This window comes from Akebia trifoliata, chromosome 2 (assembly GCF_017979445.1).
Source record: "Akebia trifoliata isolate Shusen 1 chromosome 2, ASM1797944v1, whole genome shotgun sequence".
NCBI lineage: Eukaryota > Viridiplantae > Streptophyta > Magnoliopsida > Ranunculales > Lardizabalaceae > Akebia > Akebia trifoliata.
The window spans coordinates 14,771,780-14,832,727 of record NC_141376.1 but is presented as its reverse complement, the minus strand read 5'-3'; the positions used below and the strand labels follow the sequence as shown (position 1 = coordinate 14,832,727).

General features: G+C 35.6%; 4 protein-coding genes and 4 non-coding genes across 8 annotated transcripts; 3 read left to right on the top strand and 5 right to left on the bottom strand.

Annotated features, from left to right (window-relative positions):
- Positions 1-11,924: 11,924 nt before the first annotated feature.
- Positions 11,925-16,019, bottom strand: LOC147409731 (uncharacterized). Its single transcript, XM_086432003.1, has 4 exons — positions 15,897-16,019; positions 12,863-13,605; positions 12,312-12,429; positions 11,925-12,239 (listed from the first exon to the last, which is right to left on the bottom strand). The coding sequence occupies exons 1-4, from the start codon at positions 16,017-16,019 to the stop codon at positions 11,925-11,927; spliced, it is 1,299 nt and encodes a 432-aa protein (XP_086288129.1).
- A 1,705-nt stretch (positions 16,020-17,724) lies between these two features.
- Positions 17,725-17,822, bottom strand: LOC147409730 (small nucleolar RNA Z103). Its single transcript, XR_015175703.1, has one exon. It is a non-coding gene; the product is annotated as a small nucleolar RNA Z103 (small nucleolar RNA).
- Positions 17,823-18,155: 333 nt separating this feature from the next.
- Positions 18,156-18,280, bottom strand: LOC147409729 (small nucleolar RNA SNORD14). Its single transcript, XR_015175702.1, has one exon. It is a non-coding gene; the product is annotated as a small nucleolar RNA SNORD14 (small nucleolar RNA).
- A 3,220-nt stretch (positions 18,281-21,500) lies between these two features.
- On the top strand, positions 21,501-23,079 carry LOC147409728 (leucine-rich repeat receptor protein kinase EMS1-like). The gene has a single exon (XM_086431773.1). It carries the CDS (start codon positions 21,700-21,702, stop codon positions 22,801-22,803), a length of 1,104 nt encoding a protein of 367 aa, XP_086287899.1. The 5' UTR covers positions 21,501-21,699; the 3' UTR covers positions 22,804-23,079.
- Positions 23,080-26,845: 3,766 nt separating this feature from the next.
- Positions 26,846-26,943, bottom strand: LOC147409727 (small nucleolar RNA Z103). Its single transcript, XR_015175701.1, has one exon. It is a non-coding gene; the product is annotated as a small nucleolar RNA Z103 (small nucleolar RNA).
- A 286-nt stretch (positions 26,944-27,229) lies between these two features.
- On the bottom strand, positions 27,230-27,354 carry LOC147409726 (small nucleolar RNA SNORD14). Its single transcript, XR_015175696.1, has one exon. It is a non-coding gene; the product is annotated as a small nucleolar RNA SNORD14 (small nucleolar RNA).
- A 974-nt stretch (positions 27,355-28,328) lies between these two features.
- Positions 28,329-29,408, top strand: LOC147409725 (leucine-rich repeat receptor protein kinase EMS1-like; the record flags this gene model as incomplete). Its single annotated transcript, XM_086432001.1, has 1 exon — positions 28,329-29,408. A coding segment is annotated over one exon (1,029 nt), but the record flags the coding sequence as incomplete, so codon positions are not given.
- A 12,904-nt stretch (positions 29,409-42,312) lies between these two features.
- On the top strand, positions 42,313-46,461 carry LOC147409724 (peroxidase 12-like). Its single transcript, XM_086431772.1, has 3 exons — positions 42,313-42,639; positions 43,360-43,554; positions 45,683-46,461. Exons 1-3 carry the CDS (start codon positions 42,340-42,342, stop codon positions 46,340-46,342), a joined length of 1,155 nt encoding a protein of 384 aa, XP_086287898.1. The 5' UTR covers positions 42,313-42,339; the 3' UTR covers positions 46,343-46,461.
- Positions 46,462-60,948: the final 14,487 nt, after the last annotated feature.

Below are 60,948 nucleotides of genomic sequence, written 5' to 3'. Positions count from 1 at the left end.
ATCACGTTGGTTAAATGCGCATAAACCTAGTCATTCATATTCTAGTTTTGACTTAGACACTTCAACTACCTTTTGGCAAGAAGATTATGTTTACCTCCCTATAACACTCATGACTATTTTATTTACTCAACTTGTTCAAACCTGGCATAAATCACCTTTTAATAGAATTAATAGTCTTATTTAGACTAGTGCTACTTCGAGGCCTTAATAAGAGTTAAATCCCAAAATTTGAGGAAATCACAACCTCCATAAGTCAATCACCTTTTGGCAGAGCACGATCCTACTTTAACTATAACCCTCGAACGACAACTTTACCTATCCTCCTAAACCCTTATAGGTCAGACCTAACACCCGATTAGGGCTTGTCACTATTCTTGATTCTTCTCTTCGGGTTATTAGGGTTACTCACTTGCACTTAATACGTCCTCGGTTCAAGAGTTGTTTCTTTAGATTTAATTGATTGAATATAGAAAGTAATCAATCTTTCTTGCATGTACTCAAAATAAATCATTAATAAAACACCCACAATGTGCCCACTACAAATAAATCGAGTTCAAAAAATGGCTCAAAACAGTCCAATGAATCAACTAAATTTACTCAAAGGTTGGTCGGGTATGGGTTAGAACCCAATTAGATTTTTTGTTCACAACCAAATACCTGTTTGACATATGGCATAGATGACGTAAACAATAAGACAGAAAATTTCTCTCTCTTGCCTATAGTGAAGAAAAAAATGTAATTTTCTAATTAGATCACCATGTGGAATTCAAAAACATGATCCAATACCATAGTATTGTAGAGGATGAAATTCTATGAACTTTAAAAAAAAAAAAAAAATTGACCATTGAATTTTAATCTGAAGTTTGGGTGCTTGATAACTGTCCATTTTCAACACCTTGGTCAATTTTGAAAATTTTTGTTTTTTTTTACCATGAGTTTTTTAATGAAATCTAGAAGGCTTTGGTGTTTGATTGCCAATATGACAATCCCTTTGGGTCCCACGACCTTTTTTAAGTTTAGAAATCTTAAAACTGAAATTTGTAATATGTGGGCGGGAGAGAGAAATTTTCTCTCGGTTGCTTAGTTTATTGGTGCCATATGTCAAACGAGTATTTGGCTGTGAGTAAAAAATCACTTGTTCTAAAGTATAGCCTTGGGTTTTAGGAAAGCATGGGTCAAAGCCTATAGACCACAATCAAGCATAAAAAGGGTGGGACGAAGATAACAATCTTACTGTGAGATTTAAAAAAGAAGTATGGTGCTGTAAAGTCTGAACTGTCCAAAGACCTTATAATTTAAAAAAAAAAATATTTAAGGTAAGTTTGATTGCATGAAAAATTATGGGGAAATTGAAGTTTCGTGGAAAATAGTATATTTCCAGTGTTTGACGTGTTAAAAACTCTAAATTTGTGCATTTGCCAATAACCCCAATTTTCCTTCATCAATGGCAAATCATTTTTTTATTCTCCCTTGAAAAATGATCCGTTAGCACACGACAAATCAAACAAAATCAATATTTATCTTATAAATAAAGTTAAACAAAATAAAAAAAGCACAAAAAAAAAAAAAATGAAATCAAACAACATCATAATTTTTCAAATAAATATTTAAATTATTAAAAATTAATTATTTTTATAAAAAAAAATTTAAATTATCTAAATCAATTTGTTTTTTTTATTATAAATTTCTGATTGAATAATTAATTTTAAATTATATTAATATTTATTTTATAAATAAAGTTAGAGAGCTGCTATTGGCACCCCAAATTTTATAGACTACACCCCCAAATAAAAAAGAAAATAATAAATAAAAATTGGGGTGCCAAAAGAAACTATCTAATTATTTGCTAAATTTGATCTATTTTTTTGGTTTAGGATTTAATCTGAATCAAATCATAATTGTAAACAAATACTAAAATTGTTTGACCGAATGTTATAATGTTGATATTATAATTTGAGCCAAACCTTTGTAATATTTGAAGAATGTGTTTTAATCTTTAATTGGGATCGATGTGATAAATAATTTAAGAAATTGAGATGCAATAATTCAAATCTTTCCAAAAAAAGATGAATTTATCATTATTTTTTATATAATTATCACAAAAGTCAAATTAAAATAACATATTTTGATTATTTTATGCAATTTAAACAACAAAAATAATTTTCATAAAATTTTCCATATTGTGCCCAAACAGTAAAATAGGATTTGCTTGACAAATCATTTGCCTGGCAAAGATTTGCCAACAAATTTTTTCTTTGCAATCAAACATGCCCTTAAAACTAAATTAAGGCTCAGTCCAAAGTCAAACACTCAGTAGGCTTTGACCAGCAGCAACAAACAAGGCAGTGGCAATTCCAACTCCGGTTACCCCGTGGTCAATTGACAATAAGGGTAGGATTCTAAGCATGAAATTTTTGGGAAAAATAGGAGTTTTGAAAATCTCTCTAAAAACTTGAATCAAGAACATTCAAATACTCTCAATACTCATCAATTTCGAGTGAAAGTGAGAGCAAAACCATTACTCTAATACTAATTGTAAGATTATTAAACCCTTTATTAACAAGATCTTTGCACTCACAGTCCATCAAGATCAACAAAATAGAACCTCGAATTATAATTAATTAAGTTCTTGAACATACCAGTGATGCTTTGATTCAAAGTAAATACGGAATAATTGAGCCAAAAACACCTTTTAGATCTAATCCAATAATGCTTCAACCAAGCCTCTATAGGTGGTGCACAACCCAATGCTGATTTAATCATGACAGCTTCATTGGGAAAATGTTAAGTTTTATATCACTTTAGTCATTCCTTTGATGCAGTAATCAAATGTAGTGATTCGGAGGATGTTTTAAAATTGGGGGTCACCCCTTCAGCTTGTCAAAAATCAAAGGTAAACTCATGTGTCACTTATTCTATAGGGATATTTATGAAAGGTGATCAACTTTTAACGAATTTACGACTCTCTGGGTCACTGTTCATTTTAATTATTAAAACGTAAATGATAACGAATTCAGAGGTTTTTAAAGTGACTATTTCACAGGTTTAAAGTGACTAATTGGAAATAACCCATTTTCAACTCATGAAATGGTAATTCATTCTATTCTACAATCATTTGCTTGAAACAATCCCTTGGCCATAGGTGAATCATTTCATTGAAGTTTATTACCAAATTCGGTGGAGCAGTATGATGAATTGGATTGATTCACTTTTCAAATGTATTTCTTCATTTATTTTGGTAATCATGACCATGAGGTTTTTGGCAAGTCCACTCAATAGTGAAATAATGGCGAGGTTTTACCACGTGAGCCTTTGTGAGGTTTGTTTCCAAACAAAGATTTTTTTTTAAATGTTATTTTTCGAACACCTAACCTTTCAAAAAACTCTCGAATTAATTCAATGAGATGCAAAAAATTTGAATAACCCCAAAAATTGCGTTTCTGTCATGTGCACACTGATATTTAACCTTAATTATGGTGTGTTTATGATATTTACACACTACGTTTTCTAATGGAAAACACTTTTTTAGGCTTTTCAGCATTGATATATTTTTTATAGGATGTGTAGTATTTCTGCTTACTATATACCACAATATCAATGCAACAAAATAATATGGTTTTGCAAAGAATTCGAGAATAAAATTTTGAAAAATTATTTTTTGAAATTAGACATAAAATAATGATGATGTAACCATCTCTAAAAAGGACTTTAAACTCTAGTCTTCTTTCTTTGACCTTAGGATATTTTTGGATTGTAGTACAGACTATGGTTTAAAGATTCATTTCATTTTGTATTGTTTCCTACAAAACATTTTGGATTTTCAACTTGTCGAGATGAAACTACATGAAAATCGAAACATTTGAAGTTCCATTCAATTTCTCTAAATTTTTTTTTCTTGATTTACAAATCTACAAGAGAGATCTATGAAATAAAAGAAGAAAAATCTGGGAGAGTGGAGAGAGAGAGAGAGTTCTGGATAATCGAATCTGGAGAGAGGGGATTGGAAGTGCGAGATTGAGAGGGAAAGAGAGACTTGACCTTGGTCTTCTCTAGAAGACTCTTAGTCATTTAGACCAGCCCCCACATATTTTGTTAAATATTTGATATATCCTGTGCTTTCAAACTAAAGATATGCCCCTTGACTATGGCCACTTGCGAATAATATATACATGTATTTGTATATATACATATACATATATATGTTATTAGTGTTTAAAATGTTTTGGTTTTAAAAAAAATCGAAACATTGGAATGAAACCAATTTTTAAACCATGGTAGAGACCAACTCTTTAGTTGGGTGAGTTTGGTGCCTAACACCTTCCGCAACCCATAACTCGATCCCTTACCCATTGTCTATTACCCATAGACCGACTCAAATTCAATTTGGAGTCATGTTTGGTTCCTAGACCTATAATTAGGTGGTGACTCCCAAATCTCCAAAAAAATTACATTTAAAAAGTATCGAGCCATTTTCACATACAAGATAATCTTCTTACCTTGGACTCTTGATTAGCATGCCATCTAGCATGTCCTCGAACGTACGAGGCACCAAACATTGGTAAGTAGCCCCAACATTTTTTAATATGAATAATATCACTTTATAGTAGAGCCACCTCTCCATGATGGAAGTTGTCTTTTCTTCGTCGTTCAGATGAAGTAGGATCTAGTTCTAACCTAAGAATCCATACATAAGGGGAGGAGCTAGTGGGGGCAATTGGCCCCACAGAACTTTGAGACACCCCTATATTTTCAACTAATTACATGCTCCATTGTCCCCACTCCCCCACTTCTCTCCCCATTTGCCCCAATACCCCTCACCTCCCTCCAATCCCCCCCCCCCCTTCAATTTTTTGTTGATGACATTGCATCTTGACCAGATCTTCTCACATACTAATTGGAAATGACCTAAATATCATTTTCTTCAACTTCTAATAAAAAATCTTTGAATTTCTCCCTAGAACCATTCATCTTCAAGTTCTTCAACTATACGACTAACTATAGTTTGCCCCTACTACAAGAAAATCTTGGCTCCGCCCCTGCATAAATAGTCGCCTTGGGTGCCCTACTACTACATCAAGTAGTTGACCAATTCATGATAACGAGAAAGTATCTTTGGGGCATGACTGATTGATGATGGAGAAATCCACAAAAACTCTGACTTTCCTGTTATTTTTCATTATGAGAACAACATTTGATATCCACTTTGAATATTGAACTTCCTTGATGAATCTCACAATAACCTTGAGATTTCTTGGTTCACCCCATCTAGAACATTGGGGTTGCCCTTCTTCCTTTTTTGGTTCACAGGTCTCGTACCCTAGTCTATATTTAACCTGTGACAAACCACCTCTATGTCAATTCTCAGTATGTCTTCCATTCTCCAAGCAAACACGTCTTCATTTTCCTGAAGAACATGAATGAGCCACTTCCTCTTCATCTTTCCAAAGCTCATTCCAACTATTACTTCTTTTTCTTCTCCTTCATTTCCCATACTTGATTTCTTCGTAGGCTCCACGGTATAATCCCTAGTCTCATCCTCATTTTCGAGTCCCACCTTCCACGATGTCTCTACCTCCATCCCCTCTCATAAACCATTTTCATGTAGTCATTATTGCTTTGTTTACCTTTTGGGCTTTCTTCCTTTAAGACATCCGTGCTATGTTGTTAAGAGTCCCGCCTAGACCCTGCATAGCCCCAATTTCCCTCCTAGATCATCCAAGTGTCTAAGCCTTACCCGCTTTAAGCAAGATTTTAAAAACTAGGGTTAGAGTGATATTTTTATGAAATAATTTTATATAAATTGTGTTTTAATGGGTATTTAATCAATTTTAGAACATAAGGAATATCTTAAATATTTAGTTAAACTTGATGTCTGTTTAAGATTAAAAAAATAAAAAAACATAGTAGCACTACGTGAAAACTGGAAAATTCAACATTAAAATTTGATGGGCCAAGGCCCACAACTTTTAGAAACTGAATTTTAACAGTTTAGGACCGTCGAAATTCTTGATGTTCCCAAATTTGACGGTTTAGAGCTATCGAATTTCTCTCATCATTCATTAATTTGACAGTTTCGGCTCGTTGAAAAAAAAATTTGATACCAATTTGACCTCTTGGTCTGTCGAATTTTATGAAATTTGACAATCCAAGGCCGTCAAATTTGGGCTTTTTTCACATTGTGTAGGTGGCATGTTCAAATGCACATATATGGAACAATTTAGGATCTATGAACGATTAAAATTACTTTAAAAAAAAAGAGATAATCTTATATTTTCATATTTTATCATTTAATAAATGGTAAATTTTTTTTTGTAATTTAAAATATTAACTAAGGGTATGTTTGATTGCACATGGAAAATAGGGTGAAAAATTAATTTCCATAGAAAATGACATTTTTCAAGTGTTTGATTGCACATGGAAATGAAAATTCATTTTCCACCCTAATCAAAAAGTCCACCAAGATTTCATTTTCCCATCCATATGGGTGGGAAAGTGAAATCCACTTATATTTTCCATTCCCAATTCTTCCCCACTCATATCTTCTTCATTCCTACCACCAACACCACCATTACACTAACCTCGTCGTCATCGTCATCACCGTCGTCGTCGTCATCGTCACCGTCGCCGTCTCTGTCTTTATCATCACCATCTCCGGCCACCTTCTCTCTCTCTCTTCTTCTCCTTCTTCTCCATCCCTCACCTCCTCCGCCACCACCACCACCACATTTTTCCCCCATCTTCCTCATCAACTTCTTCTTTACTTACCTTCGCCGCCGCCACCATCACCATCATGTTCTCCCTTCTTCTTCCTCACTTACCTCCACCGCCACCATCGTTGCCTCCATCGTCGTCGCCAACACTATCATCTTCGTCGCTGTCGTTGCCATATCCTCCTCCTCCCTCTTCCTCCTCATGTTCTCTTCTTCTTTTTTTTCATATTTTTCTATGATTTTATCTAAGTAAAATCAAACAATAGAATTTGATTTTCCAACCCTACCTATTTTCCACCACTATTTTTTCATGGATTTCAAATTCCATGGAAAGTCACTTTCCATGCAATTAAACATACCCTAAGACTATTTCGAAGATAACATAATAAAAAATATTTATGCTATTTTATGAAATTAAAAACTAACTAATGTGGTTATATTTATAGGGTTATGGGATTTTAATTTTATTCATTTTGACAAGGATGACCTTAAGAATAATAAGTTAGATGAAAATGTGGGGGCGCTTTTGGTCTTCCAAATTTTGATGTCAACAAACGCATATTCAACTTTATTTTACTAGAATAGCAAAGATTTTTCAGAGGCATCAAATTACTTCGGTGTTTGCAGTTAAATTATTTTCATTATTCTTACATATTAGTTGTTTTGAATTACAAGTTTGCCAAATAGTTGATAACTTATTAGTATCTTGGTGATGACATTTACATTTTTTTTCTCTCTTTTTATATGACCTTTTACTACATATAAAAATTTAGAACATTAATTTTATTTTTTTTTGGTTGCTTAGGCCTTGCCTAGGGTTTTTAACAACTTTGCTTCCACGCGCCACCTTCTCGCTGCAGTTTAATCTTCCTCCCATAGGGGCAGGGAACCGTATTTTGCTTGGTGCAAGGTTGATTACAATTATTGGAGAGTTTTCTCCTCTACGGGGGTGCGTGGAGCCTCCATCAAACCCAATCAATGGTATCGACTATGGTTTCGACTCCCCAACAAGTACATTCAATTGGTTATGCATCATCATGTATGATATCTTGATTGAATTTCCCCAATCAATTAGCACCCACCAAACTTCTCCACCTCCAATCCTTATTGAAATCACAAGAGCATCATAATGAAGGTAACTTACTCCTGCCAAATCACATGACGAGAAAAAGGTAGTGGTTCCTTCCTTGTCTCCCAACATCTCTCCCTCTATAATTAAGTCATTGCACTTCGCCAACTCTAATATCTCACCGTGTAGCACATGTATGATTTTTGCGGGAGGTGGAGGTGGTGGTAGGTCGGGTTCTACAACTTCCTTCTTTAACTGCCTCATTCTCTCTCATACTCCATTTCCTTCTAGGGGAACACCTTCCTTGCCCTTCTCTTACATACTCCTCGAGATAACCCTAGTAGATCAAATCTTGAAGGTGGTGTTTCAAGGACCAGAACTAGTTAGTTAAGTGTGTATTAGCTTGATGATGCGCACAATAAAGAGCATTGGTTCTAAACTTCCCCTCCTTCAATGGTTTTGGCTATCTAAAAAATGGCTTAGTCTTTATTTTGGAGATAATACGTGAGAGGGACATTTTTTATATCTACATATTCTCTTTCTTTATGTTGTCATTTGCTTCTGTTCTCTCGTCCCTTGTTCCTTCTTCCTAGTCACTTGTGCCACGTTATATACTGCTCTTTTCCCCTTCATGGCTTATTGTTTTTGATCTTCCTACACCCTAGTGTATTTCTTCGCCCGTAACATGAGCTCTTCTACATCCTCCGGTCTCATTTTGATGAAAGACTTGCATAGATCCGAGTTGCCACTATGGCTCCCTTGAATGCCAAATTGGGTATTTGATCATGGCACCCTTCCTGCCAGCATCTTGACGTCTTTGCGTTTCGTCATGAAATCCTTTATCCCGAAAAGAGTATCCATGCCAGCCCCCCATCGCTTATTGCAAATGTATTGATAGACGAATGTGGAAGAATAAAATCAACAGCCACAAGAGAAGGCCTAAGGGGTCGGAGGTATGCTTCAAGGTTCTCATGGTCCGGTTGCTCCCGTTCCCGAATCTAGATGCGTCGGGTACGGTTTAAGAGAATAATTACCTAAGAGGGTAAGACACGTAAATCCCTAGATTCTCGGGATATGGGCGCAAGATCTTAGGGAAATTCCTAATTTTAAGGGATTAGATGTTTACTTTTTCAAGAAGAGAAAAGAAAGAAGAATTCTATAAATAAGGGAGGAGAAGATCCAAAAGAGGAGGTGAATAATTGTTTTCTTTGTTTTCTCTTTAGAATCTAACTTTGGCATCGGAGCTTCTTCCTCTTTCTAGGGATAAGCCGGAGCAAAGGAGGAACTATCAACGTGCGACCCTGGAGTCTGGGTCCTAATAAAAGCTCTGTTGATATCAGGAAGTTGCGAAAATCGACTTCTACAACGAATACTTTGCATAGGGTTTCGAAGTCATGAATTGATCCCTGAGGCAACCGTTGAAATTAGGAGAACACACTTCTCTTCCAGGTTGGAAGGGAAAAGTTTGCACTTTAACCCATCTTCCCACTTGTGCAGGGATAACTGCTTATGGGATCCTGTGTCCATTTGAAGGGTGTAAACTTTGGCGGTATGAATTTTCGACACGGCTCCTCTCTTAGTATCTCCTTGGTGAAATAGAACTTATTACCTCCTTAATTGCAGCCAATTTGGTCGCTCCTCTCTGTGGGGAGTTTCTATTATGGCAACTTGATTGACTCTAAAACAACACATAATTAGTGGATTTGGGTAAAAATAACATAACATTCCTAGGTATTAAGATTCACAAAAAATGATGTTATTTTTCATGTGTCTATTTCTTTTTCTTTTTGTATAGAGATTGGTCATACAATAATGCTTTTATTATTATTACTTCTTGTTATGGGAGATACATAATTTTTGTACTAGGCAATTAAGACATTTTCCTTTTTCTGTCATCCCTTACCTTTAATTAGTAGTGAAGTTGTGATACATTAATTTTTTGTGATAAAACGTAGATTATATTTCTGTAATACTTAATTTATGTCAGTAGATATTGATTTAAGGTTATGCAACTTTATTCTTACTAATTATATTTTTTGTTTGATTGTAGAAATGGAACTTATGTTTTTTTCCATTAAAATTTCATTAAACAGGTTACCTTGTTCAGGTCAGGTTACCAATTTATCAAAAGGATCTGGTTTGGGTTTAGTAAATTTTCATAAAAGCCTACCTCAACACATGACACCATGCAAAGATGACCCAACCCATTGCCACCCCCACGTTACAGTGGAATATAGTCCTAATTGGTCAGCTGAACACAAGGTCAAAAATAAAAAATAAAAAAAATTACGGGTTAAGTTTGGAAAATCAAGTTCAAGAGAAAATTTTGTGAAAGTAGCTTTTGATCTCGTAGTAATTGATTACAATAGAAAATTTATATTCCATCCTTTAAATATCAACTTTGAATTACAAAAGTTAAAAGTTGATAAAAATAAAATAAGTTTTATAAGACAAATAAGATTAAATAGTTGAATATGAGGGAACTATTCATTCCCAAGTAACCTTCACACGCTAAAAAGTCTACTGCAATGGATAAATTACAATGTGAAAAAAACCCAAATTTGAGGGCCTTGGGCCGTCAAATTTCATAAAATTTGACAGATCAAGAGGTTGAATTGGTGTCAAATTTTTCATTGTCAATTTTTTTTTCGACAGGCCTAAACTGTCAAATTAATGAAGGATGATAGAAATTCAACAACTCTAAGCCATCAAATATGGGAACATTAAGAATTTCGACGGTCCTAGACCGTCAAAATTCAGTTTCTAAAATTCGTGGGCCTTGGCCCATCAATTATTTACGTCGAATTTTCCAGTTTTCACGTAGTGAATTAGTGGATGTGTTAGTGTCAAGAATTAAATTTAGCCAACAAGACAAGTTAGTAAACTCATTAAAGGTGTTAAACACTAATGTGTGTTAATTGTGACTAACTATTTAATTAACCAAATCAACTTGCTAATGTGTTAGTTTTAATTTTGAAAATAATAATGAACAATGATTATTTTATTAATTTAAAATTTAACCAAAGAAACTAACAATTACAAAAAGTTGACTTAACAGGTTTGCACTAATGCTTATGTGAACTCTCATGTTAACCCATTTTTAACAAGTGATGTAACTCCAACGTACACACTAGTGAGTGTGTAAACATGTTAACCACCTTTGTACACATGTTATAATTGTTGATTTTTTTTATCTTAATTTTAAACTATTAAATAATCATTATCGACTATTATTATTTATTTTGAAAATTAAGGGGGGGTTAGGCAAACCCCCAACCAGAAAAAAGAAGGCCTTTACATTCTTTCATAAACGTGCCCGTAGGCATCTTTTCATATGATGTTCTTGAGATTACTAGGGAGGCTTAGAGGATCCAACCTAATTCTATCAGGGGTAGTAAGGTAATTAGCTAGGAAATCCACTGCTTGATTTGTCTCTCTAAATAGAAAGAGAAGTCAATCTTTTATAATAACGAGGCTTCAACTTTGATGGCTTTAACCAATCTCTTTTCTTTCCAAGGGGTCTTGTTGATGCCATTGATGCAGTTGATAGCTATTTTTGAGTCTACTCTGACATTCAAGGATCTAATGTGAAAGGTATCTGCCATGTCCAAACCTTTTAGGATCGCTTGAAGCTCATAGAACAGAACTTATTCCCCATGGGTGGTTTCTACCAAGGCTCCTATTGTTCTTCCTTGGCCATCTCTAATTATAGCTCATTCTCTCCCCACATTACCTCTAAAGGAGCTTTTAATGTTGAATGCACATTCGCCCTGAAGAGGCTTAATCCATTTGCATCTCACGGTGTTCTTTACCTCGAATTTGGTGATGATGTTCCAAGAGTTCATAAACTTTCTATTCGTAGTGTTGTCTTCAGTGGCTGTGCCCATGCTTTTGGTTCTAAATATGACATCTCTAACGATGAAGTTTTCCAACAGATTTGAGGGGAGGAAGCTATTCTTATAGATTCTTCTGCATCTTTCCAACCATATGTGATGTATGAATGCGTTAAAGGCAAGCTTTTTAATGAGGGAGCTTAGGGAGTTCCCCTTGATGTGGTTACTCAGCCATTCTACCTCAGAGTCTCAGTCTATGTTTAGGTGGTTGATGTTGTTTCTCCTTAATAATCTCTGCCACAACCCGAAGGCTTAATCGTACCCAAGGAATATGTGGCTTTCGTTTTCAGGGTCATTCCTGCAAAAACAACAGTTTGAGTGTTGGGTAATTCTCATGACCATTAGTTTTTCATGAGTTTTAAGCCCCTTGTTCAGTCCAAGCCATGAGGTAGCACTATGTCTCTTGATGTTGTTAGGGAACCAAACTAGTTTGTGCCAGATGACTTGTGGGTTGGGTTGTTGCAAGGTTTTGTAAGCAGATTTCAATGTGAAGACACCTTTCGGATCTGGTTTCCATATCACTTTGTCCTCTTCAGTGCCATCCAGTTGCAAGGTTCGAATGTTGTCCTATATGGGCCCCAAGGTGGCAAATAAATGCATAAGGAGGATCCATGAGTCTTGGCAAATCAGTGAACTCACTTTTGCTTCCCTGTGAAGCCTTAGGTCTATGTTGGCTTCTTGTTGCCTATTGTGTTTTAGAATCCCTACGGCGTTCCAAGGATCATGCCATGTGTAGGTCTTGTTGCCATTTCCTATTCTGCACCAAATCAGATTTTGAAAAGCTTCCCTACTTTGAAGCACTTCCTCCACATCCACGAAACTTCAGTGGGAGGGGGAATGGTCCAGAAGTGCTTTCCCTTAATCATGTTTCTTTGAATCCAATTAACCCATAGGCTTTCCTTGTTTGATGCAATATCCTAGATCTGCCTAGTTATGGCAGCTTTATTTTGAAGAGTTAGATCATGGAAGCCTAGTCCTCCTTCCCTCTTGTCCCTTGCTACCCTCTTCTAGCTAATGCAATGCATTTTGTTTCTCATGACAAGCTTTGCCCATAGGAATCTGGAACAAAGTTTATCTATCTTTTTTAAAGCTTTCTTCGGCAATATGAGTACACTAGTCCAGAATACTTGCATGTTGCTAAGTACAGACTTGATCAGTTCAATTCGGCCAACTAACGACAAAAATCTTGCCTTCCAAGTATTGATTTTAGTAAAGCTTGGTAGTCAAATAGCTTTAGCCTTGTTAAAATAAGAGGGATTCCAAGGTATCTGATAAGGAGATATGCTTCAACTATATGAAGCTCTATGGTTATCTTCATTTTTTCCTTGTTCTTGATATCGAAGTAATACACATTGCTCTTGTTTACATTCATTTTGAGCCCAGAAGTTCTGCCAAACCAAGTCAAAGCCACACTCACAGATTCGACCGATGACAGGTTGCCTTTGAAGAAGATAATTAGGTCGTCTGCAAATATAAGGTGATTGATCTTGGATTCCTTGCATCTTGTCATTAGCTTGAGTTTCCCCTTGTTAGCAAGGTCCATCAGTCTGACAGAAATGAGCTCCATCACTATAATGAATATGTAAGGGGATAGTGGATCTCTTTGGCGAATCCCTCTTCTCCTAAGGAAGTAACCTTTGAAGCTATCATTGATTGAAATAGAGTACATGGGGGAGGATAGGCAGTCCCAAAACCATGCAATGAAGTTCTCAGGAAATTGCATTTTCTCCAAGCAATAAATGATTACATCCCAAGAAACTGAGTCATAGGCTTTCCTCAGGTCAATTTTAGCAATACACTTGGGTTCTCCTCTGTCTTTATGGAAATTCCTGACAAGCTCATGGGATATAGCATGATAGTATCTCTGATCGATCTCCCTTTGATGAAGGTTGATTGGTAAGGGCTGATCAGGACGTTGAGGATGCCTTTGATTCTGTTCACAATTTTATGGAGGACATTGCAGCAAGCTATTGGTCTGAACTCATCAGCAGATGTAGGCCTATCAATTTTGGGCACTAGGACAATGACAGTGGCATTGATTTCTTTGACCACCTTCCCCCTCTAAATGTAGAATTGAATGGCATTGCCTATGTCTTTGTTGATTAAGTTTCAAGAATTTTGATAGAAGTATGCAGTAAACCCATCAGGGCCAGGAGCCTTATCTCCATCCATGGAGAAAGTGGCTTATTTTGATTTCATTTTCTTCAACAGGTAGTGTAAGCATGTTGGCTACAGAGGCATCTAGCTCTTTGAGATGGATATCCTGGTCGTGAATCTCAATGGGATAGTAGGTTCCGTAGAGTTTGTTGTAGTAGTTAAGGATTTCTTGTTCCAATTCTTCTTCCTTGTCGAGCCAAGTACTATTGTTGTCTTGGATTGAAGAGATCATGTTGCGAGTTCTTCTAGCTAGCAGTGATTTGTGGAAGAATGAGGTGTTCAAATATCCAAGTTTAAGCCAATTGATACTAGATTTATGTCAGATGCATGCTTCCTCTCTCTTGGCCACCTCCTGATATCGATAGGCAAGGCTCATCTCCTCATTAGCAAGCTCCTTGTTAAGGGGCTGTTCTTGGATGGCTTGCTGGATTCTTTCCAGCTGCTTATAGGTGATCTCTGTGATCTTATCCTTGCTAAATTGTTGAGAACTCTAGCTTTAAGGACTATCTCCAACTTCTTGAGTTTCAACACAACTTTATACATCGAGTTGCCTTTCATGGGCTTTTCTTAACTGGCTTTAACAACTTCCTGGAACTTCTCATCTTCAGTCCAAAAGTTAAAGAATTTGAAAGGCTTTAGTTTGTTGTTGTCATTGCCCAGTCTAATAGACATTGGGATGTGGTCAGATATTCTTGAGGGATGAAATTCAACTTCGGAGTTGTTGAAGGATTCGATCCACTTTATGTTGGTTAACACCCTATCCAGCTTCGATAGTATTCTTTTGTCATCTTGTTTGTTGCACTAGGTTAGGTGGCATCCCTTGCTTTTTAGGTCCATTAGGTTGGTGTTTTGTAGGCATTTCACAAAATCTTTAACATCAGCATTTGTAACTCTTTTGCCTCTAATTGTTTTTCCTAGCAGATGTTATTGTGTTGCAATCCCCCATCACAAGCCATGGGATGTCGATGTAGGCAACCATACACTCCAACTTTTTCCATAACCTCTTCCTTTCTTGTCTGTCATTTGACCCATAGATAAAAGTTAACATGAATGGGACTCCTTTTTCCACTTTCTCCTGAAGAGAAATCATCTGATCTGACTTGAAAACTAGGTTTAAGTTCACTTTGTTGCTGTCCCACCCCACCCAAATTATGCCCTTAAGAACACAACTATAATTCTCCTCCATCTTTCATTTGGGCCAGACTGCTCTAGCAATGCAACTCTTGTTGATTTCTCTAACTCTAGTTTCCATAATCCCCATAATGTTTATGTTATTCTTCTTAATGCATCTGTTAATCTCCTGTTGTTTAAGGGAGTCATCCAACCCTTTGATGTTCCAAGTTGCACCGTTCATTGATCAACTGTTGGGTCCCGCTCCCTCTCTTCTTTCTCCTCCTCATGGTCATTTTCTTCTCTATTTTGTTATTACGTAAGTCTCATAGCTTCCTTGATATTCTGAAGTGTGGGTAATTTGTTTCTAGGTTTCATTGCCAACTCATCAATCTTTAGATTATTTAAGTCTTTGTTCACCCATTTCTAAATCTCCACACTTCTATTGTCTACCTCCGATAAAATTTGGAATCTATTATTAAGTGGGGTGGGGATCTTGGTTGGGGACTGGACTTGTCTTCTTCAACTGACTATTATTTATCTTTTCCTCAAGCTTAAGATACCTAGTGCTAGTTTCTCTTCTCTCATTGCCAACTATTTCTTCACTATTCGAATTTTCCCATTCCATGCCTTTTTGGTTATAGTTCATTCCGTCAGTACATGTCTTGTGTTTCTTTCGATGATGTCTTATTGTGTCATTAGTAATTTTCCCTTACCGATAGTTCCTTATGTAAGTCTTCTCTTGCTGGGTGCTTCTTATATTATTTTTGTGGGTAACTATAGCCTATTCTATCCCTTTCCTCCGATTTCCCTCCCTTTCTTTATTAGTCCTTTCTATGATCTAGGTTACTGTCATTTGCAATTGTCTTGTTGCATTCTATGAAGTAATTGCCTTTTGGGTGTTTGAATGTGCCGCATTTAGAACATTTAAGAGGCACCCAATCATATTGGATAGACTTGTGCCAGAGCTTCATCTTTAACCTCAACAAAGATCCTGTTTGGGAGGTCCCTGGATGCTTCTATCTCAACACAGACTCTCGCATAAGACATACGAAGGAGACCCTCTGTGGCGTTGTCCATGAAAAGAGGTTTCCTAATAGAACTGGTAATTTAGCCTAAGGTGTCTAGGTTCCAAAACTGGTTATGGAGGTCATGTAACTTTATCCAAATTGGGATAATAACTGATTCGAATTTTTCTAATTCAATCTTGACTCTCCATTCCTTGAGCACCATCAGCCTGTTGGCAACATACTAAGGGGGGGCCTCTTGCAAGGCTCTTCTTCTGTCCTCTACATCTCCAATCTTAAAAAAATACAACTTGTTGACTGCCATTAGGTCTCCATAACATTCTTAACTATAGCTTATGAGAAATTGTGTCCGAGAAAGTGTCCCACTAAGGTCCATTTCCATTCTTCTTCTCCCTTCCTCATCATCTCCTTTGGGCAGGTAATGACTCTTATTCCCTTCTAGAACTTGAGGGTGGAATGTTAATTTGCTAAATCCTATATCAAAAGCTTTGGTAGAGCCCATCATAGCTACCTAGACCTGTTAGCATTAGTTCTTAATGGTGGTCCCTCCCCTTCCTAGTCTTATATAGGGTTATCATTGTCGTGGTTTGTGCAGTGGTATCTACTGGCCGAGCTCTTGGTTCTTCCACATAAGTTCCTAATGATTTGTTGGATTCCTCTTTGATTTGAATTCCTTTCTCCTCCTAGGCTTCCTTATCTTTTCCTTCGGTTATGTGGGCATTCCCTCTTTCAAGAAGATCCTCTCCTCAATATCTATAATATAGCACCTGGAACTTGAAACTCCCAGTATCCTCTTGGGGTTGCTTACTAAGGTAGAAAACTCTTCGGTGTTCAACAAGTTCCTTCTTTCTGACATGTCCATAAGACTACCCAGGGAGTTGCTTCCATCTCTTCCTCCAATGTATCTTCCTCTACCTCCAAGGTAGCCTCTTCCTCAAACTAGCCCTCTTCTACCTCCGCTACAACAAGGTTGCAAGCTTATGCCATCAAAGCTTGTCCATGTTTTTAGCAGAAGGTTTCACTTCTGTTCCCATTAGGTATATATGTCAAAGTCTTCTCCACCCTTCTCCCAGCCCCTCTAGGTCTGGATGCTTAGCTCTCCTATCGTCTTTTCCATTAAAAGCTCTCAACCCTTTCAAGGAACTTTCATCTAACACTTTCTGTCCTCTTTAAAATCTGTAATCTTTTTGGCCGAAAGAGCTTCAAATCTATCTTATGCCCCTAACTGGATTCGCATCTTTAGTTAAGCTTAAACAGCCATGGACATTCTCTTCGCACCTGTTATTTCTATTAGGACACGATCATAACTCTACCAAATCCTTTTCAGTTTAACTTGTAAATTCGTAAAACTCCCATTTCTTCATAGAATAGTTACGATGTAGTCAATGACTACCGTTGCAAAATAGTTCAAGTTGTTGCAACTGCATAAAAATTACTATTATTTTCAAAATTTATACATTAACAAACTGGCGTAACTATTCAAATTTGTGGGTTGGAGCACATTTGTTTACCTTCTACCGTCCACCACCTTGTCCATTATGGACGCTGTAAATAAATTCACTTGTTAAAATTAGACTAACATCGATAAAAGTGCCTACATGCAACTTTAGGTATGGATCTTAACATCTCCATTGGAGATGCTGCAAGGGGCAGACAAGTCTCAAATAAAAATAAATCCATTTATTATTTTAAATATTAATAATATAAATTATAGAAAAACATAAATAAAACATTATTAAATATTGATTTTTGAAAGGATGGATCAGAGTCCTGGCTTGGTAATTCTCCGAAAGAGAATTAAAATAGCTCAATATAATCAGAGACGATCATGTGGGGAAAGGATCATCACTTCCACCTTTTACAAATAAATAAATAAATATGTAATTTTTAGGTAATCGATAGATTTTGATGAAAATTGGATCTAAAAGACTCAAATCCTTTTAGGGTTTAAAAGCCGAATAACTTTGAATCTTGATTTTTGTACAGTAGATATTGAAGAAGGGTTTATTTTGGGGAAAAACCAAGAGTTTTTTTAATGAGGTTGAAAATGAACATATTTCAATCATTTTGACCCTAGATTTTGAGGATGATTCCATCAGATTGAAAAACATAGAGAATTAAATAAAAAAAAAACATATATTCAGAAAGAAAAACAAAAAAAAAACAAAAAAAAGAGAAGGAAGGAAAGAGTTTCAGACATCCAAGGAAGGAAAAAGAGCAGCATAAGCTCTCAAGCCTGGCGAAGGCGAAAGCTCTTAGGCGGCCACTGCGAATGTTTTGAGAAACAAGCCTTTGGATTTGTCATCATCAACAGAAATTCTACTCAACCAATAAAATATCCACAAAATCTTAAAAAAATAAATAAAAAAACTAGAAACTAATAAGAGAGAAAGAGGCGGGACAGTCAAGAGATGAATAACAAGGAGGAAGATGGGGGTATTTATAGGACAAATGAAAATTTAGGTTTAAAACCTTCCCAAAAAAAAAAAGATTTAGGGTTTAAAGTTATGGAATCATCTCGAAGAGTTCCGTAACATCCTCGCCAATCTGGGCTGGGCCTAGTACGGGTTAGTAGTCAATATTGAACAGTATCTGGACGGACTTCAAGCTAAGTTGTAAGCCCAATCTGATTTGTGGTCTCCAGGAATAAAACGGGCTTCCACATGAGCCTTTTAATTTTCCAGTTTTGGGCAAGGGTGGGAGGGAGATTGGTTGGGCTGGGTTTGTTTCGGATTCTATTGGTCAGACTTTGGGTTGGAGTCCAATCCAAAAATTGGTTGGGTCGGAATTTGAACCCACAAAATTGGATAATCCCATCGATGGATTTTTGAGAATTTATATGAGTTGTGTTGGAGTGACCTCAAGATTGTACCTCATATCTCACATCTTGTCGTGAAAGTGTGTAGGAAACATAAATGCTTTTTGACTCGTATCTCAATGAAAAGCATCTATGATTCCTACACACTTTCACATCAGGGATGTGATGTAAAATTAGAGTATCTATGTGAAACTCTTAAAAGTAATTATCAAAAAAAAAAATCAAGCATAACTCCTAGTGTTTGTAATACATGAAAATTTTCCTCATCTCACCCACTAGTTATGCTAGCGGGTTGGGCAGGGTAAAAAACTTTTGAGTCCGGCCCTGCCTTTTTGGGCTCAAGATTAAAGCCCTAACCCTTATTTATTCGGGCGGGGCGGCCAGGTTAGTGGGCTAATGGATTTTATTGGCACCCCTTAAATGAAGGAATTTTAATTCTGGGCATTTGTCAAAAGAGTGGTGAGAATTTTGTAGTGTCCTCTTGGGCCTAAAAGAAATCTTTTGAGAAAAACTTGGGCTCTCATTTTTTATTTTTTTTCTCGCTTTCAGACCTGAGAATGGGCCCATTTATAGCCCCCTCTCAAGGGTAAATTCAAGGGACAATGAATTTCCAAGGTTCTTTAGGGAGAATTTTTGGCAAGAAGTTGAAGATAAGAGTATTTGGTCATTTTTATATTAGTTTCTAACATTGACCGTGGTCTAGGGGTAAGTCATTTATTTGAAAACCAAGGGGCACGTTAAGTATTCAGCAAAATCTCAAAACTAGACCTTTTGTTGTTAATTTTTTGTTAGTTAGAGAAGTATTTCTTAATTGAGGAACCTATTGAGCCATTCTATGGGTGTGAAGAGGAAATAGGAAGAACAGGTCAACTTAAAACTAGTGGAAAGACCTAATCGAGGAGTACAACTTGAAGTTATTGAGTTAAGTTGAGTCAAGTCGAGTCAACTAAATTGAGTTTTGGTCAGCTCAACGAGCTGTAAAACATAGATGTATCAGGTTCATGTTTAAGAATATTCCTAATGAGATGTTATATTTCTTCATCAACTGAAGTTTGTAGAGTGGTGTGAAGCCAGAGCCGTATAAAGTTGATTTGGGTCTGAAAGGAAAAGAGTTCTGATCATGACTTTGAAGAATTGAAATTTGACTAATTATTTCCTAGACTTTCTTTAAGCTTCTGTTTCAAGGATTTGAAAATCTTGTGGTTGAAGAATGTTTTAATCTGAAATTGTCGTTGGATTTGGTTGAGCTTGACGATAAAAAGGGTTGAATTTGATACTTGAAAAAATGTTGAACTCCATGCAAAAATTACTTGACCACAAAAGCTGGTAAATTTGATAATGAAAAGAAAAAATTACTTAAAAGGATTATGGTGAAGGGATTTTTTTCTAAATAATTCCTAAGTTTTGGATAATTTCTTAGTAGTCAATTTAGTAATCTTTTCTTTTCTTAATAGGCCATGGATCTCATCTCCCACATTTCCAACGATTGAATCCCTTAATTGCTTGAACTTATCATTTTCGTAAAATAAATGAATTTTTGACATCTTATTTGAGTTTCAGAGACTTCATTCCATCGGAGATGATTTAAGAATGAAGAAATCATTTTCAAAGGATTTTTATTATTATTTTTTTCTTAGTTTTTTTATAAAAATCAATCAAAAATGGTTCATTTGGATTAAAATCATCTAAACAAATCGTTATCTCAAGTATTTAGTCAATCTTTCCATGTATTTTTGTCGAAAAAACTTAAAATTTTGAAAATGGATGGATTTTACCAATGTCGATAGTAAATAGTGGTGAGTTCGACAACAAAAAATATGCACTTAACACTAAATAAAAAAGCGTAGAGTTCGACAATAAATAAAAAGTAGTGAACTCGACAATAAATAAAAAAACAGTGAGTTCGTCAATAATAAGGGATCATTAAGAAATAAAAAAGTTAATAAATATCCTATCAAACAAACATACAAAACTTAAGAACTATTTAGAAATAAATCCCTTTATTAGGACTTTTTAACTAATTTTTCTTAGTAAAATGTTGAACTTTATAATAAAAAGTGGAGATCTTAACATTGTAAATGTTAAGAAGATTTTTTTTTTTTTTTTTGCTGCGACATTGGATGGATCTTCTCTCAAAATACATATATTATAATTGTGAAATGGATACTAAAATAAAAAAATTATGTACAACACTTTTTATTATAAATTTTTTTTTTTAAAAAATACACCTAAATATTTAAAATTAGAAGTGTATCATTCTTCATTTGATATTCAAAACTTGAACGTGAACAAGATGTTAAGAAAAAAAAAAAACATGGTCTAGGAACTCCAAAAATATTGTAAGGACAGATGAGATTGAGGATCATTAAATGGATTAACTAACTACCGTTCCAAAGTTAGGGATTATTTAGAAATAAATTCCTCTTAGGGGGTCTATTAAATAATTTTCCCTATATCCTTTGATAAGGTGAGGGGCATTTAACGAGAAACCTAATAAGTAAGTTTCCCCAAATTTTCACTGAGTCGAACTTCGAACGAGTACACAAAGAAAACGTGTTGAACGGGACCTACAAGCCTGAAATTTTATCGTACGTTACGTTGTACGAAAATCAGAAACTCCAGTTCAACTTTCCACCACGTGGCAGCATATACCAAACATTACGGTCCGCTAAACCATTTTCTATCACAAAATTCAACAGATAATAACTTATTATCAAACTCCTTGTAGCACAATATCAAAATCGCTTTGACTCGCACCAAGACTTTCTGCAAAGAACGTTAATGGCAGCTCTTATTCTGCTCTTTCTTCTACATTCAATCAAAACTCAGAATATGTTCTATCCCCCTTTCTTCAAACCAAAACCCTAATCCTCATTCTCATCTCTTCTGTGCGAATCGATCTCATCCGTTCATTATGGATATAACGAATAAGGCTGCAATTGCAGCCTCTGTGAGCTTCGTCTTCATAACCCTATTATTCGCCGCGTTGTGTTTCTTCTGCAAAAAACCCCCACAAAAACTCCGACAAACACGAACTCGAACCACTCGAAACCCTAGTTTCACATCCATCACAATCAGTGAGTCCAGATCTTTCGATCCATCTCTGAATCAAATCTCGATGCCAGATCTAATCGTCGCCACCAGAAACTTTTCCGCAGACAGAATCGTTGGAGACGGAAGCTTCGGTCTGGTCTACAAAGCTCGACTCAATAACGGCGTTAAAGTCGCCGTTAAAAAGCTTAGTAAAGATGCCTTTCAAGGGTTTCGCGAGTTTGAAGCTGAGATGGAAACTTTAGGTACGAATTCTATCCGACACCCAAATCTCGTTAGAATTCTCGGTTATTGTGTTTCTGGTGATGACCGGATCTTAATCTATGAGTTTATGGAGAAAGGGAGTCTCGACCAATGGCTCCACGAAACGTCGTCAAAGGAAAACGTTTCTTCTAATTTTAATAACTATTTATCTTGGAAAATAAGGATTAAAATCATCAAAGGTGTGGCTGATGGGTTATTGTTTTTACATACTTTGGAGACACCAATAATTCATAGAGATATCAAAGCTAGTAATGTATTATTAGACTCGGAATTGAAGGCACATATTGCCGATTTCGGATTGGCTAGACGAATGCAAGCATGTAACTCTCATGTATCGACACAAGTGGCCGGTACGATGGGTTACATGCCACCGGAGTATAGGAGTGGTTTAACGAATGCCACCGCTAAGGCTGATGTTTATAGTTTTGGGATCTTAATGATTGAAATTGCGACGGGAAAGCGTCCAAATTTGCCAACAAAGATGGAGGATGGGAAGGATGTTGGATTGGAGGAGTGGGCTCGGACAATGGTGGCACAAGGTCGAGAAATTGAGATGATTGATCCGGTAGTGTCGAGAGATGGATTGCTCGAGACCGAGGTAAAGGAGTTATTTAGGATTGCTCATTTGTGTACAAGTGAGCTTTCAAAAGAGAGACCTCCAATGCAAGAGGTGGTCACATTATTGAAACAACTCTCATTATGACATTAGAAATGGAAATTCTGAGGCAATTCATCGATTTCTTGATTTGATTGTTGATGATGATTGATGAATTGATGATTCGGAAAACCTTGAAATGCACAATCTGTATTTTTTTTGCTTTTTTGTTTTTTGTTTTTGTTTTTGAAGTATGTTGTTCGAGTTCAATTACCTAAAATGTAAGTATAATTATGTATTTTAATTATAATAATATTGTTAAATTTGTAAGTGATTTGGGTTAGGGTTGTCGATGAACATTAGATCTTAAATGGCACAATTTTTATCTTCACTAACGAGTCATGGTTAGTTGAGAGTTGAATTCTTCTAGATGTAAATGCGGTATGGTGTTTGGTTGGAGAATTCGACATATGAGTAGAAAAATATCTTAAGAGAGACTTTAAATCGAAATTTAATTATTTTAGAAGGCATTGAGTTGATTTGTTAAGGAAGATTAAAATGTATGGCATTCAAGTGGTTGTGTAAAAATAATTGTCAGTTTTAGATATCCCTAAACTCGTCTCATATAAGATCGCGTCTGGGGAACACCATTCCAATAGAGAAGTTTGTTAAGAACATGTGGGTTGGCTCAGTTCTGTAACAAATTGTTGTGTATCAGTGCTAATGAAAAGAATTTGAAGATGGAGAATCTGATGCGATGATCAGAAATTCAGTATGCTCATCGCATCAATCTAGGTAAGTAATCGATCTAGAGATCCATTCACCTTAGGAGGATAGACATTTCAAGTGAAAGACGAATTGGTAATTGGATCTTAGAAAAATACTCCAAATTCAAAAAATCTGAAATCCGATAGAATGGAGCTTAAAACCGATAGATCCATATATGTTATATCGATCAATCAGAATGTGAAGTTTCAATTCTTATTTTTGAACTCCAAATTTCTAATTATTATATATTCTTAATCATATCTTCTAGTGTTAGGAGACAGTTCCTAACCTCTTTCTTATATGTGAAATTGTTTTCCATCTTATGTTTGTTTGATGAATAAATCTAAACCAACCAAACCTTTGCATATTTGTTCTTGCTCGTGGAAACAAATCTTGCTGTGATACAATGGTCATCGAATTGTTCGGTGGTTACAATTGCAGTTATGGACTAAAATCGTAAAGATACAAAAAAAGGTGTTGGATTGAGGCGTCAATAAACCATGAAATCAACCATTACTTCCCCCTATCTCTCTTCTACCCTTTACTTTCCATTGTTTTATTTTTAGACAACCTTAAGATGTAAAGAAGAACCATCTTTCATCTTCGGTGAGTTAAACTTAAATATCATGCATTAAATGTGTAAGGTAATTGATCAAAAGGGTAGGGACGGAAGCCTTTCATACCCTTGTTATCTCATCATCTTTATCATATTACACACTTTGCGTACTCACCATTCATGGCAATGATGATGAAAGAGACCACATCTATAGCATGAACCACCAATTTCCTAGTCGGAGCTATTCGTGCATTTCATACTCATGAAATGACACAACGATGAAATGGGTCCCTCTCTTGATGAGATTATTCCTATGTCAGCCAAGCCAACACTTTCAATGTGAATCAAGACAAGAAACTAGTCATAGGCTTTCCTCTTAATGGAAATGGTCCACTAAGGCCTCTTGCCAACACTAGGGCTACAACTTGGGCGGGTTAGAGGTAAATCTAGGTTCAATCAAAGTTGTAGAAGTCTCAACCCAAGCTCAACTCAACCTGACCATTGGGCTAGAGCTCATCAACTCGAGAGTAGCTTCTAAAATTAGATTAATTTTAGATAGGTTGGACTTATTAAACAAGCCTAATTTCATTTTGATCAACCATTAAATTTTATATCTTAAAAAAGAGAGAAATTTACATGACAAACCTTATTGTTGCATTTTTATTATAAAAACTCCCTTGCCTACATTTAAGAAGTTCATTACCCACCAAACCTTAAAGTGGGGATCCACGTCTGAAAATTCAAATTGATGAGGTTAACTTGTTACTTGACGTAAGTTGGAGTGGGTCTAACGACATCAATTGCTGGCATCTAAAAACATGATCTGATGACACAGGATTATAAAGAACAAAATTATGAGAACTTTGAAAAAAAAATGGGAAAAAAAGTTAATTTTTACTGTTAAATTTTTATTTTAAATTTGGTAGTTCAATAGCAAAGTGGGGATCCACGTCTAAAAATTCAAATTGATGAGGTTAACTTGTTACTTGACGTAAGTTGGAGTGGGTCTAACGACATCAATTGCTAGCATCTAAAAACATGATCTGATGACACAGGATTATAAAGAACAAAATTATGAGAACTTTGAAAAAAAATGGGAAAAAAAAAGTTAATTTTTACTGTTAAATTTTAATTTTAAATTTGGTAGCTCAATAGCTATCTATTTTCAACACCATCAATCAAGATTAAAATGATTTTTTTTTTCCTTCCCTTAATTGGATGACATGCAATTCTTCGAGATCTTTTTTATTCCCTATTTAACAGAACCTCCGATGCCTAAGTCAATTTCAGAGAAATTTCATCAAAGTTTAATATAAAGAGAATTGCATACCTTTGATGTGAGGTTCTCCTTTATTTATAGTTGGAATTTCCATTTTGGACGTTTCCTTCCTTATCCCCTTCTATCTTGGGATTAGGAATGTGTGTAATCCCTCAAATAGAATCATTCTTATAAAATGGCACTAAAATCTTGAAGATCCAAGGATTCGTGCGCTCCTCACTTATGAAATTCTATTTTCCCGACAGTGATCTAAACCCACTCGCTTGATCATACATCCGAGCGATTTCAATCACTAGGTCGGAACTTTACTTTCAAGTAATCCTTATAACCTTGGATGACACATGTCTATTTTTCATGTTTTAGAAAATAATTTCTCGAGGACCCGAGCAATGTGCCCGAACCCTCAAGAGGGGGTATTGTGGAGGGAAATTCTCGGATGAATAGACACATAGCTCGATCGATACTCGAAAGGATAGATTTGAAGCTCGGATACAAGGCTTGATAGGTACCGTGGTTGGAAATCCTCAGACACACGGATACTTAGCTCGAGCGCGCCATCATCACCCATCAAGTAGTTCGGATGAAGTGTTTCGCAGATATCAAGGGATAGTATAGGTCGATAAGACGGATCTGACAGATGTATCATTGATTAACAGCTAAAACAACCCATATCATGTCAGATCAGTTCTAATTGCTCTAGGATTATCAGGGCAGTTGCAACTACCCTTGCAATTGACACACTAGAGAATAAGTAAACTACTCTGAGTCACCTCAAGGGATGGCACAGAAAATGATCGTTGAAATTCCTATAAAGGGAAGAGGACCATGGATGAAGAGGGGGTTCTTTCTTCTTTTCTCTAAAAAAATAGGATAAGGTTTACAAAAAAAAAATATATATAATCTCTAACTTGATCGTCGGAGTGGGCTCATTTGCAAGTCCAGCCGAGCTACGCTAGGAAGGAAGAGCTTCTTGAGGTAGAACAAAAATTAGCATCTACAGTGTCTATAGTTCAGCTTAAACTGCCATGGACATTTCTCTTCGCGTCTGTTATCTCTGTTAGAACACGATCATAACTCTACTGAATCCTTTTCAGTTGACTTGTAAATTCGTAAAACTCCCATTTCTTCATAGAATAGTTACGATGTAGTCAATGACTTAACGTTGCAAAATAGTTCAAGTTGTTGCAACTGCCTTAAAATTACTATTATTTTCAAAATTAATAAATTAACAAACTGACGTAACTATTCAAACTTCTAACCAGAGTAAACAACTTGTGGGTTGGATCAAATTTGTTGACCTTCTTAACGTTAACATGTCCACGGCCTAGTCCATCGGAGATGCTCTAAATAAAATAAATTCACTTGATAAAATTGGACTAACATCGACAAAAGTGCCTACAATGCAACTTTAGGTATGGATCTTAACATCTCCATAGGGGGCAGACAAGTCCCAAATAAAAATAAATCCATTTATTATTTTAAATATTAATAATATAAATTATAGAAAAACATAAATAAAAAATTATTAAATATTGATTTTTAAAATGATGGATCAGAGTCCTGGCTTGGTAATTCTCCGAAAGAGAATTAAAATAGCTCAATATAATCCGAGTCGATCATGTGGGGAAAGGATCATCACTTCCACCTTTTACAAATAAATAAAAATATGTAATTTTTAGGTAATCGATAGATTTTGATGAAAATTGGATCTAAAAAACTCAATATTTTTTTGTACAGTAGAGATTGAAGAAGAGTTTATTTTGGGGAAAAATCAAGGGTTTTTTTAATGAGGTTGAAAATGAAGATATTTCAATCATTTTGACCCTAGATTTTGAGGATGATTCCATCAGATTGAAAAACAGAGAGAGAATTAAATAAAAAATAAACATAAATACAGAAAAAAAAAAAAAAAAAAAAGAGAAGAAGTAAAGAGTTTCAGACATCCAAGGAAGGAAAAAGAGCAGCATAAGCTCTCAAGCCTGGCGAAGGCGAAAGCTCTTAGGCGGCCACTGCGAATGTTTTGAGAAACAAGCCTTTGGATTTGTCATCATCAACAGAAATTCTACTCAACCAATAAAATACCCACAAAATCTATAATAAAAAAATAAAAAACTAGAAACTAATAAGAGAGAAAGAGGCGGCGCAGTCGACAGATGAATGACAAAGAGGAACATGGGGGGTATTTATAAGACAAATGAAAATTTAGGGTTTAAAACCTTCCCAAAAAAAAAAAGATTTAGGGTTTAAAGTTATGGAACCATCTCGAAGAGTACCGTAACATCCTCACCAATCTGGGCTGGGCCTAGTACGGGTTAGTAGTCAACATTGAACAGTATCTGGGCGGGCTTCAAGCTAAGTTGTAAGCCCAATCTGATTTGTGGTCTCCAGGAATAAAATAGGCTACGTCCTGTGCCTTTTAATTTTCCAGTTTTGGGGAAGGGTGGATGGGTGGGAGATTGGTTGGGCTGAGTTTGTTTCGAACTCTATTGGTCAGACTTTGGGTTGGAGTTCAATCCAAAAATTGGTTGGGTCGGAATAGAGAAAATGCTTATTCAAGAAGTTTCAAGAAGATTTTTAGAGGGTTCAAGATGGAAAACGAAAATGCATTGAGACTTAAGGTTGATTGTATGAAAAAATGGAGATAATTGATGGTAATGAGGTTCATCAATAAAGGTAGAGATTCTAGAAGAGTACATGGAAAATGTGATGAGATAGAGAAGCGAGAGAAAGTGACATACATGTGAAGTGGGACTCATACAAAATTACATAAATACCCTTACTACAATCCTTAATAAAATAAGACTTCTAGAAAATTAACTTTAAAATTTAACAATTCATGAATTATTAAGAAAAGAAAAGTTTACTAAATTGACTATTAAGAAATTGCCCAAAATTTAGGGATTATTTAGAAAAAAAATCCCTTTACCAAGGTCCTAGAAGTAATTTTTTCTTTTCATTATCAAATTTACCAGTTTTTGTGGTCGAGTAATTTTTGCATAGAGTTCAACATATTACTCATGAAATTGGTTGTTTTTCTTCTGCAAAAAACCCTCACAAAAACTCCCACAACCACGAACTCGAACCACTCGAAACCCTAGTCTCACATCCATCACAATCAGTGAGTCCAGATCTTTCGATCCATCTCTAAATCAAATCTCGATACCAGATCTAATCGTCGCCACCAGAAACTTTGCCGCAGACGGAATCGTTGGAGACGGAAGCTTCGGTCTGGTCTACAAAGCTCGACTCAATAACGGCGTTAAAGTCGCCATTAAAAAGCTCAGTAAAGATGCCTTTCAAGGGTTTCACGAGTTTGAAGCGGAGATGGAAACTTTAGGTACGAATTCTATCCAACACCCAAATCTCGTTAGAATTCTCGGTTACTGTGTTTCTGGTGATGACCGGATCTTAATCTTTGAGTTTATGGAGAAAGGGTGTCTCGACCAATGGCTCCACGACACATCGTCACAGGAAAACGTTTCTTCTAATTTTAATAACTATTTATCTTGGAAAGTAAGGATTAAAATCATCAAAGATGTGGCTGATGGGTTATTGTTTTTACATACTTTAGAGACACCAATAATTCATAGAGATATCAAAGCTAGTAATGTATTATTAGACTCGGAATTCGAGGCACATATTGCCGATTTCGGGTGGGCTAGACGAATGCAAGCATGTAACTCTCATGTATGGACACAAGAGGCCGGTACGATGGGTTACATGCCACCGGAGTATTGGAGCCGTTTAACGAATGCCACCGCTAAGGCTGATGTTTATAGTTTTGGGATCTTAATGATTGAAATTATAACGGGAAAGCGTCCAAATTTGCCACCAAAGATGGAGGATGGGAAGGATGTCGGATTGGAGGAGTGGGCTCGGACAATGGTGGCACAAGGTCGAGAGATTGAGATGATTGATCTAGTAGTGTCGAGAGATGGATTGCCCGAGACCGAGGTAAAGGAGTTATTGAGGATTGCTCATTTGTGTACAAGTGAGATTTCAAAAGAGAGACCTCCAATGCAAGAGGTGGTCACATTATTGAAACAACACTCATTATGACATTAGAAATGGAAATTCTGAGGCAATTCATCGATTTCTTGATTTGATTGTTGATGAATCGATGATTCGGAAAACCTTGAAATGCACAATCTGTATTTTTTTTTATTTATTTTTTTTTTTTTTGAAGTATGTTGCTCAAGTTCAATTACCTAAACTGTAAGTATAATTATGTATTTTAATTATAATAATATTGTTAAATTTGCAAGTGATTTGGGTTAGGGTTGTCGATGTACATTAGATCTTAAATGGCACAATTTTTATCTTCACTAACGAGTCATGGTTAGTTGAGAGTCGATATGGTGTTTGGTTGGAGAATTCGACACATTGAGGAGAAAAATATCTTAAGAGAGACTTTAAATCGAAATTTAATTATTTTAGAAGGCATAGAGTTGATTTGTTAAGGAAGATTAAAATGTATGACATCCAAGTGGTCGTGCAAAAATAATTGTCAGTTTTAGATATCCCTAAACTCGTCCCGTATAAGATTGCGTTTGGGGGACACTATTCCAATAGAGAAGTTTGTTAAGAACATGTGGGTTGGCTCAGTTATGTAACAAATCGTTGTGTATCAGTGCTAATGAAAAGAATTTGAAGATGGAGAATCTGATGCGTTGATCAGAAATTCAGTATGCTCATCGCATCAATCTACATAAGTAATCGATCTAGAGATCCATTCACCTTAGGAGGATAGACATTTCAAGTGAAAGACGAATTGGTAATTGGATCTAAGAAAAATACTACAAATTCTAAAAATCTGAAATCCGATAGAATGGAGCTTAAAACCGATAGATCCATATATGTTATATCGATCAATCAGAATGTGAAGTTTCAATTATTATTTTTGAACTCCAAATTTCTAGTTATTATATATTCTTAATCATATCTTCTAGTGTTAGGAGAGAGTTCAAAAAAAAAAAAAAAAATCTTTTGATATCCTGACCTCTTTCTTATATGTGAAATTGTTTTCCATCTTATGTTTGTTTGATGAATCAATCTAAACCAACCAAACCTTTGCATATTTGTTCTTGCTCGTGGAAACAAATCTTGCTGTGATACAATGGTCATCGAATTGTTCGATGGCTACAATTGTAGTTATGGACTAAAATCGTAAAGATACAAAAAAGGTGTTGGATTGAGGCGTTAATAAACCATGAAATCAAGCATTACTTCTCCCTATCTCTCTTATACCCTTTACTCTCCTTTGTTTTATTTTTAGAAAACCTTAAGATGTAAAGAAGAACCATCTTTCATCTTCGGCGAGTTAAACTTAAATATCATGCATGAAATGTGTAAGGTAATTGATCAAAAGGGTAGGGACGGAAGCCTTTCATACCCTTGTTATCACATCATCTTTATCATATTACACTTTGCATACACTCACCATTCATGGCAATGACGGTGAAAGAGACCACATCTATAACGTGAACCACCAATTTCCTAATCAGGGCTATTCGTGCATTTCATACTCATGAAATGACATGAGGATGAAATGGGTCCCTCGCTTGATGAGATTATTCCTATGTCAGCCAAGCCAATATTTTCAATGTGAATTAAGATAAGAAACTAGCCATAGGCCTTCCTCTAAGGGCATGTTTGATTGCACATGGAAAATAATGTGGAAAATCAATTTTCATGGAAAATGACATTTTCAAGTGTTTGATTGCACATAGAAATGGAAATTCATTTTCCACTCCAATCAAAAAGTCCACCAAAACATGGATTTTACTTTCCCACTTATATAGGTGGTGGAAAGTGAAATCCACCCATATTTTTCATTCCCAATTTTTTCTCACTCATATTTTCTTCTTCCCTACCACCACGACCATCACACTAACCTCGCCGTCGCCGTCGTTGTCGCCGTGACATCCTCCCCACCTTCTTCCTCCTCATATTCTTCTTCCTCTCCCCTTCCTCTCATCTTCTTTCTCCTCCTCTCCTTCTTCTTCTTCTTTTTTCTCATATTTTTTCCATGATTTTATCCAAGTAAAATCAAACAATGGAATTTGATTTTCCAACCCTACCTATTTTCCACCACTATTTTTCCATGGATTTCAAATTCCATGGAAAGTCACTTTCCATGCAATCAAACATACCCTAAATGGAAATGGTCCACTAAGGCCTCTTGCTAACACTAGGACTACAACTTGGGCGGGTTAGAGGTAAATCTAGGTTCAACCAAAGTTGTAGAAGTCTCAACTCAAGCTCAACTCAACCTGACCATTGGGTTGGAGCTCATCAACTCGAGAGTAGCTTCTAAAATTGGATTAGCTTAAGTTAAGTAATTTTAAATGGGTTGGGCTCATTAAACAAGCCTAATTTCATTTTGATCAACCATTAAATTTTATATCTTAAAAAAGAGAGAGAAATTTACCTGCCAAACCTTATTGTTGCATTTTTATTATAAAAACTCCCTTGTAGTTTTGACAACTCCAAGGGAACCTACATTTAAGAAGTTCATTACCCACCAAACCTTGGAGTGGGGATCCACATCTGAAAATTCAAACTGATGAGGTTAATTTGTTATTGACGTAAGTTGGAGTGGGTCTAATGACATCAATTGTTGGCATCTAAAAACATGATTTGATGACACAGGGCTATAAAGAACAAAATTATGAGAACTTTGAAAAAAAAATGAGAAAAAAAAGATAATTTTCACTGTTGAATTTTAGTTTTAAATTTGGGAGTTCAGTAGCCATCCATTTTCAACACCATCAATCAAGATCAAAATGGTTTTTTTTTTTTTTTTTTTTTTGTGAATCTAAGTTTTTCTATGGAATCTAGAAGGTTGTAGTGTTGGATTACCAATTAGATAATGCATATGGGCCCAACAAACCTTAGTTAGATTTCAAATTTTACTAAGACAGTCATGCTACCCTTATTAATAAAGTAAAGTTTGTTAAGTAATAAAATTGATAAAGTAAGGGAGTTTTTATAATAAAAGTGCTGCAAATAGGCATACATGATAAATCACTCAAAAAGAAACATAACCTAAAAAAATAAAACTACTAATAAATATAGCCTCCAAATCCATTATTGAAATAATATTTAGACAAATCCTATTAAATTAAATCCCATATTAATAAATAATATCCAATTGTCTACAAGTTACACTAACAAGATAAAATAAAAAATAATCTAGATAATGTTTGTAGAGGAATTTTTTGTGATCACCTTGAGATTTTCCTTCCCTTAATCGGATGACATGCAACTCTTCAAGATCTTTCTTATTCCTTATTTAACAGAGCCTTCGATGCCTAAATCAATTTCAGAGAAATTTCGTCAGAGTTTAATATAGAGAGAATTGCATACCTTTGATGTGAGGTTCTCCTCTATTTATAGTTGGAATTTCCATTTTGCATGTTTCCTTCCTTATCCCCTTCTATCTGGGATTAGGAATGTGTGTAATCCCTCAAATAGAATCCTTCTTATAAAATGGCACTGAAATCCTGAAGATCCAAGGATTTGTGCGTTCCTCACTTATGAAACTCTATTTTCCCGACAGTGATCTAAACCCACTCCTTTGGTCATACATCCGACCGATTTCAATCACTAGGTTGGAACTTTGCTTTCAGGTAATCCTTATAGCCTTGGATGACACGTGTTGTTCTCCCATAGGTCAGAGAATTTATCCCTTTCCAATGCCCCCTCTCGAAAGGTCGGGATTATGCCGGCCTTTCGAGAACCTGTACATTATTGTCCTTGAACTAGAAATTCCAAAACTTGAGTTTTAGAAACGACACAGGTTAAGTTAGTTGCGCATTCTTAATGCAAACAGGAAATAATTGTTCCACACGTCCTTTCCCAAGTGGTCTGCAGCCATGAGTTGTCACCTCATTATGAGAGTGCATTTAATGCCCACGTTTGACCTTTCAGACGGTTGGTTCCTTCCATGTGGTGTTCAATCTCTTCATTCTTGGGGCATAATGATGGCATAGAAAGCCCATCATATGCCCTTTGTTCTAGGTGTTCCTGACCGTTGGATGGGTGACACATCTTGAGGATTTTTTCCTTATAAAAACTCATTTCCCCTTCTTCATTTCCTTTATTTCTTCTTTTTCTTGTCGTAATGCAACAATTCTCCCTTCACAATGTTTTCAAGCCTTATTCGTTTGATTTTCCAACCAAAGCTTCAATAAATCTCTCTTTCTCACCTTCTCTTTGCTTTAGGTATTCCCTTCTAGCCTTTGGTTTCCCTTTTAGCCTTCTTTGTCTGTTCTTCTTTTTTTTCCCAAATTTTATTTTTGCATGTATTTTGCCTTCTCGTATAACCTTTTTTTTTCTTTTTATTTTTCTCCTTATTTTCCAATAGAATAGACCTTAGGAAAAATGGGCAAGATGTTCCTGCCAAGCCCACTATGGAGGATTTTAGGGGTACATTCGGTATTCCTGAATTTTTAGCTATTGAATGGTGTGGCAAGCTTGGCCCCGAGGAAGCTTGGGAAAAGGACGCTATAGTGGTGCTCTAGGGTCATTTTTGAGCTGACCTTAGGATCCCTTTATCCCCTTTAACCCGTGAGGTCTTGAATTCTTATCACCAGGCCTCAGGTTAGATGACCGATAATTTTTACTACCTAATCTTCATAGTGGAGCTAATGAATTCTCGACTCATCGTGGATCAAAGACTAGACTTGGTAGGTAGCTGAGCCTAGTTTCGACTTTCTCAAGCTCCGAAAGAGGCCCAGGTTCTACTATTTGCTTAAGCTTTAAGGTCGGGAAACCCTACTCCAACTCCCTGAAATTAATAAGGAGTGGTTCCTCTACCTCGTTCAGTTGATGGGTTATTAGGAGTAAGCTCAAAGGCAATCTTCCCCGACCCTTAAAAATCACTACTTTAATTGGACCGATAAGCCATGTCCTTCCCCTTTTTCCTTACTCAGCTTTTTTCTTTTTCGTTATTGACTTTTGACCTTGTTGGTTTTTGTTGGATTTGCAGCTGTGAGGGACAAGACCCATCTTTCTACTTTCATTCTTGAAGGCATTCTGAAGAATAGGGAACTCGGGAAATGCCTGACTTCTCTTTCCTCTATTCATCCCCTTACCACCTCCCTACAGCCAAGAGAGGGCCATTATTTACCTTCCTAGACTACCCTCTTGTCTTCTACCCCATCTTTTCTTTTGTAGACCTCAGATTTTTTCAAACTTCGAGTCTGAGAAATACATGTTGTCATAACTTATCACCTGAAACCAACCCAGGAAGCATTTGGTTGACTTTGTCTCCACCAATCCTATCCCTATCACTACTCTTACTAACCCCTTCATATGTTCTACCGCTAACACCCATTCTACCAACAGTTCCTTCTGTAGTTGCTATTAATCATCAACCTTAGATGGGTCGACTTTCACGTTTTCAATTCGATTATGGTATTCTTTCTTCCTTCCCTCCTTTATTGCCATAGCAAAGTAGTTTCTAGTTACTACCTGGTCTCCACTGATCTCCATAAACCCCTCACTGGTCAAAAAACGTACGACTTAATGATATGTTGAAAGCATAACCTTTATTGAATGTATATACCTCCTCCCGAATATGGCATTATACGCCAAACTAGTTCTACTACCATGAACTTGGTCATTACGACCTCAGGCCCTACGACTACGGGTAGGATGATCTCCTCAATTGGAGCTAAAGGGTTTTCGTTGAACCTATACACACTGACCTCCGTACACTTAATTCCTCCGAGCACTCCCATTATCTCGGTTGTCGAAAGAAATAAAATATCTACTACACTCCCTGCATCAATGAGGATCATCTTCAAATTAATTGTCCCTACAACCAATGTGATGACTAGGATATCTTTGTATGGGATGGTTACCCTTTTTTGAGTCCTCTTGAGTAAATACTATCACTTTACTTCCCTCGATTGAATTGGGTACCTAAGCTATGGTTGCCTCCTTTGTAACTTGATAAACGCCCTATTGTGTTATGACTTTTTGACCTTAGTACGATGCGAGATTTCTACCACCTTATCGAAATCAAATTCCCTGATGATCGTGTTGACGACTCTTCGAACTCTTTCCTCATACTCTGGTAGTCCCTTCGGAGTAGGATGGGGAAAATCTCATATCTTAGGCTCCTCTATTGTTGCCGTCACATACCTTTTGAGCTTTCTTTAGTTTATCATATCTTGAATAACATGAGCAATCATCGGACGAATAGTCATCCGCCTTATAATACTCATAATACGACTTTCTCGGTCTGCTTCGGTAGTTCAGGAGTTGTGGCACATAGTTCAGATCATTTTTTATATGTTTCAATATTTCTTAGGGTTTCTCCATCAGAGGTGTCAAGACCCTTCTTGAATTCCATGAGCACCGATTTGTTGCCTCCCTTGCCCTCTTCCTACACAACCATTTCTCTTCCTCTTTCCTTTTGTTTTGAGGTTCAGTTTTGGTCGGGGTAATAGTATGCGCTGTTGGTCTTACCTCCTGAGCTCTGCTCTTCAGATTTTCTTCTAGGGTGATGTATTTTTCGGTCGTAATGTACGTATCCTCCAACCTTTTTGGTGGGTTGGTGACCAGCTCCTTTTACAACCTTGTTCCTGGTACGATCATATTGATGCAGGCCTGAATAACCATGTCAACATCAAGGTTCTCGACCAATAATAATTGAGTATAGAACCAAACCATGAAAACATGGATGCTTTCCCTTTCTTCCCGTCTTAAATAGAATAATACGTTGACCTTGACCTTCCTATGCCTTTTGTGAATATACTGAACCACGAAGAGCTCCTCTAACCATTGAAAGTTTTCGACCAAGCCTTATGCCAGACCTTGAAACCAAGTGATAGTTCCCGACCTCAAAATAGACTAGAACATCTTTCAAGTGAGTATGTCATTTTCCTGATAAAAAATCATCAGGTTTTTGTAGTGCATGACGTGCTCTACATGGTCCGTAGTTCCATCGAAAGAATTGAACTTGGGTATGTGGAACTCACGCGGTAGCTTAAAATTCTTGATCGCCTCTATGAACGATGACGTTCTCAAATCCTTAAAAATCGAGCGAGTGAGGCATCCTATTTCCCTGTTTTGACTGTAGCATCTTCTCTTCATCTTAATAAATCCTCCACCTTCCCCAACGTTAGTGGGTTAGGTGGTATATTCTGCCACTGGTTGACCTGGTTCCCTTTTGATCGAACCTCAAGGTTATGGTTTCCAGTTCGGTGCCCAACATTATCGTCGTTGCCCCTTTTGTTCTCTGGTTCTTTTGCTCTCTATTATCATAATTGCTATTTATCCCTCTTGAGGGCTCGAATCGCCTTTGATTATTGTTTTATACTCTTTTGCAATTCTATTCTTACTTGCACCAGAAATGTTCGGACGTTCTCCATGGGTTCTGGTTCCCCATTAATCCTTAGGTTGTAAGAGTATGACCCTCGCAACTACCCTTATTGCTGCAACTCTTGCAACTTTTATTGCTCCCTCTGCTTTTGTTCCTACTGCACCCCTTCGACCATTATTCCTTGTATTTTCTATGCATTTATGATGTTTTTTTAGTTCCAACGGACGACGCCTATTGTAGAAGTGTTTTCGTGATCACCTCGGGATCTTCTTTACCCCGATTGAATGACCTGCAACTCCTCGAGATTTTCCTTGACCAGGGAATATGATGAGAAGCTGGATCTACTCAATGGTTAACTAGCCTCCTTTGATCATGCCACTAAGGAGGCCATGGAGGACCTCGAAGCAAACTTGGCTCAGTTTTCCAAGACAAACAATGCATTGGACGTTAATAATAAGAAACTTGTGATCTCCCATGCATATTTCCAATTGAAGCTCACTAGCTATAAGGAGAGAGTGGAGAGGAGGGACGCAAAATTGGTAAACCTCTAAGAAAATGTGAAGCAACTAGAATAAAAGGCAAATGAGTGTGACCTTGAGTTAGGCTCCCTTAAGGCTTACTTGGAACAATGCTTGGAAGTTGTCCTTAGTTCTGCTCTGACAACTCAACTCGAGTCAAGAAGAACAGAACCTAGGGTAGAATAGGCCAAGGAAGATGAGACAAAGACCAAGAAGCTATTGGGTCAACTGCAGGCTTATTATACCCAGGTCGCGAAGGATGTAGCAACCAAGGCCTACCATGAAGGTTTTGAGACTACTCGACTACAATATGGAGATGATGATGAAGAAGATGAGTCTAACGATGTTCCTATGCATTCTTTTTTCAAAGATCGACCAAAATGGAAGAGTGCATTCGGCCGAGTACCACCACCTAAGCTGGACAAGGAAGATCTGCCAGCATCTAACCAGGATAATGGTTTTGATTAGGTTCATGCTCCTGATCAAGTCGAGCTGGTCGATCAAATCAACCATGCTGAAGACCTGCCTCATTCTTCTAATCAGACCCCTATTGTTGAAAATCAAACGTATTCCCTATGTAATATCCAATTTTGGGACTTTCCTATGTAATCAATCTCTACCATTAATGAAAATTTTTTGTTTTTTATCTAAATCTTTACTGTCTAATTGATCTTCATAATTAGTGAAATTTTATTTTTTACCTGAATCTTCATTATGTAATCAATCTTCATAGTTAATGAAAATTTTTTCCATATGAGAATTATTGCTCTTCATTTTGAATTGTTTTATTTCACCAAACCATTGTAGTGATCTTATTCTGTAACTCATATTTAACCATTGTAATGTTATTATTTGAACAATATTTTCATATGAGAACTTTTGCTCTTCATTTTGACTTGTTCTATTTCACTTAACCATTGCAGTGCTCTTCTCTGTAACTCATAGTTCACTATTGTAATGTTCTTATTCGAACAATATTCGTTCTGATTTTGCACCCTGCTTCTTCCCCCCCCCCCCCCCATGTGTTACCGTGGTTTTTTTCTACCTTAGGTAGCACCTATCTGAGATGATAGGTGCATTATGTCACCAAATGGTGTTTCATGCCGTCAAGGTTGACTTACATACCCATATACTAACAAGCATCACTCTAACTCCTAAGCTATTAGGGGTAAGACTTTGTCATTCTGGCACAATGGCCTTATTGCCATTTCGATCAGTAGAGGTTATTCAAGACCCTGAGCCACACAGAGCTGAACCTCATGCTTTGCCACTATGGATAGAGTAAGGTCACTAAGACCCTAACCCACAAAATGACCCAACTCTATGCTTTGCCACTTTGGAAAGAACAAGGTCACTTAGACCTTGACCCACAAAAGGACTCAATTCTGTGCTTTGCCACTCCGGACAGAACAAGATCACTAGGACCCTAACCTACAAAAGGGCCCAACTATGTGTTTTGTCACTCTGGATAGAGCAATGTCACTAAGATCCTGACCCACAAAAGGGCCCAACTCTGTGCTTTTCCACTTTAAATAAAGCAAGGTCACTTAGACCCTGACCCACAAAAGGGCCCAACTCTGTGCTTTGCCACTTTGGATAGAGGAAGGTCCAAATCTTGGTAGATGCCTTTGGACGAGTATTTTTTCCATTATGAACCAACCTTTGCTTTTGACGTGGTTATTGGCTTTATTGCAAGTCACATTCCCACAGACGACACCAAAAGTGTGGAGTGTTTTTAGGCCCTATTCCTCAAGATGTGCGATACTCTTGATCAAGCTTAATTAGCTTTGATTTGCTGACTCTTCCACTCCAATGAATGTCTTCTCAATCTTGCTCCTCCTCTCGAAGAGGTAAGGTCGGATCCGAGCTTCTGATGATAAAGACGGACAAAAATAAGTTCCCGGTATAGTGCCGGTCAATGATTATCTGAAAATTAAGTTAGATTGAAATGATACTATAAGATTAAACTGAATTCATATACCTTAGAGAAGATTACGTATAGTGAATTCGAAAGAGTGATTGTGTTAAACTTGATTTGCTTTCTAAAATATGAACCCTTTGCCTTATTTTGAATGAGAGTTTTATAGCCTTGTGATTGGTCAAGTGTAACCATATAACTTACGCAGGTGTACAAGCCAAGTGGATTATGAGCTAGTTGTGCTCTTGGATTTTATTCCTATGCCTCATTAATATTTGCACTTGAGTTTGATTTGAGGTGTCTCAATGCATTAACTACTGAACTAATTTGAACTTACTATTTTGGAGTTGACGAGTTAGAGAACGTCACTGTCAATGTTACCTTGATTCGTACTCATGGGATTCTGCATAAAATAGAGAGATTTGGCTTCATGGTCAAATATTAATTTATCTTTAGTGTCACTTTGCTCCCATTCTATTCGATCTTTCCGATTATTCGAAGTTGATCCCCTGAGTTAGTCCTTTCTAATTCAATTTCTCGATTGTTCGCGTATTTCTCGAACCAAAGTCCTGAATTCAAGCTCTACTTTGTGGGTTTGGGTAGGGCACACATCCTTATCTCGTGATGTGACGGAAATGGGATCCACAATCATGAATTTTTTTTTTCTTGGACTTGTCGAAGTTTTGTGATATTTGGCCTATTGGTCATCTTTATTCCAAATCAATTCTCAATAGACTTGGTAGTCTATCAGTCGACCCCCTAAAAAAAAATAGATTATGTTTTCTTCAAAAGTAATAGATTTTAATTTTGTTGGGTAGAATTAAGTTCAACAACAACATCAAAGGTTAATTCATTCCATTTTGTCCAAAGTAAAATCTTCTATCACCAAGAGGATGCCAAACAAATTGCAATCACTCATGCAAGGTAGCTAGTGGATTTTTACACTGATTGGCAAGTACAATATCAAATCCTTGCCCTATTTTAGTTGCAAATCACACCTTTATTTGATAAAGATAAATTTTTTTTTTGATTCCTAGATAATAAAATAAAGAGATGATCCTAAGTCCTATCTTATTTTTCCATTTTTTTTCACAAAAGATGAACCAATATCTATGGGATCTAGTCCTCTAGGGATGTTACTAGATTGGTTCCGATTTAGATTCTATAGAAACCAGAACTAGAATTTTTTATTTTTATTTTTATTGTTTTTTTTTCAATTTTGATTTTACTTTTCAAATGAATGGAACAAGAATTAGAATCATTGAAAATTTTCTCTTAAAAATGGTTCTGATTCTCGATAGATTTCTATTAATTCTTATTGATATTGCTTCTCAATTGGTTTCATTCCAAATAAAATTAGATTCCAATGAAAGGGGACTTGTAATCATCCAATCGATTCTGATTTAGTTTGGTTCGGGTTAAATGGGTTCCCATCGACACACCTAAACCTAAATTGGGATCCTACCGCATGAAAAGAACAAGCGACATTATCAATTTTTGTCTATAATCGTATGAAAAAAATAAGAGATATTATCAAATTTTGACACGAATGTCAAGATGTCTACATTTTCAAAAACTCCTCAAAGCGTATAATTGAAGAAAATGGGGCAAATGGATTTGACACGTGATTACTAGGACACCTGTCATTAGATCAAGAAAACTTGAGAGCAAAGTTATAGATAAGGATAATTATACTGATCCATCTCTACCAATCAAGCTTTGCTGTCGGCGGATGTAAGCATATGGTCCACTGCTGCAATTAAATACAAGATTCTTAACTAATCGAAAAATAAAATAAATATAGATGATGTGGAGATATATAGCTCACGTGTCATAATCTTATTGACTTTACCTAACCTTACCTGATAACTTATTCAAACTTCTTTTTTCTTTTTGTTTTGAGTTGCTATCCAGTACGGTTACCCCTTGTATTATAGATAGAAACCGTGTCTACGTGGGATGTTGTGATTGGACAAGAAATACCTTACACCGTGAACGTCATCCACGTAGACACCCTATTGGATGTTTAGTCTTTTTCCATTTTTTCTTGTCGTTAGCGTGTGACGACCATACTCACACGCCAATTTTTCGTTATTGTTTTAAAATTTGATAGGTGGGCTATAAACTCGCCCGAGTCGACCAGACAGAATTGAATTTCGAGTTGATTCAATCAAAGAACTCTGTTAACTTAATTGACTTAAAAATTCGACCAAATTGACTTAAAAACATATCAAGTTGAATTAAAAATCCGCTAAATAATGTGATTGAGACTCATATCTTTTAAATAAAAATAAAAATAATTTTTTAAAGAATGATAATGTTTTATAGAAGTGAAGTAATATATTAATAAAGTCATGTCGTAGAGCTGACGATATCAATATGAAAATATTAGAAAATATAAAATTAGAAATAAATTGAATATATTTAAAAAAGGGTAAATTACCATTTTCGTGAGTTGAATTTGACGAATTTACGATTTTGACTTACTGTTCAATTTAATCACCAAAATGTGCATGTGTGAAATCATAGGTTTAAAGTGATAAACTTGCTGATTCCCCCCCGGTCCCGTCCCGTCCCGTCCCGTCCCCCAAAGTGATAATCTTTCTGATTTGTATAGTAACGATTTCACTAAAAATAATGAAATATGCAAGATAGTCACTTGCAACCTGCAAAGATTATCACTTTACACTTGCAAATTTATCATTTTAAAACATCTGATAACATTATCGTTCATGTTTTGGTAAGATTAGTGAATCGAAATCGTAAATTTGTCAAAAACTAATTACATTTTCGTAAATACCTCTCAATAAAAGGTACAAATTTTACCTTAGATTGAAAATAACTAATTTTGAAGTGAAAAATCAAGGAGTTTTTGTTACAAGTTGAAGATGAAAGGATTAGTATTTTTCATCCAAGGTCAAGGGGGTATATGTCATAAGTTTGGAAGCATGGGGGTAACTCAAATATTCCCAAATGTAGTGGGTTTAAATCACCCTTCTAAAACTGACACATCTTTGATCTCCAACCAATTGAGTCAACTCATTACATTCGAGTTGAATCGTGAGAAATGTCCCACTCAGTTAGCAAATCAACCTTTTTTTTCCCTTCTTATTCTGAATTTCCTCGAAATTCCACAACCATGAGTCGAATTAGCCGAGTTTTGACCAAATTCATCGAGCTCTAAAATTATTGAATACTTTTTAAAAAAATTTAATTTAATATCCAAACTACGGGAAGAAAGAAGAAAAAATTGGAAACATTTTCCTATATATGAAGAGGTCTCTCATGCTCTACAGCTTCATCTACAGAGCATCCATGGCTTCTTCTTCTTCAGTCTCTTTCATATTTGTGCTTTTGCTATCTTCCCTATTATTGTGTTCTTGTTCCTATAATGCCCCAGAGGAACAAAATTCTCCACCTTTGGTGAAGGGACTGTCATGGTCATTTTACAAACACAAATGTCCTAATGTGGAAACCATAGTGAGGAAAGAACTCAAGAAGATATTCAAGAAGGATATTGGCTTGGCTGCAGCCTTGCTTCGTCTTCACTTCCACGATTGCTTTGTTCAGGTACTTGCTAACGTGCGCCTATTATTGTGTTATTGGTGTTTTAGTTAAAATAGCTTAATTACTATACCCACTTTAGTAAAACTTGTAGATTTCTCGATTTTTAATTTTTTTATTTTCATTTCTCTCAGTTTAATTGAGTTTTATTTTAGACGACTATCTAAATTTGAAAAAAAAAAAACAAAAATGGAAAAATCGATTTTGGTTCTTGATCCTTTAAGTTACACTTTAATAATAAATAAAAAGAGGTAGGATCATGTACACCGAATCTTGTCAATTGATACCAAATTAAATGATTTTCAATCTGATTTGGATTTAGTTATACTGATTTTGGGTCCAACTTTCTTTTATTAAAGTTAATTTGTAAGGAATAGGATTGTTGAAATATAGGGTTTGAATTTATCAACAAAAAAAAAAAAAAAAAAAAGAAATATAGGGTTTGATCATAGTAATCGAGCTTCGATTTGGCAATTATTTGATGAGGGAATTAGTTTGATTAATTCGGGGATCATACAATCGTGTTTTTGGATTTCTATTTTTTCTTCAAAAACCTCATCAATCCCCCCAAAACTCCTTGAGATTTGAATAAGATAAAATGTCAAGGTTGAAGGGTAAAATGGGTAAAAAATTTATCCCAAAGTTATGATTTCTTAAATAAAAAAATATAATCTTTTTTTTTTTCTTCTAAATTTCAAATTATAATAAATTTATTATGTGTGACAGGGATGTGATGGTTCAGTGTTGCTTGATGGATCTGCAAGTGGTCCGAGCGAGCAATCGGTCCCACCTAACTTGACTTTAAGGCCGCAGGCTTTTGATATCATTGACTTTCTTCGTGATCGCGTCCATCAAGAGTGCGGTCGGGTTGTTTCTTGCTCCGACATCACTGCCCTTGCTGCCCGCGACTCCGTTTTCCTCGTAACTTTCTCTCTCTCTCTCTCAAACTCATCTCAACTCGTGTAAAAGATCAGATGAGTCGGGTTAACCCGTGACTTGACTCAGTTTCTTATATTTTGGAAATTCTAACTGGGGGTTACACAGGATTTACTGTGATTCTCACAATTCTGATGCGGACATGCATACATACATAACCGTAGATGATTTTTATTCGTATTGCGAGGAAACACATCTATGGTTATGTGCACATCCCACGTCGGACTTTTGAGAATCGCAATAAATTACCTAGGTCATTCCAGCATTTTCCATCTTAATTTCAAATAATGTTTATTTTTTTGAGTCCAACCTTGAAGCGGGCAGTCCGCTTCAAATTTAGAAGGAACCCTTCTCTTTATAAGACATGTTGAATTTGAATTTATTTCATGCCTATATTTCTTTTAAATTTGAAACATCTACTTAAAATGCCACGTGTAATCTAATGAAAGGATTCTGACCATTTCAAAGTTTTTTTTTTTTTTCAAAAGTCCAACTTTTGGTTGAGATGGGCGAATATTTTCAAGACAAATTTGGGCTTTTTTCACATTGTGGTAGGACCCACTTTTATGTATTTGTATAGATAAATTTCCTATCAAATTATAGTTTTGTAGGTTCATTTTATTTTCTTTATTCTTCATTCTTTTTAATTTTACTATTATTATATTTTTTATTTTACTTCTTTTAACCAATTTTATTGTTTTTTATCTTTTATCACTTTAACTTTCTATAAAATTATAATTTTGTAAGACTCACCTTATTTTGTTTTATCTTTTACCTTTATAATTTTTTTATATTACCTCTTTTACTCCTTATATCCTTTTTTTTTTCATTATTTATCCTGTTAATCTTAAAAAATTTTACTATTACCCTTTCAATTTTATTTTTTATGCTTTTACCCCCCTTAACTTGAGAGATGATGTGAACTTTAGTCAAGAACAAGGTTAGACTTTTAAGAGAAATAGAAAGATAGATTTTTGATAGAAAACAATGGGTTTAAGCCATTCTTCAAAGACAACGAGGGATCAAAGATCAAGTTATGAATATGTTTAAAAATGATTCACACTAAACGTTAAAAACTTAAATATGATGGATTTATGGGGTAAACTCATTTTCAAAATCCTAGGATTATATATCCTTCAACCTTCAAATGTCAAAATCAAGAAAGATCTTTTGGAGAAGCTGAATGAAAAAAATCAAGAGTGTTCTACAAGACATTGGATCGGTTAAAAATACTTTAACGTAAATGCTACTAACTTCAAAGATGAAAGATTTTCTTGGAGAAAAATGGCTGAAACATTGAAGACAAGAGCATTTACATAATTTATGAACAAACTCTCGGAAAAAAACATTGGTCAAGGGACATGGCACAAGTTTGGAACCACAGGGGGTATTTCTAACCTCAAAACTTAGGGATTAGATATCTGTTTCATTGAGAATCACATAAGAAATATCCTCTCATCTCCGCCCTTAATTAGTTTGATGTATATTTCGAGATTCTAAGGATCTTCCATCACAACCGTTGACTGGACAGCTAGTGTTGTGTCACATTAAAATCTTTAAAAACACTTCAACAACTACGTTGGTGTCTGGACTGACAACCTTTTCTTATAGCGTGGGGAGCAGGTATAGAAAACGTTGTCCTGAATTATTTTTTAATAAAATAAACAAACAGGTAAGTCAAGAAAGTGGAAAAATCATCCACAAAAATGAAAAATAGGACAACAACAGCAATAAAAATAATGATTTTATAGCTTTTATAATAAGAAATTTAATATTTCAGACTACAATATTGCTGAGAAGCACATAGTTAATTTTTTTTTTTCAAAATATCTAATTATTCTTTGCTATACTTTAGGTCTTAGATGGTTCTATATTTTCAATGTAAATCATCAGAGATGGTCAGCCAATTTAATGGTCTAGATTGATGCTTTTGAGGATAATAATCTACTATAGCATCATGGGCTACATATTTTCTCATGCTTTTGATTTACTCTAGTGTCTTATAACATTTGAAAAAAATGCTACAAGAATTAAATAAATCACTTTTGTTTTAATGCGATATATCATTCTTTTATGAGGTTTGACACTTAAATATTTTCTAACATTATTGCAGTCTGGCGGTCCGGACTATTACGTCCCCTTGGGCAGGCGCGATGGCCTCAATTTCGCTACGAGCCAGGCAACATTGGATAACCTTCCACCTCCATCTAGCAACACAAGTGCACTACTTACCTCCCTTGCCACCAAGAACCTTGACGCCACCGATGTTGTAGCCCTTTCTGGTGGCCACACCATCGGTATTGGCCATTGCCCATCATTCACCGATCGCTTGTACCCAACTCAAGATCCAACCATGGAAGATGGTTTTGCTGACCGCCTCAAAGGAATTTGTCCCAAAGCCGATTCCAATAGCTCCACTGAATTGGATATTCGCACACCAAACGTGTTCGATAACAAGTATTACGTCGACCTGATGAACCGACAAGGGCTCTTTACATCCGACCAGGATTTGTACACCGATGGTCGGACTAGGCCAATTGTTGAAAGCTTTGCATTGGACCAAAATTTGTTCTTTGAGAAGTTCGTGTTCGCAATGCTTAAGATGGGTCAGCTGAACTTATTGACTGGGACACAAGGAGAGATTCGGGCGAATTGTTCGGCACGCAACCCTACAAGCCAAGATGCAACACCCATTAAGTGCACCACATGCCAATTTGACTCAGATTTATCATCTGTGGTAGATGATGAAGTTGAGACGAAGACAGAGCTTTAAGGATGTTTTTGTGTAGTTATAAGTTAAATGTCAAGGACACTTATGTTTGTGTATCTATTTTCACTCTTGTTCGATTACTGTTAAATTTTAAATAAGATGATGGGCTAGTGTGTGATAAATGATTTTTGAAGAACTAAATTGCTAATTGAACCTATAATTTGCCAAATTGATTGGACTCTGGTTCAATTTGATTGGAATGATTTACATTTATTACAGAATTTTAAAAATATATATGAATTTTATCTGAATTATCTTAGTAAAAACTATGACAACTTGGTCGGACCACTGGTTTGATCTAGTTTTCAAATCACATAGTATTAATTATTGAGAATTAAATAAAATTTTATTGATTAAATGGTCTTGTCTTAATAAGAACTTATCTTGAAATGATGAGAAAGATTTAAAATTTTGTATTTTAAAATGATCAACAAAAATGGTAATTTTTTTATCGAAAAATGGTATACCTCTGTCCTGGTTCTATTTGAACCTGGTCCATCTTTCATAGAAAAATTGGTGGACTATCGACGAAGAATGTGCCGACATTCGTGCTCAACTAGACCGATGAATTTGCCCATGAACATAGTGTGCTAGGAACTAGGAAATTTAACATAATTCGGATTTTGGTTAGAAAACTTAACAGAAATAAAAAAAATATAACAATAATAAAATAAAAATTATTATAATAAAAGATAGAGATTAGGGCTGTCAATTGGGCCAACCCAAAGAAATAAGGGTTAGGGCCTTTATATTGAGGCCAGAAATGTGGGGTTGGATTTGAAATTTTATGGCCCATTAAATCTTGATCAGGGCTTGGTATGTAAATTGGGCCAGTCGGGGGTTCTTTCGGGTCAAGCTTCATTGGTCCTAAATAGAATCTCTAACCAATTTGTACCAAGATCGAGCACAATAGGTTGTCCTAATACATGGGCTTCGGTCTGGACCCACTTAAGTCTTAGGTTTTTATTTTTTTAATTTTTAAATACAATTATTGTTTTTGTTGAAAATTTCATTTTTTCCAAAAGAATCTAAAAATGTAACTCTTATAAATATGAATTTTACTACATTTGAGATTATAAAATTAGAGAACAAGTGAATAAATTAATATCTTTATTAATTTTTAGCTTTTGCAATATATTAAAGAAAAATTAAAAATACAATTAAATCTATAAAAATAAAAAATAAAAAAAAAACTACGCAACTCTTCCCTTAAAATCTTTATAACATAAAAATAAAAATACAATTAAATTCTAAAAAATATATATATAATATAAAAAAATTGTAAAAATTGAACCACTTTTCATTTTCTCCAACTCTATTTCCTTCCATTTTTCTTCAAGATTCATTGTTGAGAATTTTTTCAAGTTTTGTCTTTGACCTTGTACCAATCCCTCATGCAAATGCAATACTCTCCATCATCAAGTACACATTTACCTCTACTGAAGGTGTACCCAAATTTGTCAAAGGAATTGACAAAAGAGTCGTGCAGGAGTGACCTTAAGATTGTACCTCATATCGCACATCCTAATGTGTAAGTGTGTAGGAACCATATATGCTTTTTATTGTATGTATAATCTTGAGGTCACTTTAGCATTATTCTTGACGGAGATATGTTCATACAAGACAAAATTATACTCATATGGTCCATTAAAAAAAGAAGAAAATAAAACACAATTTATATAATTAAATAACTAAGACAAGTTCTGAATTGAGTTAGTACATTTTCAATCTGACTCGGCCAAGTTGACGAGTTGGTGGTAAAGTCGATGATTTACCAAATAGACTCCATACGGGCCGAGTCTTCTCAAAATCCATTCAAGTCAAGTTGACTTATACATTCTTTGAGTTGACTCCAAAACTTTTTTAAACAAGTCTTGTTTGGCCTTGCTTTATAATAATTGAAATTTTCTCTCTCTCTCGTTACTAATTCTTTTTGAGAGCTTCTCAAACCCATAGTGTGGACCCTACCACACACATCTTAATCTTCTTCCTCTTATTACTCTTGCTTGTGACAACATATGCACTGAACAGCCCCATCACCATCATCAACTTTTTTTTTCTTCATATAGACATTTCATCAAACATGTTATATGTATGATCGAGTGATCCGTCTCAAACACCATTCTTCCTTTCTTTCCTTTTGGTTCTCTACTTGGGGTAAGGCCTAGAACCATATCCATTAAGAAAAAAAGGGTGAGAAAAAGAGAGCCACTTTTTCTCTCGTCTCCTTCCCTCTCAGTTTATAAGATTTTTCCGTGGACCTATTTTTGATTCTTTGAATCAAATCTCAAGTACCAACATTTTTGTTGTTTGGAGATTCAAATTTCCACCAACGCATTCCATCTCAGAGCCAAATATGAAAGGGGTAAACGTGTTGGACGCCAAAGATGGAACCATTTCTGTTGCTTCCATGGTTTTTAAACTCGGTATTTTGTATCGTCTCGTTCACCTCCGATACCGAGTTGACTCGGACGATAAGTCTTGTCTCGTCAAGTCGTCTCGTTCGACATCGAAACAATGGTTTTTAACCATTTAAAAAATCTGTAAAAATCTGAAAAATTCAGGAAAAATTCAGAATTGATTCCTATTAAAAAATGAACCCCCCAAAAAATATAAAATTAAAAAAAAATTCATAATATACATATCAAAATAAATAAATTAAATATTTACATTGTTACGTTGTTTCATTTTCATTGCACAAGTGTATTAAACTTATTTTCCAAACACAATATTTAAAGAGCACTAAACTTACCATTAAAAATATCAATTAAAACACTAATTTCAATTCGATAAAAATCGGTATTATAAAAATTGGATCGACCCTTATTGGAATTGATTTTTATTCGATCTCTATATGATCCAAATATGTTTCAATTGATTTTCATCATATTATAAGTATGATTTGACATATAAAATACAAAGAAGCAACATTCCAAAAAATAAAATACAAAGAAACTTCACAATTATGTAACACAATGGACCTACTTTCTCATATTTTATCGGATAGGGACACGATTGATCCATATTCCATCCGATAGGTTACTGCATCAAATTCTTATCGGATCTAATTTTTATTGGAACCCAAATCTTTAATCCATGTATGAAGTTATCTAATAGGCACAAATTGGATTTTGGATGACAGCCAAACTATTTTCAGAACCCAAATCTTCAATCGAGATATGAAATTATCGAATTTGAATGGATCGGATTTTGGACCCATTGACTGCCTTACTATTGAGGGGATCATAGTAATTTATGATCCTAAGTATCCGATTACATCAGTAATTAGCAGTTGAGAAGCATCCTATATTTGCGATTTAGGAAAATGGCTCACAATTTAACGGTGTTGATTCAATGTGCATCATTGGTCCATCACTAATTTCAAAAATATTCGGTAAAACTCGATTAACTCAGATGATATTTTTAAAATCTCGTCCGATACAACTCGTTTGTCTCGCTAGTTAACATAAAATCTGTAATATCTCGTATATCTCGTATATCTCGTTCGTATTGTCCGAGTTTTGCGAAAATATCGTTCGAGACGACTCGCATATCTCACGATACGCGGTCGTCTCATGACTCATTGTGAGTTGGTCTCGTTAGGCTGCGATACCGAGTTAACTCGGGCGATACGTTTCGGTCTCGGACGAGTTTAAAAACCATGGTTGCTTCTACTGGTTACCAAGTTGTTGTCCAGAATAGGAAAATATGAGATAGGCTTCAATGCATCTCACTTACAAATTCACAAATGTCCAATCATTCTTTGTTTGGGTTTAAGACTAAACCCATTCAACTCTATTAGAGGTCCTGCAATATATGATTCTTGCCTAATTTTCTCTGTCCAACTCATTAACTTTGGTCTAAGCCCTTTCATTTAGAAAATAAAATGGATGGTTATTGGTTATGGGCACAAGTCTAAGCCCGAAGCCCATTGGCTCAAAAGGAGCCTAATCTCCATGTTATGGCCTATAAAGGCCCATTCTCTTTTAAGATCCATAGAGGCCTCTGCCAATGATCGAGCCCATGACAGGTTCGACATTGAGCCCACTTTATTGGTCTATTGGAGGCCATTTGATCATCAGATTAATTTCGGATTCATAATCGTCAAGTTTTAGTCTTGCTTAAACTAATGATGGCCCTAGAGGTCAATTCGAGTTGAGCTTGTTTCTCATCGTCCTCATCTTCTACACACTTGGGCATATCACTCATATTCTCTTTCAGGCAAAAATCAAGAATGCATCTTCGTCTCAATAAAGGGCATGCAATTGCCAACCTGATTCGTGAATCAGTGGTGGTCTCCAACAAGTACAATCGAAGGCATTGACCTTATGTAACCCATCGCACATTCCTTCTTCAAAGGAACATGCGATTGCGAGAAGGTATTAGAGTGGTATAATAGGTTGTATTGTATTGGTAGGTTGTATGAGGGCTGTCAACGGATAGTGCTATATCTGAATTCGAATCCGAAAAAAAATAGTAATATTCGAATTCGAATCCGATCAGATATCACTAACCACTATTCGAATTCGCATCCGAAAATATTCGATTCGAATTTAAATAATAAAAAAATCTTTAATTTTTTACAGTCAATTTACAGGTAAAATAAGAGTTAAATAAAGTAAAAAATTACCTGAAAAATAAGATTTTTTCTGGCAAAGAAACACTCAATTCATCGCTAATCGTATTAATGCATCATTTAAAGTTATACCATTGATGACCTTGTTTGGGAAGTGCTTGGTATACTGAAGTGAAAGTATACCATCACAGACGACGAGCTCCCAAACCTTCTTCCCTCTAATATCTACCATTGGTCTTGAATCTCAGACTTACAGTTTATAATTCTAGTTGATTTGAAGCTCAGGCGCACCATGATAATTATTTACAGAGTATTTGCATAGTTTGAGTTGAGAGAGGGAAAGAGGAAGAAAGGTTATCCACCACATGTCTTGCCTTGTCTCGTCTTACAGAGAGAGAGAGAGAAAAAAAAGAAGAAAAAAGAAGAAAAAAGATGTCTTGTTTTTATTTGAGAGAGAGAGAAAAAAAGAGAGGTCTCGTCTACATGAGAGAGAGAGAGGATATATCTTGTCTTTATTTAAGAGAGAGAGTATAAGTGAGTTGTCTTGTTTCGTCTTTATGAGTGAGAGAGAGAGAGAGTAAGTGAGTTGTCTTTATTATAAAGAGAGAGAGAGAGAGAGAGAGAGAGAGGGATTGTTTATATATATATATATATATAAAGTAAAATAGACATGTCTTTTCTTAATTAATGTCTAGTATTTATTTAAGAGAGAAAGAGTGTGTAAATGACTTCTCTTTATTGTAAAGAGAGAGAGAAAGGGATTGTTTTTTATATATATATATAAATAAAGTAAAACAGAGTGTCTTGTCTTAATTAATGTTTAGATATACAGAAAAGAAGAGAGAAGTATTTGAATCGGATATTAACGAATCAGATGTAGCAATATCCGAATTCGTATCCGAAATCTATTCGAATCTTAAAAATACATCCGAATTCGAATCCGATATCCGAAAATTTCGGATAATATTCGATTTTTCAAATTCGAATTCGAATTCGGATTCGGATTTCGGCTATCCATTGACAGGCGTAGGTTGTATTGTATCATTGTGTTCAGTGATGTGCTTGATCATAATCCTATCTTGAGATCATGTAGTTATGCGGTTACGTAACTACTTGTGTATTGTATCCCTATTGTAGACATGTGAAGTGCAAAACTTTTTGGAGTTTTGAGCTCATTTACATGGGTTAAGGAGTCGCCACCATTTCATGAATTTGAGTGTGAATGGGCATCACAAAAAATGTTTAAAATTCTATTTTCTCGGCTTATGGTGACTCACATATCAAAAGGATAAGGGGTTAGTCCACCTAAAGAACTAGGAAAGGAAATTCGATTGAGGGACAATAAAGGTGTTAGGCACAAGGCACCTTGTCCCTTGCATCCAAAGATGGTTATCATGACTGGCCAAAGGTGAGATGAGAAACTTATTTTCTTGGTTTTGAAAGTAACAGAAATTATAGAGAGAATTAGAAGAAAATCGACTATAATTTAGTTTTGAGAAATGGAGAGAAGGAATTAGTAAGCAAGCTAAAAGATAAGTAGGTGTTTATTGGAATTTTTGTGATTTGGGACTTTGGTGGAAGTCTACTTGGATTACACCATTTTGAGCCCTCAGGCACTTTTAAAGGCTTATGTGCTCACTTGGGAGCATTTGCTTGTTGGTTTAGTCCTTAAGAGGCATCTATGGATTGGACACCACCATAGAAAGCCTAGGGACTATTTATGCATGCTTTGTGTCTTCTTTGAGACTGTTTTTTATTGGTTAAATGAGTTTAGATATGGATTTACAAAGACCTTAGCTCATCATCTTTTAGAATGTGGTGTTTGCAAGATGTGTATGCATAAATGGGCTTGCAAAGAGAAGATTACCCCATAAAGGGTTTACTATCTAGATCTTAAGCCATTAAAAAAAAGAAATTACAACTACAAATATAAAATTACATATAAAGGGAAAATAAACTAAATTAACACTTATTAGAAACTAAAATATTCTCAAAGAGCTTATTAAGGACTTATAGGGGGAGATTACCTTACAAGGAGGTATTATTATCTATCCCCAAACCTTAAGCTAAGAAATTTATAAGTCCACATTACTTGAAAATAAAAGTAGATAAAAGTAAAGGTACTTGAAAAGTAAAGAGGGGCATTAGATAAAAGTAGGGGAATGAGAGGAGGGTTTATTACATAAAAAATTAGAAAAAAATGAACTCCTCCCTACTTGGTCTCTTCTTATTCTTAATTTTTTTTTCTTCCTGGTCTTTGCTTCTTGAGGGTTTGAGAAGAGATTTGGGCAAAGTTTTGGGAGGCTTAGAGAACTTTGAGGAGAGAAAATGACCAAAATTTGAAATAGTTGAGCTCATCTCCTCATTTGCCTTGGATAAGGGTTCTATTTTAGAGACCTTTAAGGATAAATTTATCAAAATACTAGAGTTCATAATATTCTTATTAAAATCATAAAGAATGACTCTAAATACACTCTATCATATAGTCATTGATTGTCTTGTACACTCCTATGAGTCTTAGTAATCATGGTGTAGACATGAAATGTTCACAATGAACCTCAATACTACATTGTTTGGAGTCGCCACCATTCTTTTTTGGAAATGGGTGTGAATGGGCACCCGAATTGATTTTTTGAAAACCATTTTTTCCATGGCATTGTAGTAACTCTCATTCATTGGAAAAGGGCAAGGTCTACCTTAGATCTAGGTAAGGAGGTCCGATTAGAGAATGGGGAAGGTGTTAGGCACCCCATCCTCTCCACCAAAGGTGGTTACCTTGTTTGGCCATTTTATTTTGTAAAAACTTGAGAAAACAAATATTAAAATGCATGAGAATGTATGATAAGAGTGGTGTGTGCATTAAGTGGAATGTTCCCTTAACAAAGGGTTTTGATTTTTAACATGACATTAGGGGCATTCTATAGAAAAGAATGACTCATGTAGCCACATTAAATTTATGAATATGAATGTAGGTTTGAGCTTTTAGAGAGACTCCATGATGGAGTTCCCTTGAGGCCACAACCATGATGCATGTATGCATGGCTAGAAACTTAGTGTTTCACCCCATCAAGAGGGTGACACATTTCTTCATCATTGCCATGCATAAGTGAGTGTGTGCATTGTGTACAATATGATGCATGAGATTGAGGTGAAAAGGGCTTCAACCCCCATCCTTTCGATCGAACCTTAGTCCAATCTACCGGGGATGGAAGAGGGTATGCATTACATCCTAAGGCTTTCTAAAACAAAAAAGAAATTAAAGTAGAGGGTTAGGAGAAGAAGATGCAAGTTAAAAATAAATAAACTACATCTTAACCCCACCTTGTCCCTTGGTGGTCTTGAACCTTGAGAGGTAGACTTGAGAGTTGAGTGAGATGATTGAGGGTTGAGTGAGTTGATTGAAGGTTGAGTGAGTTGAAGTTTAGAATATGAGAGAGTGAGTAGAAATTTGGGTAGAGTTTTAGGTTGAGAGATGGGGGCTTGAGAGCATGAGTTGTTCATGGAAATTGAGGGTATTTATAGAGTTTTTGGAGAACTTTTGGGGATAAAGTGGTCCAACCCTAAAAATAATGAAAATGGACATGAGGTTTAGGTTGTTTCTTTTTGGATTTTCCATTTGTATGAGGGTAAAGATGACATTTGTGAAGAAACCCTAAAAGCATGCTTTGATCCTTGGTTTTTTGGTAAATAGAGGTGAGAGAACAAAAGTACTTTTGGGAGGATGAATGGGGGAGTGACATGTGTAAAGGTGGAGTGGTAGGTAAAAAGTAGATCTTGATTTATTTGTAAATAACTCATAAAGTAAGGGTAGAAGTGTAGTTTTAAAATGGACCAATGGAAAAACAAAAGCACATTTGGGAGGGTGAATAGGAGGATGACATGTGTAAAGGTGAAGTGGTAGGTGGAAAGTAGACTTTGGTTCATTTGTAAATAACTCATAAAGCAAGGGTAGAAGTATATTTTTGAAATGGACCAATGGGAGAACTCCATGTATGTACTTGAAGATTCCCACCTTTTGAGGGCATAATGGGAAGTTCCCTCACCTTTATGGATTATTACCAAAGACCAAACAACCTTTTTGGTTTGACTAAACCTTTTGAGAAGGGCATTCTTGAGTTTACACAAAAAGGAAGTTGACCCTCCAATTAGGTGATGCATTGGGCATTGGGGGCTTATGAGGTATCAACATGTGTCATCTTATGAAGGGGTGAGAGAATGGACTTGGAGTGGGCTTGGTGTTGGGCTTGGATTTGGATTTTGTCTTGGGCTTAGGTTGGGCTAAAAAATAGATTTAGGTTAGGGGTTTAGAATGGCATTGGGTTTTGGGCTTAGGTTGGTTAGGGAGTGGACCATGGTGATTGGGTTTAGAATGGCATTGGGTTTTGGGCTTAGGTTGGTTAGGGAGTGGACCATGATGATCGAGTTTAGAATGGCATTGGGTTTAGGGCTTAGGTTGGTTAGGGAGCGGACCATGGTGAGGGTATGGTTGATGGATCGGTTAATGGAGAATGAATACGAATTTGGAGTGGGTTAGGGACAAGGTTGAGTATGCAAACTATATGACATGATGCATGTATGCATGAAAATGATGCAAAATAGCAATGTGGGTCCGTCGAAAATCTTGAGTTCTAAATCGAAATCAATTCGAGGAAATTTAGATCTTCCTAACTGATTCGTGCAAATTGGGGTGTCTACACATGGTGATCAAATGATAGGATTGTAAAAGACAACAAGTTTCTAGAGAATTCTTAAAGGGGGTTAAAAGAGTTCAAGGACCTTGGCTTTGTGTCAATCTAGAGAGGAGTATGCTAAGTGCATATAATTAGGGGATAAGTTTTTCGATATTTTGGCCACTTAGCTTGCTAGCTCCTTAACAAATTGAGGATGAAGAGGTATTTGCACTCAAATTCTAGAGCTTTCTACAAAGTTTTGTAAAATTGTCAATGCTTTTGGAAAATGGTCAAATTACATTGATTTCCTTTGAATTGAGAGTAAGATTCATGGGCACAAGAGTAAATCATCTCATATTAGTGCTAACAAGATGGGGTTACGGCGGTAATTGATCTCAAGTGGTGATCAAAGAAGACTTGGAGTCAAAGTTGAAGGAATTAGTGAATTACTAGAAAGACAAGGTGAGGAATTTATTAGAGAAAGTTAATAAAATGATAAATAAAAAATAAAAATGATGGAGTTTTCTTGGGGAAAAATACATTTAAAGGGGGTATAGAGGGAAATTTTCCTTAAGCAAATTTGAGCACACATGGGCTTGTAACTACCCATCAAATTAGTTTTTGGGTGACCAGGGCACTGTGCAACATTATGCCTGGCCGTGGGTCACCCCCATACAAGACAAGGAGAATGCAAAAAATGGCTTGTCTTAGGGTCACTCACGGCTAAGCCAAAATCTAAGTAATAAAATGGTCCTTAGGGCATTGTGATTATTTAATTGATGGAATTCAAAACCTTTTTGAAATAAACTTTTCGTCAATCCATTTTCACGAAGTCTTCGGTGCTCTTGGGCTCAGCCTAAGAAAAAATGGGGTGTCTACAATTACCCTTTTTTGTGAGAGTTGCGTGTAAAAAATTACAAAGACATAAATTTGAATTTTTTTATTTGGCCAAGCTCGAGTCTGATTGTGTGTTCGCTTCTCCATTAGTGAAATTAGATTGAATATTTTAAAATAAAAAGTCGCATTTCCCATATTTAGAGTGTAATAGGGATTAGACTTAAAATTTCAGGCTTCTTAGCTTGATATATAGCTCTCGAAGCTTTAGAAAAAAAATAAGTTTCTTGACCTGAAAGGATAAATTTTAATATATGTTCACTTTTGTAAAAATTAACTTCACATTTAAAATTGAAAACTTTCCAAAATTAGGTTTAACTTAGGTGTTTTTCCAATGATCGAACATTCACAAATAGATTCTGGGAATTTAATTTTGAGAATTGAACAAGATCCCATTCTTTTACTTTTCCTCTCTTGCATTTTTTTTCCTTGAATTTTTTGAATTTTTGAGAGATTTGTTTTTGGCTGGCCGAAGGTGAAGTCTTCGGTTCAATGCATTTGGTGTTAGCTAGTGGGTGAGGTTTGACTAAGGCATTTTGGTGTCGTGGGTGAGGTTCAACTAAGAAAAATTGGTGTCAAGTTATAGGTAAGGTTCGTTCATGGATCAAATCCTTTTAAAAACGAGTTGAGCACTTCATTTGCTCATTTTTTCCAAATTGAATCGAAGTTGCTTTCATTTTTGCTCAATCAATTGTCAACCTCCAAATTTATCATTTTACTATGTGCTTGACCCATATATCATCTTGAGGCCACGGGTGAGAATCAACTCGACTCTATTCTCCTTGGATTCTTTGATCACGGCAATTCGACATTTTGGGTTCAATCTTGAGCCCATTGGACCATTCTTGGACCTCAAATTTCTTTCGAGGTGAGTGATTGGCCCTTGATTACTTTTAATTTGTTGATCAAACCATGAAATTCATGATATTTGTATTAATTCCATATTTTATCAATCTCGAGACTAATGTTGAGTGTCGGATCGATTTGTCATTGAAGACATATGAAACCTCTGGTAAAATTGCTCAACCGCACGCACCTAAAAAAAACCTCCGACATATGTGAATAAAGCCTAAAAAGGTAATGAAACGACCTAGACCATTCCTCAATACTTAAATAATTGATAGGTTGACCCATATTGATTAGGAAAACTCTTTCCTTGACCCATTCCTTCATCGGACCATTCGAGAATCAATTTGGTCATTTAGGGGACATTATAAATTTGACCACCCTAAGATCATCATCTTTCCTTGGTGATTATTTAGGGATCTTATATAGGTAAGATTTATTGCACCTCCGAACCTTGCATCACCAGACTTCCTAAAAGCTTGTTTTGATCCAAAATGACAAAAATGATATTTTTATCATTTCACCTACTTATGCCATGACCCACCCCTTGGTGGTAGTTTGAGGATGTTCTACATATTAAAATTTATCAGGTCCCCAAACGGTGTATCAATCGGAGCTTTTGTTTGAAAGTTATAACGGAAATACCCCTTGATGGCATTTTGGTAATTTTTCGACACCACCCTTAAGACTAATGACACTACTGTTAGAATTTTCGATAGCTAACGGTGCCGTCGACAACAAGAACTAAACTATCATATTTTTTTACTGTTGTAACTCAAAATCCCCTCTAATGACTTTAAAACCCATTCTTGATCTCATTTGAAGGTTGGATCAAACCCTAAAGAAGATTGGCTATCCCCTCTCCTACCTAGAGAGCATTCTTTACGCATTGGAAAGTCCAAACCTTAATTGAAATCCCATTTAACATAAGTCCTTCCTTTGATTTGCTCTCTTATTCACATTCCCTCAACCTTTGCATACATTGGCACATCTATTGGAGTAAGGAGCTGATGTTGAAAGAAGCAATGAAGCACGAAGAGCTCAAGAACTCAAAAATATGATTGAAACATCGGACCGTCGAAAAGTTCTTATAGACTCAAGGACTTGAAGACTTCAAAATTTGATTGGAAAATCTCTTGTGTTGAGTGAGTCCTTGTTATTTTATTTTTAATTTTAAAAACATATGTATGTGGTTACTTGGTTTAGCCCTAAAAAAATCAAGCTCTTGCTAGAATCGAAGATTCTTAACAAGAGTAGAAGTTCGTGAAATTTTTATGAACAAAAGTCACACATTTTTAGAGAATGCATTTCTCGATCTTAAGATTTTAGAATTTAACTTAGGTATACAAATTTTATGTAAAAGGTTAAAGGTAAATCATAAATCTCTTTGATAGTGAATACCAAGTTTCTTGGTAGGAACTTTGGGAGTGGATGTAGGCACATTGTCAAACCACTATAAAATGCTTGTCTAGTGTTTGTGGAAATGCCTCTATTAATTTACACTTAGATGGATGCATGCTATGAATGACATGCCATAAATGGAAGTGTATTTTCATTAAATGTATTTTAGAGAAATAAATGTAAAATCGAGGTTAGGTGAATGACTTAGAACCCACGGTCAAATTATCAATCTAAGTTAAAATTGAATAAATTGATTTTAATTATCATATTCACCCCCCTTTAGGACTAGACACCGTATGAAATCCGGAATTTTCAATTGGTATTAGAGCGAGTTTCTCTTGATAGGCTTAATATCCTAGAGTTGATCCCAAGATTTTAAACTATGCTAAGTCTGACAATGGTCATCCTCTAGATCTCCATCTCTATTTATTTATTAGTGCAAGTATGCTTATTGGTAATTTAGGATGATGATCTACATTAATTCCCTTGAGTTGTGATGTATGGAATAAAATAGAAGAAATGGTATGAGCTACCAAAAATAATTGAAGACAAAAAGTTTCAATAATATGAAAACTTTAAATACAAGTTACATGGTTATATCGCACGATGAATTTAAATGAATATACTCGTGATGGTCAGCAAAACAAGCTTGGCTTTCCATAGAAACCTATGTTGTCGAAGTTTCAAACTTCAAATATTAACAAATTATTTTGAGAACATTAGTATGGAATAAAACAATTATGTTTGAGAATTTATGCAAAACTTAGAGACTATTGTATTTTCATGTATTTTCTAAGATAACTTATTTTGGAAAGAAGAATTTATACTAAAATTCTTAGGTCCTTTCCTAAGTGGTTCGCTTCTAATGCGACCTCGATTGTAGTTTCGATACATGAAAATAATGAGTGTTGAAGAAATCATTAGATTGTTCACTATGGTTGAACTCCATTTAGAAGATTTTTCCTAAAATGGTAGAATGTGATCCTGATTCTTTTCTTCAAAGATAATCTCTAAATAGTTAAATCGCATCTCATCTCATTTTTATCCCAAACTCATAGTAAAACTTCTTGAAGAAAATAGGGGAAACTGTAAATTTTGATTTTTTATTATTATTATGTATTTCGCAACCCATTAATGTCGAAACAAAAAATAGCCCTTAAAAGACCTACTACTTATGAAAAAAACTTTGAAAGGGAGAACCTGCTTTAAAGAATTGAAGAAATTGTCTCATTTAATTACTAAACATATGGGTAGTTATATTTTCAAATTATGACATGCCCCCTCCACGACATGGTAGATTCTTTAAATATATTCCTATATTTTCAAATTGATTAAATGTCATTTGACACTCTTGTGTCCCAATCCTCAAGATCGATCGATGACTTGGCCCATGATCCATGGTCCAATGACAACAAGTCAAGATTAGTGATAATTTGAAGATAACAATGACAAATCCTATATATTCTAGGCAGATTTCTTCAATTCGTGATCAAAGATGCATCTCTCATTCGGAAAGTCACTGCACAATATCAGATTTGGAGTTCAACAACTCTACCATCTACTTTTAAAGATCGTAATTGATTTATTTCTTTGAATTTTTACAAAGGTTTGGAAAATATTTTAAAAAATAAATCTTTTTGTAGTTTTTATAAAAATCAAATTCAAATTTAAAAAGGGTGTAAAACAGACCTAACCCAGATCAATTTCTAGTCTGAAAAAGAAAAAGAGTAGGTTGATAGTTCTGTACTTTAAAAATCCATATTTTCTAATATTTTAAAACTTTCAATTGTTATAGAATTTTTTTGGCAATCTAGAAAATTCGGAACACTAACCCCAACTTTGGAATCCCATAAAAATATTAAACGAACTTTTTTTACTCATTCTCTTAAATTATCACTACTAACAAAATCAAGTCTTGTCATTGCAAAATAACTATCCATTATTGATTAGTCTTTGGGCCGGGTCACCTTCTATCGATGCTCCATGCATGGAATTCTCTCCTTTATTTAAATCTGAAATGAGATAGCAATATGAGCGAGAAAACTGGTAGGATTTTTCTCAAAATCACTTAAAAATGAAAAGAAAATATGACATCAAGTAAAATCATTCTTGAGATTCCCTTATATTTAAAAATTATATCTCACAAAAAAAAAAAAATCAATCCATCCCATGCAAGGGACCTTCCTTGGGGCTTTTGAATTTTTCACCTAAGGATCCATGAT

What these genes read in the sequence shown, in the direction of transcription:
- LOC147409731 (XM_086432003.1), bottom strand. Translation starts at nt 16,019, where the DNA reads ATGGACAACGCCACAGAGGGTCTCCTTCGTATGTCTTATGCGAGAGTC. An exon ending in AAGATGAAGCTCTGGCACAA is followed by an intron (nt 13,606 to 15,896) that starts GTCTATCCAATA and finishes AATTGTGAACAG; the next exon opens with AATCAAAGGCATCCTCAACG. An exon ending in CTAAAATCAATACTTGGAAG is followed by an intron (nt 12,430 to 12,862) that starts GCAAGATTTTTG and finishes GATTTGGTGCAG; the next exon opens with AATAGGAAATGGCAACAAGA.
- LOC147409728 (XM_086431773.1), top strand. Translation starts at nt 21,700, where the DNA reads ATGGATATAACGAATAAGGCTGCAATTGCAGCCTCTGTGAGCTTCGTC.
- LOC147409724 (XM_086431772.1), top strand. Translation starts at nt 42,340, where the DNA reads ATGAAGAGGTCTCTCATGCTCTACAGCTTCATCTACAGAGCATCCATG. An exon ending in TCCACGATTGCTTTGTTCAG is followed by an intron (nt 42,640 to 43,359) that starts GTACTTGCTAAC and finishes TATGTGTGACAG; the next exon opens with GGATGTGATGGTTCAGTGTT. An exon ending in CCCGCGACTCCGTTTTCCTC is followed by an intron (nt 43,555 to 45,682) that starts GTAACTTTCTCT and finishes ACATTATTGCAG; the next exon opens with TCTGGCGGTCCGGACTATTA.